General features: G+C 44.6%; 1 protein-coding gene and 1 long non-coding RNA gene across 5 annotated transcripts; both read right to left on the reverse strand.

Annotated features, from left to right (window-relative positions):
* Nucleotides 1-10,393: 10,393 nt before the first annotated feature.
* LOC137856611 (uncharacterized) lies at nucleotides 10,394-28,972 on the reverse strand. 3 transcript variants are annotated; one of them, XR_011096629.1, is made up of 6 exons: nucleotides 27,093-28,972; nucleotides 25,944-26,022; nucleotides 25,338-25,478; nucleotides 24,372-24,493; nucleotides 13,187-13,425; nucleotides 10,394-10,454 (listed from the first exon to the last, which is right to left on the reverse strand). It is a non-coding gene; the product is annotated as an uncharacterized lncRNA (long non-coding RNA). The 3 variants fall into 3 exon arrangements; XR_011096628.1 differs by lacking the exon at nucleotides 10,394-10,454 and having other exon boundaries at nucleotides 12,971-13,425; nucleotides 27,093-28,964; XR_011096630.1 differs by lacking the exons at nucleotides 10,394-10,454; nucleotides 13,187-13,425 and adding an exon at nucleotides 20,349-23,230 and having other exon boundaries at nucleotides 27,093-28,964.
* A 12,661-nt stretch (nucleotides 28,973-41,633) lies between these two features.
* LOC137856542 (arylsulfatase D-like) lies at nucleotides 41,634-58,594 on the reverse strand. Of its 2 annotated transcripts, none has more exons than XM_068682118.1 (11): nucleotides 58,228-58,594; nucleotides 55,659-55,708; nucleotides 54,949-55,098; nucleotides 53,850-53,971; nucleotides 52,307-52,429; nucleotides 49,302-49,725; nucleotides 48,067-48,203; nucleotides 46,734-46,868; nucleotides 46,007-46,169; nucleotides 45,593-45,714; nucleotides 41,634-44,875 (listed from the first exon to the last, which is right to left on the reverse strand). In XM_068682118.1, the coding sequence occupies exons 1-11, from the start codon at nucleotides 58,327-58,329 to the stop codon at nucleotides 44,505-44,507; spliced, it is 1,899 nt and encodes a 632-aa protein (XP_068538219.1). In that variant the 5' UTR covers nucleotides 58,330-58,594; the 3' UTR covers nucleotides 41,634-44,504. The 2 variants fall into 2 exon arrangements, with proteins under 2 accessions (XP_068538219.1, XP_068538226.1); XM_068682125.1 differs by lacking the exon at nucleotides 58,228-58,594 and adding an exon at nucleotides 57,749-58,102.
* Nucleotides 58,595-71,554: the final 12,960 nt, after the last annotated feature.

The raw sequence follows: 71,554 nt of genomic DNA on the forward strand, positions 1-71,554 counted from the left end.
AGTCACTAGTGGCGTCCCCCAGGGCTCGGTACTGGGGCCGGTCCTCTTTAATATCTTCATCAATGATCTGGACGAGGGCATTGAGTGCACCCTCAGTAAGTTTGCAGATGACACCAAGCTATGCGCATGTGTCGATCTGCTCGAGGGTAGGAAAGCTCTGCAGGAGGATCTGGATAGGCTGCACCGATGGGCTGAGGTCAACTGCATGAAGTTCAACAAGGCCAAGTGCCGCGTCCTGCACCTGGGGCGCAATAACCCCAAGCAGAGCTACAGGCTGGGAGACGAGTGGTTGGAGAGCTGCCAGGCAGAGAAGGATCTGGGAGTGATGGTGGACAGTCGTCTGAATATGAGCCAGCAGTGTGCTCAGGTGGCCAAGAAGGCCAACGGCATCCTGGCTTGTATCAGAAACAGTGTGACCAGCAGGGCTAGGGAGGTGATCGTCCCCCTGTACTCGGCTCTGGTGAGGCCGCACCTCGAGTACTGTGTTCAGTTTTGGGCCCCTCGCTACAAGAAGGACATTGAGGTGCTTGAGCGGGTCCAGAGAAGGGCGACGAAGCTGGTGAGGGGCCTGGAGAACAAGTCCTACGAGGAGCGGCTGAAGGAGCTGGGCTTGTTCAGCCTGGAGAAGAGGAGGCTCAGGGGCGACCTTATTGCTCTCTACAGATACCTCAAAGGAGGCTGTAGCGAGGTGGGGGATGGCCTGTTCTCCCACGTGCCTGGTGACAGGACGAGGGGGAACGGGCTTAAGTTGCGCCAGGGGAGTTTTAGGTTAGATGTTAGGAAGAACTTCTTTACTGAAAGGGGTGTTAGACACTGGAACAGGCTGCCCAGGGAGAAGACAAGGGGCCTGGAGGGTGACATCCGCTCTCTGCGCACGGAGCTGCAGCAGTCTCGGGAGGAGTGCTCCAGGTGGCAACGGGAGGCGGAGCTGGGCGAGTGGCGGCGGCTGGCGGCTGAGCTCCAGCAGCGGAGTGCGGCCGAGCAGCGGCGGCTGGCGGCCGAGCTCCAGCAGCGGCACCGGGAGCTGGAGGAGCTCCGGGTGGCGGCGCGGGACCGGGAGGAGCGGCTGGGGGCCGTCCAGATTTTGGGGGCTCTTCCCCGAATTCTGCTTGGCTTTTCCTGCAAACTTTGGGGGAGTTTCCACCAATTCTGTGCGTTTCCCAACCAAATCTTGGCAAAGCTGCAGGAGGTGTCGGGGGCGCTGTCGCGGCGCGAGGCGGAGGCGTCGGAGCTGGTGCTGGAGCCGTGCCGCCTGCACAACCAGCTGCAGGAGCTCAAGGCTTAGCGGCGGGATCATTGCAGACAAATATGATCTATGTAATATGAAGTGTTCCGGCGTGCTTACGCTCTGCCAAAGGCCAGAAAATGGGACCTTCATTTTAAGACTGTATCGAAAAGGAAACAGAGACAACAACAGAAACAATGGCGGCGAGGCCCGGCGGTGGCGGCGCTGGCGCCGCCCGCCCGGTACCGGCCACGGAGGCGGCTGCGTCCCTTCCAGCCACCTCCGGGTCACCGGTGCGCAAGGCCCACGCCAAGCGCGCGGCGGCTACGCCCCTGCCGGAGGCTCCCGAGCAGAAACGGCGCCGCTCAGGGCCCCTAGCGGCCTGGGCTCCCAGCAACCGCGCCCCGTTGTGGGCTATCAGCATCCCGACGGCACCAGGCCCAGGGCTTCCCCGCAAGGCCGTGACCTTCGTCGCAGCCCCCCAGGCCGGTAAAAAGGCCTCGGGGGTGGCTTCGGGATCGGCAGCGCCGCCTCCGGTACCGGGGGTGCTGCGGTGGGCGGCGGGGGACCCGACGGGGCAGCTGGAAGAGCTGCGGGAGAAGACGAGGGGCCTGGAGGATGACATCCGCTCTCTGCGCACGGAGCTGCAGCAGTCTCGGGAGGAGTGCTCCAGGTGGCAACGGGAGGCGGAGCTGGGCGAGTGGCGGCAGCTGGTGGCTGAGCTCCAGCAGCGGAGCGCGGCGGAGAGGCGGCGGCTGGCGGCCGAGCTCCAGCAGCGGCACCGGGAGCTGGAGGAGCTCTGGGTGGCGGCGCGGGACCGGGAGGAGCGGCTGGGGGCCGTCCAGATTTTGGGGGCTCTTCCCCGAATTCTGCTTGGCTTTTCCTGCAAACTTTGGGGGAGTTTCCACCAATTCTGTGTGTTTCCCAACCAAATCTTGGCAAAGCTGCAGGAGGTGTCGGGGGCGCTGTCGCGGCGCGAGGCGGAGGCGTCGGAGCTGGAGCTGGAGAGGCGCCGCCTGCACAACCAGCTGCAGGAGCTCAAGGCAAAGCTGCGGGATGTGTCGGGGGCACTGTCGTGACACGAGGCGGAGGTGTCGGAGCTGCGGTATAATTCTTCTATTATTTTAATTTTTCCGGGAAACTACAGGCCGGTCAGTTTGATTTCAGTACCAGGGAAGCTCATGGAGCAGATCCTCTTGAGAGTCATCTTGCGGCACTTGCAGGGTAAGCCAGCGATCAGGCCCAGTCAGCATGGGTTTAGGGAAGGCAGATCCTGCTTGACGAACCTGATCTCCTTCTATGACAAAGTGACGCGCTGGGTGGACGAGGGAAAGGCTGTGGATGTGGTCTACCTTGACTTCAGCAAGGCATTTGACACCGTCTCCCACAGCATTCTCCTCAAGAAACTGGCTGCTCTTGACTTGGACTGGCGCACGCTTCGTTGGGTTAAAAACTGGCTGGATAGCCGGGCCCAAAGAGTCGTGGTAAACGGAGTCAAGTCCAGTTGGAGGCCAGTCACTAGTGGCGTCCCCCAGGGCTCGGTACTGGGGCCGGTCCTCTTTAATATCTTCATCAATGATCTGGACGAGGGCATTGAGTGCACCCTCAGTAAGTTTGCAGATGACACCAAGCTATGCGCATGTGTCGATCTGCTCGAGGGTAGGAAAGCTCTGCAGGAGGATCTGGATAGGCTGCACCGATGGGCTGAGGTCAACTGCATGAAGTTCAACAAGGCCAAGTGCCGCGTCCTGCACCTGGGGCGCAATAACCCCAAGCAGAGCTACAGGCTGGGAGACGAGTGGTTGGAGAGCTGCCAGGCAGAGAAGGATCTGGGAGTGATGGTGGACAGTCGTCTGAATATGAGCCAGCAGTGTGCTCAGGTGGCCAAGAAGGCCAACGGCATCCTGGCTTGTATCAGAAACAGTGTGACCAGCAGGGCTAGGGAGGTGATCGTCCCCCTGTACTCGGCTCTGGTGAGGCCGCACCTCGAGTACTGTGTTCAGTTTTGGGCCCCTCGCTACAAGAAGGACATTGAGGTGCTTGAGCGGGTCCAGAGAAGGGCGACGAAGCTGGTGAGGGGCCTGGAGAACAAGTCCTACGAGGAGCGGCTGAAGGAGCTGGGCTTGTTCAGCCTGGAGAAGAGGAGGCTCAGGGGCGACCTTATTGCTCTCTACAGATACCTCAAAGGAGGCTGTAGCGAGGTGGGGGATGGCCTGTTCTCCCACGTGCCTGGTGACAGGACGAGGGGGAACGGGCTTAAGTTGCGCCAGGGGAGTTTTAGGTTAGATGTTAGGAAGAACTTCTTTACTGAAAGGGGTGTTAGACACTGGAACAGGCTGCCCAGGGAGAAGACAAGGGGCCTGGAGGGTGACATCCGCTCTCTGCGCACGGAGCTGCAGCAGTCTCGGGAGGAGTGCTCCAGGTGGCAACGGGAGGCGGAGCTGGGCGAGTGGCGGCGGCTGGCGGCTGAGCTCCAGCAGCGGAGTGCGGCCGAGCAGCGGCGGCTGGCGGCCGAGCTCCAGCAGCGGCACCGGGAGCTGGAGGAGCTCCGGGTGGCGGCGCGGGACCGGGAGGAGCGGCTGGGGGCCGTCCAGATTTTGGGGGCTCTTCCCCGAATTCTGCTTGGCTTTTCCTGCAAACTTTGGGGGAGTTTCCACCAATTCTGTGCGTTTCCCAACCAAATCTTGGCAAAGCTGCAGGAGGTGTCGGGGGCGCTGTCGCGGCGCGAGGCGGAGGCGTCGGAGCTGGTGCTGGAGCCGTGCCGCCTGCACAACCAGCTGCAGGAGCTCAAGGCTTAGCGGCGGGATCATTGCAGACAAATATGATCTATGTAATATGAAGTGTTCCGGCGTGCTTACGCTCTGCCAAAGGCCAGAAAATGGGACCTTCATTTTAAGACTGTATCGAAAAGGAAACAGAGACAACAACAGAAACAATGGCGGCGAGGCCCGGCGGTGGCGGCGCTGGCGCCGCCCGCCCGGTACCGGCCACGGAGGCGGCTGCGTCCCTTCCAGCCACCTCCGGGTCACCGGTGCGCAAGGCCCACGCCAAGCGCGCGGCGGCTACGCCCCTGCCGGAGGCTCCCGAGCAGAAACGGCGCCGCTCAGGGCCCCTAGCGGCCTGGGCTCCCAGCAACCGCGCCCCGTTGTGGGCTATCAGCATCCCGACGGCACCAGGCCCAGGGCTTCCCCGCAAGGCCGTGACCTTCGTCGCAGCCCCCCAGGCCGGTAAAAAGGCCTCGGGGGTGGCTTCGGGATCGGCAGCGCCGCCTCCGGTACCGGGGGTGCTGCGGTGGGCGGCGGGGGACCCGACGGGGCAGCTGGAAGAGCTGCGGGAGAAGACGAGGGGCCTGGAGGATGACATCCGCTCTCTGCGCACGGAGCTGCAGCAGTCTCGGGAGGAGTGCTCCAGGTGGCAACGGGAGGCGGAGCTGGGCGAGTGGCGGCAGCTGGTGGCTGAGCTCCAGCAGCGGAGCGCGGCGGAGAGGCGGCGGCTGGCGGCCGAGCTCCAGCAGCGGCACCGGGAGCTGGAGGAGCTCTGGGTGGCGGCGCGGGACCGGGAGGAGCGGCTGGGGGCCGTCCAGATTTTGGGGGCTCTTCCCCGAATTCTGCTTGGCTTTTCCTGCAAACTTTGGGGGAGTTTCCACCAATTCTGTGTGTTTCCCAACCAAATCTTGGCAAAGCTGCAGGAGGTGTCGGGGGCGCTGTCGCGGCGCGAGGCGGAGGCGTCGGAGCTGGAGCTGGAGAGGCGCCGCCTGCACAACCAGCTGCAGGAGCTCAAGGCAAAGCTGCGGGATGTGTCGGGGGCACTGTCGTGACACGAGGCGGAGGTGTCGGAGCTGCGGTATAATTCTTCTATTATTTTAATTTTTCCGGGAAACTACAGGCCGGTCAGTTTGATTTCAGTACCAGGGAAGCTCATGGAGCAGATCCTCTTGAGAGTCATCTTGCGGCACTTGCAGGGTAAGCCAGCGATCAGGCCCAGTCAGCATGGGTTTAGGGAAGGCAGATCCTGCTTGACGAACCTGATCTCCTTCTATGACAAAGTGACGCGCTGGGTGGACGAGGGAAAGGCTGTGGATGTGGTCTACCTTGACTTCAGCAAGGCATTTGACACCGTCTCCCACAGCATTCTCCTCAAGAAACTGGCTGCTCTTGACTTGGACTGGCGCACGCTTCGTTGGGTTAAAAACTGGCTGGATAGCCGGGCCCAAAGAGTCGTGGTAAACGGAGTCAAGTCCAGTTGGAGGCCAGTCACTAGTGGCGTCCCCCAGGGCTCGGTACTGGGGCCGGTCCTCTTTAATATCTTCATCAATGATCTGGACGAGGGCATTGAGTGCACCCTCAGTAAGTTTGCAGATGACACCAAGCTATGCGCATGTGTCGATCTGCTCGAGGGTAGGAAAGCTCTGCAGGAGGATCTGGATAGGCTGCACCGATGGGCTGAGGTCAACTGCATGAAGTTCAACAAGGCCAAGTGCCGCGTCCTGCACCTGGGGCGCAATAACCCCAAGCAGAGCTACAGGCTGGGAGACGAGTGGTTGGAGAGCTGCCAGGCAGAGAAGGATCTGGGAGTGATGGTGGACAGTCGTCTGAATATGAGCCAGCAGTGTGCTCAGGTGGCCAAGAAGGCCAACGGCATCCTGGCTTGTATCAGAAACAGTGTGACCAGCAGGGCTAGGGAGGTGATCGTCCCCCTGTACTCGGCTCTGGTGAGGCCGCACCTCGAGTACTGTGTTCAGTTTTGGGCCCCTCGCTACAAGAAGGACATTGAGGTGCTTGAGCGGGTCCAGAGAAGGGCGACGAAGCTGGTGAGGGGCCTGGAGAACAAGTCCTACGAGGAGCGGCTGAAGGAGCTGGGCTTGTTCAGCCTGGAGAAGAGGAGGCTCAGGGGCGACCTTATTGCTCTCTACAGATACCTCAAAGGAGGCTGTAGCGAGGTGGGGGATGGCCTGTTCTCCCACGTGCCTGGTGACAGGACGAGGGGGAACGGGCTTAAGTTGCGCCAGGGGAGTTTTAGGTTAGATGTTAGGAAGAACTTCTTTACTGAAAGGGGTGTTAGACACTGGAACAGGCTGCCCAGGGAGAAGACAAGGGGCCTGGAGGGTGACATCCGCTCTCTGCGCACGGAGCTGCAGCAGTCTCGGGAGGAGTGCTCCAGGTGGCAACGGGAGGCGGAGCTGGGCGAGTGGCGGCGGCTGGCGGCTGAGCTCCAGCAGCGGAGTGCGGCCGAGCAGCGGCGGCTGGCGGCCGAGCTCCAGCAGCGGCACCGGGAGCTGGAGGAGCTCCGGGTGGCGGCGCGGGACCGGGAGGAGCGGCTGGGGGCCGTCCAGATTTTGGGGGCTCTTCCCCGAATTCTGCTTGGCTTTTCCTGCAAACTTTGGGGGAGTTTCCACCAATTCTGTGCGTTTCCCAACCAAATCTTGGCAAAGCTGCAGGAGGTGTCGGGGGCGCTGTCGCGGCGCGAGGCGGAGGCGTCGGAGCTGGTGCTGGAGCCGTGCCGCCTGCACAACCAGCTGCAGGAGCTCAAGGCTTAGCGGCGGGATCATTGCAGACAAATATGATCTATGTAATATGAAGTGTTCCGGCGTGCTTACGCTCTGCCAAAGGCCAGAAAATGGGACCTTCATTTTAAGACTGTATCGAAAAGGAAACAGAGACAACAACAGAAACAATGGCGGCGAGGCCCGGCGGTGGCGGCGCTGGCGCCGCCCGCCCGGTACCGGCCACGGAGGCGGCTGCGTCCCTTCCAGCCACCTCCGGGTCACCGGTGCGCAAGGCCCACGCCAAGCGCGCGGCGGCTACGCCCCTGCCGGAGGCTCCCGAGCAGAAACGGCGCCGCTCAGGGCCCCTAGCGGCCTGGGCTCCCAGCAACCGCGCCCCGTTGTGGGCTATCAGCATCCCGACGGCACCAGGCCCAGGGCTTCCCCGCAAGGCCGTGACCTTCGTCGCAGCCCCCCAGGCCGGTAAAAAGGCCTCGGGGGTGGCTTCGGGATCGGCAGCGCCGCCTCCGGTACCGGGGGTGCTGCGGTGGGCGGCGGGGGACCCGACGGGGCAGCTGGAAGAGCTGCGGGAGAAGACGAGGGGCCTGGAGGATGACATCCGCTCTCTGCGCACGGAGCTGCAGCAGTCTCGGGAGGAGTGCTCCAGGTGGCAACGGGAGGCGGAGCTGGGCGAGTGGCGGCAGCTGGTGGCTGAGCTCCAGCAGCGGAGCGCGGCGGAGAGGCGGCGGCTGGCGGCCGAGCTCCAGCAGCGGCACCGGGAGCTGGAGGAGCTCTGGGTGGCGGCGCGGGACCGGGAGGAGCGGCTGGGGGCCGTCCAGATTTTGGGGGCTCTTCCCCGAATTCTGCTTGGCTTTTCCTGCAAACTTTGGGGGAGTTTCCACCAATTCTGTGTGTTTCCCAACCAAATCTTGGCAAAGCTGCAGGAGGTGTCGGGGGCGCTGTCGCGGCGCGAGGCGGAGGCGTCGGAGCTGGAGCTGGAGAGGCGCCGCCTGCACAACCAGCTGCAGGAGCTCAAGGCAAAGCTGCGGGATGTGTCGGGGGCACTGTCGTGACACGAGGCGGAGGTGTCGGAGCTGCGGTATAATTCTTCTATTATTTTAATTTTTCCGGGAAACTACAGGCCGGTCAGTTTGATTTCAGTACCAGGGAAGCTCATGGAGCAGATCCTCTTGAGAGTCATCTTGCGGCACTTGCAGGGTAAGCCAGCGATCAGGCCCAGTCAGCATGGGTTTAGGGAAGGCAGATCCTGCTTGACGAACCTGATCTCCTTCTATGACAAAGTGACGCGCTGGGTGGACGAGGGAAAGGCTGTGGATGTGGTCTACCTTGACTTCAGCAAGGCATTTGACACCGTCTCCCACAGCATTCTCCTCAAGAAACTGGCTGCTCTTGACTTGGACTGGCGCACGCTTCGTTGGGTTAAAAACTGGCTGGATAGCCGGGCCCAAAGAGTCGTGGTAAACGGAGTCAAGTCCAGTTGGAGGCCAGTCACTAGTGGCGTCCCCCAGGGCTCGGTACTGGGGCCGGTCCTCTTTAATATCTTCATCAATGATCTGGACGAGGGCATTGAGTGCACCCTCAGTAAGTTTGCAGATGACACCAAGCTATGCGCATGTGTCGATCTGCTCGAGGGTAGGAAAGCTCTGCAGGAGGATCTGGATAGGCTGCACCGATGGGCTGAGGTCAACTGCATGAAGTTCAACAAGGCCAAGTGCCGCGTCCTGCACCTGGGGCGCAATAACCCCAAGCAGAGCTACAGGCTGGGAGACGAGTGGTTGGAGAGCTGCCAGGCAGAGAAGGATCTGGGAGTGATGGTGGACAGTCGTCTGAATATGAGCCAGCAGTGTGCTCAGGTGGCCAAGAAGGCCAACGGCATCCTGGCTTGTATCAGAAACAGTGTGACCAGCAGGGCTAGGGAGGTGATCGTCCCCCTGTACTCGGCTCTGGTGAGGCCGCACCTCGAGTACTGTGTTCAGTTTTGGGCCCCTCGCTACAAGAAGGACATTGAGGTGCTTGAGCGGGTCCAGAGAAGGGCGACGAAGCTGGTGAGGGGCCTGGAGAACAAGTCCTACGAGGAGCGGCTGAAGGAGCTGGGCTTGTTCAGCCTGGAGAAGAGGAGGCTCAGGGGCGACCTTATTGCTCTCTACAGATACCTCAAAGGAGGCTGTAGCGAGGTGGGGGATGGCCTGTTCTCCCACGTGCCTGGTGACAGGACGAGGGGGAACGGGCTTAAGTTGCGCCAGGGGAGTTTTAGGTTAGATGTTAGGAAGAACTTCTTTACTGAAAGGGGTGTTAGACACTGGAACAGGCTGCCCAGGGAGAAGACGAGGGGCCTGGAGGGTGACATCCGCTCTCTGCGCACGGAGCTGCAGCAGTCTCGGGAGGAGTGCTCCAGGTGGCAACGGGAGGCGGAGCTGGGCGAGTGGCGGCGGCTGGCGGCTGAGCTCCAGCAGCGGAGTGCGGCCGAGCAGCGGCGGCTGGCGGCCGAGCTCCAGCAGCGGCACCGGGAGCTGGAGGAGCTCCGGGTGGCGGCGCGGGACCGGGAGGAGCGGCTGGGGGCCGTCCAGATTTTGGGGGCTCTTCCCCGAATTCTGCTTGGCTTTTCCTGCAAACTTTGGGGGAGTTTCCACCAATTCTGTGCGTTTCCCAACCAAATCTTGGCAAAGCTGCAGGAGGTGTCGGGGGCGCTGTCGCGGCGCGAGGCGGAGGCGTCGGAGCTGGTGCTGGAGCCGTGCCGCCTGCACAACCAGCTGCAGGAGCTCAAGGCTTAGCGGCGGGATCATTGCAGACAAATATGATCTATGTAATATGAAGTGTTCCGGCGTGCTTACGCTCTGCCAAAGGCCAGAAAATGGGACCTTCATTTTAAGACTGTATCGAAAAGGAAACAGAGACAACAACAGAAACAATGGCGGCGAGGCCCGGCGGTGGCGGCGCTGGCGCCGCCCGCCCGGTACCGGCCACGGAGGCGGCTGCGTCCCTTCCAGCCACCTCCGGGTCACCGGTGCGCAAGGCCCACGCCAAGCGCGCGGCGGCTACGCCCCTGCCGGAGGCTCCCGAGCAGAAACGGCGCCGCTCAGGGCCCCTAGCGGCCTGGGCTCCCAGCAACTGCGCCCCGTTGTGGGCTATCAGCATCCCGACGGCACCAGGCCCAGGGCTTCCCCGCAAGGCCGTGACCTTCGTCGCAGCCCCCCAGGCCGGTAAAAAGGCCTCGGGGGTGGCTTCGGGATCGGCAGCGCCGCCTCCGGTACCGGGGGTGCTGCGGTGGGCGGCGGGGGACCCGACGGGGCAGCTGGAAGAGCTGCGGGAGAAGACGAGGGGCCTGGAGGATGACATCCGCTCTCTGCGCACGGAGCTGCAGCAGTCTCGGGAGGAGTGCTCCAGGTGGCAACGGGAGGCGGAGCTGGGCGAGTGGCAGCAGCTGGTGGCTGAGCTCCAGCAGCGGAGCGCGGCGGAGAGGCGGCGGCTGGCGGCCGAGCTCCAGCAGCGGCACCGGGAGCTGGAGGAGCTCTGGGTGGCGGCGCGGGACCTGGAGGAGCGGCTGGGGGCTGTCCAGATTTTGGGGCTCTTCCCCGAATTCTGCTTGGCTTTTCCTGCAAACTTTGGGGGAGTTTCCACCAATTCTGTGTGTTTCCCAACCAAATCTTGGCAAAGCTGCAGGAGGTGTCGGGGGCGCTGTCGCGGCGCGAGGCGGAGGCGTCGGAGCTGGAGCTGGAGAGGCGCCGCCTGCACAACCAGCTGCAGGAGCTCAAGGCAAAGCTGCGGGATGTGTTGGGGGCACTGTCGTGACACGAGGCGGAGGTGTCGGAGCTGCGGTATAATTCTTCTATTATTTTAATTTTTCCGGGAAACTACAGGCCGGTCAGTTTGATTTCAGTACCAGGGAAGCTCATGGAGCAGATCCTCTTGAGAGTCATCTTGCGGCACTTGCAGGGTAAGCCAGCGATCAGGCCCAGTCAGCATGGGTTTAGGGAAGGCAGATCCTGCTTGACGAACCTGATCTCCTTCTATGACAAAGTGACGCGCTGGGTGGACGAGGGAAAGGCTGTGGATGTGGTCTACCTTGACTTCAGCAAGGCATTTGACACCGTCTCCCACAGCATTCTCCTCAAGAAACTGGCTGCTCTTGACTTGGACTGGCGCACGCTTCGTTGGGTTAAAAACTGGCTGGATAGCCGGGCCCAAAGAGTCGTGGTAAACGGAGTCAAGTCCAGTTGGAGGCCAGTCACTAGTGGCGTCCCCCAGGGCTCGGTACTGGGGCCGGTCCTCTTTAATATCTTCATCAATGATCTGGACGAGGGCATTGAGTGCACCCTCAGTAAGTTTGCAGATGACACCAAGCTATGCGCATGTGTCGATCTGCTCGAGGGTAGGAAAGCTCTGCAGGAGGATCTGGATAGGCTGCACCGATGGGCTGAGGTCAACTGCATGAAGTTCAACAAGGCCAAGTGCCGCGTCCTGCACCTGGGGCGCAATAACCCCAAGCAGAGCTACAGGCTGGGAGACGAGTGGTTGGAGAGCTGCCAGGCAGAGAAGGATCTGGGAGTGATGGTGGACAGTCGTCTGAATATGAGCCAGCAGTGTGCTCAGGTGGCCAAGAAGGCCAACGGCATCCTGGCTTGTATCAGAAACAGTGTGACCAGCAGGGCTAGGGAGGTGATCGTCCCCCTGTACTCGGCTCTGGTGAGGCCGCACCTCGAGTACTGTGTTCAGTTTTGGGCCCCTCGCTACAAGAAGGACATTGAGGTGCTTGAGCGGGTCCAGAGAAGGGCGACGAAGCTGGTGAGGGGCCTGGAGAACAAGTCCTACGAGGAGCGGCTGAAGGAGCTGGGCTTGTTCAGCCTGGAGAAGAGGAGGCTCAGGGGCGACCTTATTGCTCTCTACAGATACCTCAAAGGAGGCTGTAGCGAGGTGGGGGATGGCCTGTTCTCCCACGTGCCTGGTGACAGGACGAGGGGGAACGGGCTTAAGTTGCGCCAGGGGAGTTTTAGGTTAGATGTTAGGAAGAACTTCTTTACTGAAAGGGGTGTTAGACACTGGAACAGGCTGCCCAGGGAGAAGACAAGGGGCCTGGAGGGTGACATCCGCTCTCTGCGCACGGAGCTGCAGCAGTCTCGGGAGGAGTGCTCCAGGTGGCAACGGGAGGCGGAGCTGGGCGAGTGGCGGCGGCTGGCGGCTGAGCTCCATCAGCGGAGCGCGGCCGAGCAGCGGCGGCTGGCGGCCGAGCTCCAGCAGCGGCACCGGGAGCTGGAGGAGCTCTGGGTGGCGGCGCGGGACCGGGAGGAGCGGCTGGGGGCCGTCCAGATTTTGGGGGCTCTTCCCCGAATTCTGCTTGGCTTTTCCTGCAAACTTTGGGGGAGTTTCCACCAATTCTGTGCGTTTCCCAACCAAATCTTGGCAAAGCTGCAGGAGGTGTCGGGGGCGCTGTCGCGGCGCGAGGCGGAGGCGTCGGAGCTGGTGCTGGAGCCGTGCCGCCTGCACAACCAGCTGCAGGAGCTCAAGGCTTAGCGGCGGGATCATTGCAGACAAATATGATCTATGTAATATGAAGTGTTCCGGCGTGCTTACGCTCTGCCAAAGGCCAGAAAATGGGACCTTCATTTTAAGACTGTATCGAAAAGGAAACAGAGACAACAACAGAAACAATGGCGGCGAGGCCCGGCGGTGGCGGCGCTGGCGCTGCCCGCCCGGTACCGGCCACGGAGGCGGCTGCGTCCCTTCCAGCCACCTCCGGGTCACCGGTGCGCAAGGCCCACGCCAAGCGCGCGGCGGCTACGCCCCTGCCGGAGGCTCCCGAGCAGAAACGGCGCCGCTCAGGGCCCCTAGCGGCCTGGGCTCCCAGCAACCGCGCCCCGTTGTGGGCTATCAGCATCCCGACGGCACCAGGCCCAGGGCTTCCCCGCAAGGCCGTGACCTTCGTCGCAGCCCCCCAGGCCGGTAAAAAGGCCTCGGGGGTGGCTTCGGGATCGGCAGCACCGCCTCCGGTACCGGGGGTGCTGCGGTGGGCGGCGGGGGACCCGACGGGGCAGCTGGAAGAGCTGCGGGAGAAGACGAGGGGCCTGGAGGATGACATCCGCTCTCTGCGCACGGAGCTGCAGCAGTCTCGGGAGGAGTGCTCCAGGTGGCAACGGGAGGCGGAGCTGGGCGAGTGGCGGCAGCTGGTGGCTGAGCTCCAGCAGCGGAGCGCGGCGGAGAGGCGACGGCTGGCGGCCGAGCTCCAGCAGCGGCACCGGGAGCTGGAGGAGCTCTGGGTGGCGGCGCGGGACCGGGAGGAGCGGCTGGGGGCCGTCCAGATTTTGGGGGCTCTTCCCCGAATTCTGCTTGGCTTTTCCTGCAAACTTTGGGGGAGTTTCCACCAATTCTGTGTGTTTCCCAACCAAATCTTGGCAAAGCTGCAGGAGGTGTCGGGGGCGCTGTCGCGGCGCGAGGCGGAGGCGTCGGAGCTGGAGCGGTGCCACCTGCACAACCAGCTGCAGGAGTTTTAGGTTAGATTTTAGGCAGAACTTCTTTAGTGAAAGGGTTGTTAGACATTGGAACAGGCTGCCCAGGGAAGTGGTGGAGTCACCATCCCTGGAAGTCTTTAAAAGACGTTTAGATGTAGAGCTTAGGGATATGGTTTAGTGGGGACTGTTTGCGTTAGGTCAGAGGTTGGACTCGATGATCTTGAGGTCTCTTCCAACCTAGAAATTCTGTGATTCTGTGAACAACAAGAGAGAAGGAAGTTTTCCTTTACCTAAAGTTTATTATAATTTTGCAACTCCCGCAGGTGTCCACAAGAAATTTTGCCCCTCCCCCCAAACTCCACCAAAGAGAATAAAAAAATGAATTAAAAAAAAAAAACACACATAAAAAGGTGACTCTGCGACGCAGCACCTCTGTGCCCCAATCCATCATTGTCTCTTTCTACTGACCACGACGCAAATTCTGCATTCACATTAATGTACCTTTTTCACACAGCCCGTTTTTCAATCTTCCAAATATTTAAGAACAATCTTCTAAGTCAGGCTTACCTGTGTGCACTTGGGTTTAGGAGGCTTTTTTTTTTCCCCCCCAGTGCTTTGAATGGAGCCTAGAACCCACGTAAGTAATTTCACGGAAAACAGACAAGGTGAAGGAGTACTCAAACTCCTCAACAGTAACAACCACAGAACCCAGGAACACTTACCTGTAGTCTTCTGAACTTGAGTCACTTCCAAAGCGCTTCGCTGTGAAATAGTGCCACCAGCGTTTTACTGAAGAAGGCACCACCAATGTAACTGGCTCATAGAGTCTCTAAAACTCTTTCACAGACAGGGCAGAAAACACGAAGGAAAAGCAGCCTACTGGGGAATGCTGAGCCCAATTCCCCACAACAGAAAAACACCCTAGGCAACCCAAGCCTCAGTTTCTCCTGGGGAGGCAATTCCCCCCACAATTCCTCAGGCTTCCTATATAGCAAAGGTCAAACGACCCACACCTGGCCGGTTTCATTTAACAAGGGTGGAACCAAGAGACCTTGTGGAATAAGCTCGTCTACCTGGCTTCAAAGTTTTAAGGTCAATTGCTCCTTATCACTAGTAGAAATAACCTGACAAGGGGCTTAGTGGTTAGAGTTGACCTAATGAATTAACTACAAAATTTGCACGAAGGTCATATTTCTGTCAGTCATTCTGTGAGGAACATTAGTACAGAGCCTGTTAAAAAAATAAATACAAATAAATAAAAGAGATGAATAAAAAAGAAAATGACCTTAAAGGCAAACTTGTCATCATAGATTTTCATCTGTCTAGTCATGACAGATAAAGAATTTAGCAATCAGAATTCCTTTTCTTGATATTAATGTTATTTAAATTTTCTTTTCTGAGATCCCTTCTTTATGCAGGACTTTTCTAAATCTAGCCCCATGACCTCTGACTGCACTATTTATAGAATCATAGAATATCCCGAGTTGGAAGGGACCCATAAGGATCATCAAGTCCAACTCCTGGCACCGCACAGGTCTACCCAAAAGTTTAGACCACGTGACTAAGTGCACAGTCCAATCGCTTCTTAAATTCAGACGGGCTTGGTGCAGTGACTAGTTCCCTGGGGAGCCTGTTCCAGCGTGCAACCACCCTCCTCTCGGTGAAGAACCTCTTCCTGACGTCCAGCCTAAACCTTCCCTGCCTCAGCTTAACACCATTCCCGTGGGTCCTATCACTGGTGATTACAGAGAATAGGTCAGCACTGGCCTCTGCACTCCCCCTCGCGAGGAAGTTGTACGCTGCCATGAGGTCCCCCCTCAGCCTCTCCTTCTCCAGGCTGAACAGGCCCAGTGACCTCAGCCGCTCCTCATACGTCTTCCCCTCTAGGCCCTTCACCATCTTCGTCGCCCTCCTCTGGACGCTCTCCAGCAGTTTACTGTCCTTTTTGTACTGTGGTGCCCAGAACTGCACGCAGTACTCGAAGTGAGGCCGCACTAGCACAGAGTAGAGCGGGAAAATCACTTCCCTTGATTGACTAGCAATGCTGTGCTTGATGCACCCCAGGATATGGTTGGCCCTCCTGGCTGCCAGGGCACACTGCTGGCTCATGTTCAACTTGCTGTCAACCACCACCCCCGGATCCCTCTGTGCGGGGCTGCTCTCCGGCATCTCGTCACCCAGTCTGTACGTATAGCCAGGGTGGCCCCGTCCCAGGTGCATGACTTGCTCTTGTTAATCTTCATGAGGTTGGTGATCGCCCAGCTCTCCAATCTGCCCAGATCTCTCTGCAAGGCCTTTCCACCCTCAGCCCCTCATCTGAGTCTACAACTCCTCCAAGTTTGGTGCCATCAGCAAACTCGCTCAAAACACCTTCTAGTCCTACATCTAAATCGTTTATAAAAACATTGAAGAGGACTGGCCCTAAAATGGAGCCTTGAGGGTCCCCACTAGTGACCATGTGCCAGCCTGATGTGGCCCCATTTACCACAAGCCCTTGAGCCCTGCCTGTCAGCCAATTGCTCACCCATCGCATGATGTTTTTGTTAGGTTGTATGCTGGACATTTTGTCCAGTAGGATCCCACGGGAAACCATGTCAAAAGCTTTGCTCAGGTCCAAAAAGATCACGTCAGCTGGTTTCCCTTGATCGACCAGATGGGTGATCTTATCATAAAAGGAATTCAGATTTGTTAGGCAGGACCTACCCCTCATGAACCCGTGTTGGCTGGGACCAATGACTGCATTGTCCCCCAGGTGCACTTCAAGAACTTCAAGGATCATCTTCTCCATAATTTTACCAGGTGCTGATGTGAGACTAACAGGCCTGTAGTTGCCACGGTCTATTTTCTTGCCCTTCTTGAAAACTGGTACGACATTTGCCAGCTTCCAGTCCACTGGGACCTCTCCAGATTCACAAGACCGTTGAAAAATAATTGAGAGAGGTCCTGCGATGGCGTCAGCCAGCTCCTTAAGCACCCTGGGATGAATCCCATCCGGACCCACAGACTTGTATAGATCCAGGTGGAGCAGCAAATCCCGCACACGTTCAGGGTCGGTTGGGAGTTTATCGTTCCCACCGTTGTGGTCCTCCAGCTCAGGGCACCGGGGGTGTATTTACTTCGGCTGCGTAGAAGCTATCACGCATAAATGCCAGGATCCGGATCCTCACTCCCTATTCAGGTCAAGGACTGGGCTGCAAGTTTTGGCTTTAATTTGGTTACCTGCCTACATTGCTGTTTCCTGGCAGGTCATGGGAAGAAGACTGGCTGGCTTGCGGCAGCTTACATACACGTGGCTTTTAGGCCGCAGTCAAAGCGTTCCTCTAGATCTGGAAGTTTGAAGATGGTTGGTAAAGCCATCTGAGTGGTTAGAAAGCTGCCTGGCAGAGAAGGACCTGGGCGTACTGGTGGCTAGTCGACTCAATATGAGCCAGCAGTGTGCTCAGGCGGCCAAGAAGGCCAACAGCATCCTGACTCGTATAAGAACCAGCGTGGCCAGCAGGACTAAGGAAGCGATTGTCCCCCTGTACTTGGCTCTGGTGAGGCTGCAGCCCAAGTACTGTGTTCAGTTCTGGGCCCCTCGCTACAAGAAGGATATTGAGGGGCTCCAGTGAGTCCAGGGAAGGGCAACAAAGCTGGTGAGGGATCTGGAGAACAAGTCCTACGAGGAACGGCTGAGGGAGCTGGGATTGTTCAGTCTGGAGAAGAGGAGGTTAAGGGGCGACCTTATCGCACTCTACAGATACCTTAAAGGAGGCTGTAGCGAGGTGGGGGTTGGTCTATTCTCATATGTGCCTGGTGATAGGACGAGGGAGAATGGGCTAAAGTTGCACCAGGGGAGGTTTAGGTTGGGTGTCAGGAAGAACTTCTTCACCATCCGGAAGAAACTTCAGGTGCTAGGGCCTGAATTTTCACTGAAACCAAAGGCAGGCATCTTACTGATGTAAAGAAAGGTGCTGGTTTGTTTACTAATGAAGGAGTGTGAAAGAGATGCATGTCCTTGTCAATGAAGAGGAGGCGAGGAAAAGCTAGTTCAAGGAACGCAAAATTCAGTTATGCCGAACTAACAGGTGTTTGTATCCCAGCTTGGAGACCACAACACAGAATCACCTAGGTTGGAAGAGACCTCAAGGTCATCGAGTCCAACTTCTGACCTAACACTAAGAGTCCCCACTAAACCATATCGCTAAGCTCTACACCTAAACATCTTTTAAAATCCTCCAGGGATGGTGAGTCCACCACTTCCCTGGGCAGCCTGTTCCAATGTCTAACAACCCTTTCAGTAAAGAAGTTCTTCCTAACATCCAGCCTAAATCTCCCCTGGCGCAACTTAAGCCCGTTCCCCCTCGTCCTGTCACCAGGCACGTGGGAGAACAGGCCATCCCCCACCTCGCTACAGCCTCCTTTGAGGTATCTGTAGAGAGCAATAAGGTCGCCCCTGAGCCTCCTCTTCTCCAGGCTGAACAAGCCCAGCTCCTTCAGCCGCTCCTCGTAGGACTTGTTCTCCAGGCCCCTCACCAGCTTCGTCGCCCTTCTCTGGACCCGCTCAAGCACCTCGATGTCCTTCTTTGTAGCGAGGGGCCCAAAACTGAACACAGTACTTGAGGTGCGGCCTCACCAGAGCCGAGTACAGGGGGACGATCACCTCCCTAGCCCTGCTGGTCACACTGTTTCTGATACAAGCCAGGATGCCGTTGGCCTTCTTGGCCACCTGAGCACACTGCTGGCTCATATTCAGACGACTGTCCACCATCACTCCCAGATCCTTCTCTGCCTGGCAGCTCTCCAACCACTCGTCTCCCAGCCTGTAGCTCTGCTTGGGGTTATTGCGCCCCAGGTGCAGGACGCGGCACTTGGCCTTGTTGAACTTCATGCAGTTGACCTCAGCCCATCGGTGCAGCCTATCCAGATCCTCCTGCAGAGCCTTCCTACCCTCAAGCAGCTCAACACATGCGCATAGCTTGGTGTCATCTGCAAACTTACTGAGGGTGCACTCAATGCCCTCGTCCAGATCATTGATGAAGATATTAAAGAGGACCGGCCCCAGTACCGAGCCCTGGGGGACGCCACTAGTGACTGGCCTCCAACTGGACTTGACTCCGTTTACCACGACTCTTTGGGCCCGGCTATCCAGCCAGTTTTTAACCCAACGAAGCGTGCGCCAGTCCAAGTCAAGAGCAGCCAGTTTCTTGAGGAGAATGCTGTGGGAGACGGTGTCAAAAGCCTTGCTGAAGTCAAGGTAGACCACATCCACAGCCTTTCCCTCGTCCACCCAGCGCGTCACTTTGTCATAGAAGGAGATCAGGTTCGTCAAGCAGGATCTGCCTTCCATAAACCCATGCTGACTGGGCCTGATCGCTGGCTTACCCTGCAAGTGCTGCGTGATGACTCTCAAGAGAATCTGCTCCATGAGCTTCCCTGGCACTGAGGTCAAACTGAAAGGCCTGTAATTTTCTGGGTCTGCCCTCCGTCCCTTCTTGTAGATGGGCGTCATGTTTGCTAGCCGCCAGTCAACTGGGACCTCCCCCGATAGCCAGGACTGTTGATAAAAGATGGTAAGCGGCTTGGCCAGCTCCTCTGCCAGTTCTCTCAGTCCCCTTGGGTGGATCCCATCCGGCCCCTTCGACTTGTGCACATCCAAGTGCCGTACCAGGTCACCAGCAGTTCTTCATGGATAGCGAGGGCCACATCCTGCTCCCCATCCCTTTCCACCAGCTCAGGGTACTGGGTACCCAGAGAACAACCGGTATTGCCGCTAAAGACTGAGGCGAAGAAGGCATTAAGCACCTCCGCCTTTTCCTCATCTCTTGTAACCAGGTTTCCCCCCGCATCCAGTAAAGAATGGAGATTCTCCTTAGTCCTCCTTTTTGTGTTGATGTATTTATAAAAACATTTTTTTGTTATCTTTAACGGCAGTAGCCAGATTGAGCTCCAGATGAGCTTTGGCCTTTCTAATTTTGTCCCTGCATAGCCGCGCAACATCCTTATAGTCCTCCCTAGTGGCCTGCCCACTTTCCAAAGATTATAAACCCTCTTTTTTCTCCTAAGCTCAAGCCACAATTCTCTGTTCAGCCAGGCTGGTCTTCTTCCCCGCCAGCTCATCTTTGGGCACGTGGGGACAGACCGTTCCTGCGCCATTAAGATTTCCCTCTTGAAGAGCGCCCAGCCTTCCTGGACACCTCTGCCCTTCAGAACCGCCTCCCAAGGGACTCTACCAACCAGTGTCCTTAGCAGCACAAAGGCAGCCCTCCGGAAGTCCAATACAGCAATTTTACTGATCCCCTTCCTGGCCTCGCCAAGAATAGAGAACTCCACCATTTCGTGGTCACTCTGCCCAAGACAGCTCCCGACAATCACATCCTCCACCAGTCCTTCTCTGTTTGTGAAGAGAAGGTCTAGCGGGGCACCACCCCTGGTAGGTTCACTAACCAGCTGTGTCAGGAAGCTATCTTCCACGCTCTCCAGAAACCTCCTAGACTGCTTCTCTGGGCTGTGTTGTGCTTCCAGGATATGTCAGGGAAGTTGAAGTCCCCCATGAGAACAAGCGCTGAAGATTCTGCAACTTCTGTCAGCTGCCTGTAGAACTCCTCATCCGTCTCCTCATCCTGGTTTGGCAGTCTATAGCAGACCCTGACCAGGACGCTAGCCTTGTTGTCCCTGCCGATCCTAACCCAAAGGGACTTGACCTTGTCATTCCCAGCCTCGAGTTCTACAACATCAAAAGACTCTCTCATACAGAGAGCTACACCACCACCCCTTCTGTGCTGCCTGTCCCTTCTGAAGAGCTTATAGCCAGTCATTGCAGCACTCCAGTCATGAGACCGGTCCCACCACGTCTCCGTGATGGCAACCAAGTCGTAGCCTGCCCGCCGCACGATGGCTTCCAGCTCCTCCTGTTTGTTACCCATGCTGCATGCATTGGTGTAGATGCACTTCAGCTGGGCCATTGCCTTATCCCCTGGCCTTACTATTGTTCCCTCTGGTACAGCTCCAACAATCCTTGCTTCAGCCCCATCCCCCTTCTTACCTAGTTTAAAGACCTCTCAACAAGCCCTGCCAGCTCCTGGCCCAGGATCCTTTTTCCCCTAAAAGATAGGGACCAATCTGCGGCCATCAGGCCAGGTGCCGAGTAAAGCGCCCCATGGTCAAAAAACCCAAGATTTCTGATTTCAGCCCCTGAGCCACGTGTTTAACAGGTGGGCTTTCCGTGTCATCTCTGTACCCCTCCCTGCCACTGTAGGGATGGACGAAAACACCACCTGCACTCCTGCTCCATCCACTAACCGTCCCAGCCCCCTAAAGTCTTGTTTGATAGCCTTCAGGCTTCTCTCTTCAATGTCATCACTACCTGCCTGGACTATCAAAAGAGGATAATAGTCAGAGGGGCGAACCAGGTTGGGAAGCTTCCTAGCAACGTCCCTGACCCTGGCCCCAGGGAGGCAGCAGACTTCCCTACGGGTAGGGTCAGGCCAACAAATAGGGCCCTCTGTTCCTCTAAGAAGAGAGTCTCCCACAACAATAACCCTTCTGTCTTTCTTGATGGAGCCAGTCCTGAGGCGTGGAGTTGACCTCCTCGCCCTAGGCATCCTCCTGGGAACACTTGCTACCTCTTCCTCACCCACCGGTCTCTCGAGCTCCAGGGCCTCAAACCTGTTGCATAATGGCACCTGGGAAGGTGGGACCGGAAGGGGAGGGCATCGCTTGAGATGTCTAGCAGGGACCTGTTTCCATTCCTCCCCAGCTCCCAGATCCCTTCCCTCTGCCCAACGGCGACAGGGCAGGGGGTCCACCCCCATTTGGGGTGTCTCACCTCGATACCTCTCCTTGAGGCCCTGCTCCAGAAGTCTCTCTCCCGCTCACACTCCCTGATATCCCTCAACCTCTCCACCTCCTCCTTGAGCTCCGCCACCATGCGGACCAGATCATCCACCTGCTCGCACCTCACGCACGCAGTTTCTCTGCCTCCCGCTGATGGCAGGAGCAGGCTCAGACACTCCTTGCATCCGGTGACCTGAACTGCAGCATTTTTTAATGGGCAGTCAGTCTGGGTGTGTACCGACTTCCTGGAGAGCGCACCGTGCTTGGTGGAGACCATTATCGCCTAGCTAACGGCTGTTGTTAAGGAGGTGTTTGTATGGGCAGGGGGAGTGCTCTGCCCTTCCTGCTCCCCCTACCTGCGCTAACTGCTGCGCCACGCCCTTCTGACGCGCCACGCCCTGTTTGCCCATCCTGCTCACTGCGCTCGTGGTTGCTCGCGCTCCCTAGGAGCAGCTTTTGAACGGCCGGGGAGGGGGCGCCTCAATTCTGCGCCTCAATTCTGCATCTGGCAATGATCTTGGGAGGATTCACAGCCATATGACACTTCCTTGCAAATACAAAATAAAGGTATTAAACAAAATCCAACATTATTAGTCTCGTGTGTCTGCCTGTATTTCTAAAAGTTTGGCTGCACTCCTCAGTTAAGGTGCAGCCAAGGGAGGAGCAGGTTGGAATAGGACAGGCTCTCTGGGAGCAATCATACTCTGGCACTCGGTCTGAGCAGAATATCTGTTTTTCCTCACTTATCTTAACAAAATTCCATACAGGGCAATGGTCCAGCTCAGCCTCCTCCCTGAGTAAGTACCAATATGGTTGTGCTATTTGGTGCTTATTATTTTGAAATGATAATGTAGTCATTCATTAATGGGTGGCCTGGCGGGGAGAATCCCTTTTGCTAAAATAAACAGTGCAAAAATATGATCTAATTTACACAAAATTTCTATTTGACCTTCACATTCAAGAACAGATTTCAGGAAGAACCTGTACACATTGGCTCTCTGTGTCTATATTCATCCTAAAATGAGTAGCAAAAATAGGCCATTCCAATTGTCTAGTACAATTATCCAATTATCCAGTACAATTGGACATATCAGAATATGTCATGCACTGATAATGAAGCTTAATGAAGTCATATTACAGAGCAGTGTAATTATCCTGACATTGAAGGACAGACAGTCTATGACCATGGGCTTTGGGCCTATTAGCCAGAGAAATAACTTTGGAGAGCTCCAAACCAGCTCTGTGAGCCTGAATATGAATGCGTTTTACAGCACAAGCTGTAACAGACTGCAAGGAGCTAGGAAAGATCCCCTTTTTGCACAGGCTCCTGTGAAGCTTGTACATCACTAATACTCATTAGGAACTACATGACACCTCAGTGTGCCAGAGCCAAGAAGAGGCATGGAAATCATAGTCATTACAATTAAGCACATGACACATTTGCTACCTCAAAAAGAGCTTAAGAATGAGAGGTGCTTGAAGGACAAATCCATAATCACTGTTCAGGTGAAACTGGCAAACAGTTAATGGGATTTTCTTTCTTGAACATGGGTTCTGATCCAAAAACCACCAGAGTCAATGGGACTCTTTCAGCTTTTTTTTTTTTTTTTTTTTTTTTTTTTGTGCGGGGGGAGTGTCTCACTTTGCAGAACTGTTTTTTGCAGAAACTTAAGGTATTTTTAGAGTTTGTATGATAAGTGGGATGCATAAGTAATAGAAAATCTATCCATCAGATATAATTAAGACACTGTAGTGTCTGGGTGTCAACTGGCAGACATTTTCCTGCTCAGATAGATCACTGAATATCTCTGTTTGTTTTTCTAAAGCAATCTGTGCTTGGCAAATGAGATTTTATAAATGAGATTTTATTTATTTTTTATTTATTTACTTATTTTGCTGTGTATATCTGAGTATTCCATACATCCTTATTTTGGATTTATCATATATACTGTGTTGACACTGTTGAGTGTGAGTGGAATTCTAAAAACCCTGCTGATTTTTAAAGTTATGCCTACAAAAACTCTAACTGATCTTAAACATTTTGGAAAAGAAAAATATTGACTGAAACAGCCTCGTTTTAATAACACCAATGAAAAGGCGGCAAGTTTCTACATCTCATATCTACAAGTGCTGTAGAATAGCCTTGCTGGTGCAGTATTGTGGCAAAAGTAGTTTCATTTGGTGGGAGGCCTCCAGAACACCCATTCCAAAAAAGAACACGATGTTGCGTATTGGATGCCATGCCTGGAGAAAAATAAGAGTCTTTAAACTAAAACAAGCCATACTTAAGATTTTCAGTCTCTTCAGGTTGTGCTTTCTAACCAATAAGATTCAGCTGCCTAAGTCGAGTACCTTTTTATTGTACGTTCAGTATGCTGCAGGATATTCTAATTGACCCCCAGAAGAATATATCCTCCAAGTCCCGTGTTGTAAATGCTAGTCCAATGCAGATACCTCAGCTATGCTGGAGTGTCTAAAATTGCACCAAGACGTCTATGTTTGGACATTAGACAACCTCTTAAAACCAAAGTTATATCACAACATAATGTTGAAAAGAGAGAAAGAGAGAAAGAGAGAAAGAAAGAGAGAGAGAAAGAGAGAAAAAGAGAGAGAGAGAGAGAGAGAAAAAAAGAAAGAAAGAAAGAAAGAAAGAAAGAAAGAAAGAAAGAAAGAAAGAAAGAAAGAAAGAAAGAAAGAAAGAAAGAAAGAAAGAAAGAGAAAGAAAGAAAGAAAGAAAGAAAGAAAGAAAGAAAGAAAGAGAGAGAAAAAGAGACATAAAGGGGAAAGTTTATCTAAAAGAAGATTTACAGAGTCATGGGCACACACTTCTGAAATGTACAGCTCATGATTTCCTTTCTCCACAAAACCATCTTCTTTAGCAAGTTAGAATCAGATCAGAAGACCTACACTCATGATTACTGGGAGATAACATGGCTCAAGTTTTGTCTTGTTTTTAAAATATTTGTTTTAAAACATTATTGTTGAGAACTATTCCACTGCCTAACAGATTTCATTATGAAAATGTTTGTCAGGATACTCAAAATATTATGTTTTAACATAATTTTAATACCACTAACATACAGTGTTTACACTTTTTTTTTTTTTTTTCCCTTTATGTTTCTACCTCTGAGTGCTTTGTGCTGTTTTGATTTTTATCTGTTTCTGTGTGGTCATTTAACTGCATTAAATGTGCTTTATGTGGGGCTTTTCCCATACAACTCAATCAGTGAATCTAGTCATCTTGATTTCTGCCCATCTCACTGATGCCCCAAATCCTTAGATTACCAAGCCTTTATTAAAGGGTTATAATGGGTTTATTTAAGGGTATTTTTAACAGCAATAATGGCTAGACAAGCTTCAGTCAACCATTAGAGAGAGGCCCAACCTGATCTGATGGGGTATCTGCCAGTCAGGAAGGCTGCTCTGCTTGGAGTACAGACAGAAGCTGCAGCAATGTGCTGACTAAGTCTTACTCCTTCCTTTGCCAGGCCATCAATGTTACGGGTCCTAAAGAGAAAAATCACATCTCTGATAAAAAATGTATTATACAGAAGTTCTCAGTGTCCCGGTCCTCCTAGTTTTGTCTAGGACATACTCACCAAATTTACAAATTCCTCTTTTTATCTACAACTCAACTAGGACAATTGTGTTATGTATTTTTGAGATATCTTAACTACTTTGAAAAGGAATTTTCTATAGATATGTGTTTTATGTATATATAGAGAGATATGTATATATATATAAAGGTATTTCTGGTATTCTGGTCTGTCCTGTATCAAAAGCTCATGAAGCATAGTGAAAAATATTCTACTAATAGAAACAGGACACACAATTTGTGAGACTAAAATAGGTTAGACTAGGCAAGGGATATAAATATATACAATCATTCTACCAATCAGCCAGGCTACATCAAGACTGAAAAGTGCAATAGGGAGAAATAGATCACATCATAGACTGAGCTGTCATTCTGAGCTGTAACAAGCCTTTTGGAATTGTTAGCTGTTACTATATCCTAATCGTGGTCCTTAGCATTTCAACCCATGAGTTGTGGAAACTTACAAATTATACACATGCCTGAAAAATATAGGGCACATTTCTGTGCAGAATTTTGCACATTTACAAAATTCTGAAAATTGGAAGTCCAAGAAAGTCACTCAAGCATGCTCATATAATTATTACTCCAATAGAAATTACTGTAAAACATTTTATACATGTATTTGAAAAGAAGTGTATCTAGATAAACTAATCCATTAATAAGTTTTCTAGTAATGCCATCAGTAACTTTTTTTTTTCCCTACTAAAATTCACCAGCAAGGGGGGAGGTAATTTAATTTGTAGAAAGCACTCTTACCTTATTGTATCATTGCCATAACAACCCACATCTCCAATACCAAGATCATCAGCCAGTATTAGTAAAAAATTGGGTTTTGAAGGATTTGATACACAAGTTCTTGGAAACAAACATAAAGTGAGCCAAATGCTTAGGCATGTCCTGAAGTTAAAAGTAAAAAGGTTAATATTAGAAACCTGCTTGCGAGCTTTAGAATGTAGTTTAAATTATTAGCCTTTAAGTATTATGAAGGCTTTTTAGATGCAAAGAGCTACCAAATACTGGCAGCAGATGGAGCTCTTGAGTATTTACAAAACGATTTCTCTGAAACCAGTATTACCTTTTCCATTTGCACAGGAATCTTGTATGTACTTTTCCTTCTTGAGATTTGCACTAATCTCATCAGACATATATTAAATGTAATACACCATATACTACATATGCCACTAAACCTCCGTATCCTGTAAGAATAGGCTGAAAGGCCTTGAAAGACCTACAGTTCTAAATCTATATTTTCTGCTCTTAGATTATCAATTAAAAAAAAAAAAAAAAAAAAAAAAAAGAAAGAAGAGATTACATTTTCTTAAGTGCAACACTTAAAAATATAGGAAAGACCCTCAGCGATACCTTTTCTTACCACTGTGTTCCCTGGTAAACTTCATGGCTTCCCCTTGTGTGGAACAGGTACACAGTTCGTTATATAATTCTGGTTAAAACAAATGAAAAAAAAAAAAAAAAAAAAAAAAAACACACATTAAAACAAAACAAAACAAAACAAAACAAAACAAAACAAAACACAACAATCAGAGCCCAGCAGCTCTAGTGATCTTGTCTGTAAAGTTAGTCATTAACTACATTTCATTACCACAATCACATCGCCATTGCCTGTGGCTGACTGTGACAGAGGGGGACTGAACTACTAGGGCTTGATCATGCACTCTCTGAATTCCTGAGCATGTGTGTGCAGAGCTCTCCTGAACTGACACTGCAAGGTAGGAGAGAATGTTTCTGAGGATACACAGGGTCAGATAGCACAGCATGCAGTTTTACAAGATGCAGCCTGCTCTTATCTGCTATTAATTTTAGGGGGATGGGTGTTTGGCAAGAAGGCTAAATGCCCACAGCTTGAAGCACAGAACTTCACTGAAAGGAAGTCTTCCATTAGGTGGCAAACAGGAGGAAGTGATAAGTAAAACTAATACCTCACTCTCTATGTAATATCAAACTATCTTTAAGGTCCAGGAAAAGAAGCTAATCCTTACTGTGAGCTTAGAAACTACAACGCATACATTAAAGAAAAGCCTGCCTGGAAACCAATAATTAGAGTTTAAATCTTAGGGAAGGGACTGTAACACTTAGGTTTGGATGCCATTTAGTATGTTCAAGGAGGTGCTTCTATCTGAATGTTACTAAAAACTGTCCAGAAACATAAATATTCTGATAAAGAACTTCTAGGCTTAATGTCATTTATAAGTTTACAAGCAGGTTTTTCTACCTGTCACCTCTGTGAACTCAACCTGGACTTTTGTCGTGGTTTAACCCGGCCGGCAGCTAAATACCACGCAGCCGTTCGCTCACCCTCCCCCCTCCCTCTCTGGGACAGGGGAGAGAAATGGAAAGTGAAGCCCGTGAGTTGAGATAAAGACAGTTTAATAAGACAGGAAAATAATAATAACAATAATAATAATAACAATAGTAATAATAATAATACAATGGTGATAATAGGAAAGTAATAATAGTATGTACAAACAAGTGATGCACAATGCAATTGCTCACCACTCGCTGACCGATGCCCAGCCTAACCCCGAGCAGTCCGGCCCCCTCCCCCCGGCTAGCCACCCCTATATATTGTTTAGCATGACGTCAGATGGTATGGAATACCCCTTTGGCTAGTTTGGGTCAGCTGTCCTGGGTCTGTCCCCTCCCAGCTCTTACTGCACCCCCAGCCTGCCCGTTGGCAGGACAGAGCAAAAGGCTGAGATGTCCTTGGCTTAGTATAAGCACTGCTCTGCAACAATTAAAGCATCGGGGTGTTATCAGCACTCTTCTCATCCTAAGCCAAAACACAGCATTCCACCAGCTACTAGGAAGAAAATTAATTCTGTTCTAACTGAAACCAGGACAACTTTAAAAGACTAGAAATAGCTTTTAGGTTTCTAAATATTTATTTCTGCCTTGCAAGGCACATTTTATGAGTGGAAGCAGTTTCCTATGCTTGCTGAGGACAACTAGTTGCTTTGGTCAAAGAATGGCTTGGGGAATGCACTCATTTTGCTTGTGAATAGATGCAGACCAAGAGATCTGCAGAAGATGTTGTACTGGAACCATTCAAACAAGCATGCAGATGCCAGGGATAAATTGGTTGCACTGGGACTGGCACACCTCATCTTAATGCTGTACACTGATGTAAATTCAAGATGTTTGTTTATTCACTAAGAAATGAAATCACAATATGGAATATCCAGTCCATGAGTAATCCTTACTTTGCCACATTTCCTTGTCTTCATCTCCTGTGGGTGCCGATGAGCTTTCCAAGCTGGTACAACAGCTCTCTCGCCTGTGTTCCCACAGGTTTGTGTGGCACAGCCAGCTGGTGACTGCAGTTGCATTAGTGTTTAGACAAAGATTTTGTAGAGCTTCTAAAGAAAGCTGGGAATTACAAACTGAGGAGCTGCAGTGGTAATATTAAAATATATTTGGATCTTAATACTATTGGCTGTGGTAAGATTAAAATTATTGCTCCCCGATTTAATACAAGCTATTTTACGAACACTACCCTTACTGAAGGATTAGAAGAAATACCAAACTTGTTAAAAATAAATTTAAATATACATGTTCACCTTTTTTTTTCTGTTAGGGGCTGATTCCTTCTACAAGCAGAGCTCTCACTGACATCACTGAGAGTGTGATGAACACCATAGTGAGGCCTAGGGCTTGTGAAGTTTCCTTAGTTGTTAAACAAAACAAAACAAAACAAAACAAAAAAACAATGTAATGCATAAATCTAAAAAAAATACTGTCCTCTGGAAATCAGTACAGTAACTTACACAAATCCAAGAAAATGGCAAATAGCACTTTCCTCTGTAAACCAGTAAGCCACAATAAACAGACATCAAGTCTAATAAAAAAGACCAGCCCCTTTCAACAATGTGGAAAACAAATGATTCTTCTTTCTCTCAAATTTTTCTTGCTCCTTGGTTTGCTGAGCAGTCCTGATCCTCTAAGATGTGCGTGGGAGGAAGCCGGACTGGATTTAGTGCTTTTGCTCTTAATCTCCCTTCCCCCAGTCTTGGACACAGGAACTGCTGGGATGCCTGCCAGGAGCAGCGAGCGAGCGGGACTGCCACTGAGGTTTCACATGAATTCCAGGCAGAGTACAAAGTCTTTATTCTTGAAACACTGGCACAACGCGGCCACTGCCTTTTCTAGACTCCCTACCCAGTTAATTCTGTGCAGATTTGTGTAAAGCCTAGCACTGCTCTATTTTAATGCCTCCAAAGAGATGCCACAAATAATTGCCAAACTGAACTCAGAGCCTGTGGTTTTGTTTCCTCCCACCCTGCTTTCTGGCCTTCCAGGCAGGATAATGGGATTAGCTTGTCCTCCCCCTTTTCTTCTTTCATGTCATCTTTTATTCTTCATTGCATTTTGAGGAAAGCTAAACCTACTGTGATATTAAACCTACCTGAAGATATTAATTGCACTGTCTTCTCTCACAGCTGCAGGTTTAGTGTTCCTCCTTGCACACATACAATTTGTGAAGTTAGCTCTGCTGCAATGCATTTTACCCTTCTAAAGGTCTTGAGCAATCAGAGAAACTCTCATCTGTTCATTTGTTGACATTGCAGTCCTTCCAGTCTCTTGAACATTGCGACTGGTGAATTTAACTGCACTCGAGAGAAGTAAGCAGAAGTCAGTGAGGCAGAAAGATGTAGCAGCTTCACCTGGTGGGTTCGTACAACACATTGGCAGGGATAACCTTGCACACATGACTATGCTTGGTTACCTTATAAGACACAAGGTATCAAATTTGGCTATTTTTACTAAGACCTGTTTGACTATAATACTTATTTAGTACAATTACTTAACAGCTTGTGATCTTTCTGGTGCAAAGATTGTTATTGAGAATTGTCTCTCTTGAAAATTATGTCACACTTTGGGAAAGGTGTGACTTTAAAAATTGCCAATAAGGTAAGAATTAAATTACATCTGTCTTTGGTCCAAATTATGACTAAATTTTTCTTTCAGTTTTCTAGACTGTTTCCATTGTTCTGACCATGTGATTTCTACTGAAGATGTGCCCATGCTGCTGCTGGCATATCTTTAAAACCACAAGGAAAAAATAATAATAACAAAAAATGCTTTGAATTTTTCCCTAGTAATAAAACTATGTCTGGAAGTGGAGGCTGCTTGTGCACCCCTTGCATCCTATTACTCACCACTATGTTAGTGACCCAAAGCAAAGGTAACACCTATGATAACATTGTTTTCAACAAAATTAATTTTTAAACCAAGATAATTTATTAGGAGAAGAAAAAAAAAAAGTTTGTAACAATGAAGCAGAAAGGGGATTATGTTTATTTGCATTCCAAGCCCTGTAGTATTTCCTCCTTTTCAGCTGTGTTTAAATTGTACCAAAGTACAGGAATTTGTTGTTTCCTCACTACACACTACTACTGGTGAATTCTCTGCCAGAAAAAACATTTGAGTTTTTGTGTGCTTTATATGGCCTCTCTGTTTCTCACATCTCAGTACTACAAAGAGACGCTGACAGTGGTAATATTCCCTTATAACTCTGACAAGTTTTCAGATTGAACTTGTTGTACAGAAGAAGCTAAATATTGAAATGACACAAACAGAAATCTGTTTTTTTTTTTTTTTTTTTTTTTTTGTTATGTAATACTTATGAAAAAACACTGAGATGATAAAGAAACAGTTAAGCAACTAAACTGGCTTAGCAAGTAAAATGCTTGTATGGGCAGTCATAGGAGAATAAAAAAATCCCTACAAACATTCACTTTCCAATTCCTCACTTCAAAGCCCAATTTCTCAACAGAGTTTTAGCAGTGTGCTTGTGATAAACTCTGACTTCATCTACATACTGCAAAGAATGGTCAAAAATACAGTTTTAAGCACTAAAATCTCTGCAATTTCACTGCAATCTTCAGTGCAAACAAAGTCACTTGCCTCCTTAGAAAGTCTGGCTAGGATCACATCACTAGCAGTTTTTTTTTTGTTGTTGTTGTTTTTTTTTTTTTTAAACTAGTATTGGCATGATCCATTTTTACAAGTTACAGTTTGTAAACATAAGTATACTGCTGCCAAATATTTATGAGCACTAATTCCAATATAACTCTCAAATGAACTGTGTTTTGCTAACTGACTTTGAAACAGTGCAAGCTATTTATCCAAAACACTTTAATTGGCATCTTTTATTCAATAAAACTGCTGTTTGCCAAGTTAGTACGCACCAAGACCTCCATCTGTAGAGCAAAATGATTCTCTCTCTTTTGACAGTATTGCAGAGTTATACCGGACTTCAGTGTTTGGTACTTTCTACTATCTGTGATATGTGTTATTGTCACTCAACTAAAGCTGCAAATCTATTCAAAAAGTTATTTACAGCTTAAAAAAAGTGCTAGTCAAAGTTCTAGTTCTATTCAATTTCTATTCTATTCTATTCTTCTACTCAAAAAGTTATTTACAGCTTGAGGATTATCCTTCACAAACTTACAATTGTTCAGAGTCTCAACAATATTCTTGGAAAGATAACAGAAGAATACAGGAAGCAATAATAACTCAAACTGCTGTGTTGGATAACTATGATTTATAGACCACAGGGCATGACTGCAAACACGTAGTGTTCTAGGTAAGTCCAATATTTCTTACTGTATGCCTGCTCAACACTATACACTAGGCTCTCTGCAGAGTTCTCCAGTTGTCTTCTTTGAGCAGGCATAATTTTGACAGAGTTTAGGCCTATTAGGACAGTTGTCTCTTACATGTAAATCTGAAAGCAAAAACAAACAAAAACCACAAACAAACAACAAACAAACAAACACCACAGTATCCATCCAATCAAGCCCTTTACCATAAAATACAGGACTTACTTAGACTTCTGAATACTGGTGAGGAATAAAGGGGAAAATCTCTACTCAACATTACTTTTCTTTATTTCATCCACTTTGCTGACCAGACAGTGGAAAGACCTGATTATTTTCTGAAAGCTTGTTCAGCAGAGGACTTAGTGCCTCAGGACAAGTTACCTGACATTCATCTCACAAATTTTGTGTGCTGTCACCTTCCTTATCACACCAACAGAAAGGGAATGTCCCACAGCAGGGCTGCAGCCACAGCTTCCAGACGACGTTGTACAGGGAGAGCTGCTCTGGTACTGGAGTCAGTGTCCTGCGGTGCTCTTCTATGGCTCTCCCAGTCCGCTCTACCACAGTGTCAAAGAGGGGCTCAGTGTCAGCCAACAGAGGTTTGGCTTCAGAAGGGTCTTGTGAGAAGTCAAACAGCAACGGAGGCTCATGATGGGTCATGCCTTCCCCAAAACACGGGCAAATTTCCTTTTCCATAGTAAGTCCCAGCCCCAAGTGGATGAAAGACTAGGGTCACATAATGAGCCTTCCAGATGGCTTCACCAGGCAGGAAAGAAATCTTATGGCATGACTATAAGACAATGGAGAAAAATGGAAAGTGTCTTCAAGTTAAAGTGTATTCAAGGAATATGACTATTTACTACAGATACCTCTTCTCATACGCCCTGGCTCTCCCATCATCACAAATCAGATCCTCTGCACTGAGTACTGACTTTGAAGATGGAAAACACTACAAATATGAAGACAACAACATCCATCTTCCAATGCAGTAGTAGACAGCCTGTATTCCCCCCACTTTCTATAAAGTGTATACCCCACTTTCTATAATACATTTCCTTTATTACAAATCTCTCTTTGCTGTAAGACACCTCCAGCTACCTAGAATTACTGATATATCATGCATAACAATTTAAAGAATCTCAGATATCATTACAGATAAACACCTATCATATAATAAACCTGTCAATATGCAAAACAGCCAACAGGAGGAGAAACCTCATATTCAGCAGTTAACACGGAGCAAACATTTACACTTACTGTCCTTTTGGTGCCACCGCACTGCATGCAGGTAGGACCCACAATAGTGAAACAGGAACTCATGCTCTGAACTTTGAGTTCTTCCTTGCAGTAAAGGTATCAAGTTTCGTCCATCAATCACCCTAATGTAATGGGAGAAATGTACTTAAGTGGGGACAAACCTGACAGAGTGAACTGTATACTTATTACTGATTTTGCATTAGCTACACTGGTGCTAGAGACAGCATAAAGAATAATTTGCTCATAGATTTAGAGCAGCCAGAAGATTGTAAATTAGTATTTTAAATACCTAGATTTTAATTAATTTATTTATTTAGTTTAAAAATAGCTGGGTCAACTCATGCCAGCAATATTTGAACTCCATTTAGAGTTTGGTCTATTGGAAAAATACCCTTTATTCAGAAAATCAATACTGATCTCATAATTGTTTATATATAGCACATTTCAAAGGAGCTTTTAGAAATCTGTTGGACAAGAATGTGTTTAATCATTTTAGGAGGAATCTAAAGTGGAATTTGTGTCCATAACTGAGGTCAGTCAGTACCAGAAGAACCTCAGCCACCAATTCTTTCATGAGAGATGCCGAACCTGTTTTTGAAAGAAGCACCTGGTCTTTTGCAGGAGCAACTCCTCTGGTGACATGCATACCTGTGGGCATATCTGGGGGGATTTGTCCTCTAGTTTAAAATCTTAGACTAGACTTGAGAATAATGGAATATTTGTGGGATCTCCAAGGATGATACAAAAAACAACAACATTGTAATTATTTAGTAGTTAGGTCTCTTATCAATTTCTCTTGTTGAAAACATCTCCCCACCTGTCCTGTGGCAATATTCCTCCAGCTAGATGAACAACTGTGGGATAAATATCCGTCAGACTTGTAGGTTCATTGATAACTGTGCATGCAGGTAACACTCCTGGCCACCTGAATACTCCTGGCACATGAATCCCTCCTTCCCAGCCTCCCATGCCTTTTCTACCTGCAGTAAAATTAATCAACATACGGCAGTTCAGAGGGAAACTCATGAGGAAGAACTCACAGAGGAAGTACTCACAAGACTGAAGAAATATTTGATATTCTGTTTAAAATTACACAAGACTTGAGAGTTAATATCCCACTTTAATAAATAGCTGTAAAAAAAAAAAAATCTTATTTTTGTAGCCATGAATTCCCTTCAAAATCTGTGTCCTTAACACTTACATTTCCATATACTTTATACACATTTTGCATTTTTGAAATTGAGATTTGGACCTGACTCTCCCAATGCTTAATACAACATCTCTGAACAACCTAGAAGCAAAAAATCTGAACCTAAGAAATCAAGTCATATACACATTACTTAAAATGGAAGGAAAACATCCTTCTCCAACTTGCTACCAGCATAAGCATCTTGATGCTCTCTATATATTAAGACAATATTTAACTAACTCTGAAGGCAGAAATCTATTTTAATTAAGACGTTCAATATGGCAAAAACACTGCCTTTGCTAGATCCCTTCAGGCTTATGAATCAGTCTTATTATGCATAAAAAGAAATAATTTATCAAGCAAAGGCAGGAAATACAGAGTGAGATAGAAGATCAGTGTACTAGTTGAAAGCCCTTCTCCTTGGTAAGAGCCAACAGCTCCATTGCTCAGCAGCAAAGCATCCACCACATGGGAGCCAAAATTTCATGTCTTTGACCTTGACTGTGTCCTGTGGAGAGGCTTAAGAAGGTTTTGAATTGGAAGCAATCTGTTTTGGGAAAATAAACATATCAGAAGTTTGGATAAGAAGTGGATGATTCATTGCTGGTAACAGAGCCTAAACCTCCTCCAGTGCACTTTCTCACCTATTCATGACAAGACACAGGATGAAGTGGTATGATCACAGAATCTCAGAATCATCTCGGTTGGAAGAGACCTTCAAGGTCACCTAGTCCAACTTCTGACCTAACACTAACCAGTCCTCCACTAAACCATATCACTAAGCATTACATCTAAAAGTCTTTTAAAGACCTCCAGGGGTGGTGACTCAACCACTTCCCTGGGCAGCCCATTCCAATGCCTAGCAACCCTTTCAGTAAATAATTTTTTCCTAATATCCAACCGAAAACACCCCTGGCACAACTTCAACCCATTCTCCCTCGTCTTGTCGACAGGCGCATGGGAGAATAGACCAACCCCCACCTCACTACAGCCTCCTTTAAGGTACCTGTAGAGTGTAATAAGGTCGCCAGTGAGCCTCCTTTTCTCCAGGCTGAACAATCCCAGCTCCCTCAGCTGCTCCCCATAAGACTTGTTCTTCAGACCCCTCACCAGCTTCATTGCCCTTCTCTGGACTCAGTCGAGCACTTTGAGGTCCTTCTTGTAACAAGGGGACCAAAACTGAACACACTACTCGAGGTGCAGCCTCACCAGAGCTAAGGACACGGGGACAATCCCTTCCCTAGCCCTGCTGGTCACACTGGTTCTTATACAAGCCAGGATGCTGTTGGCCTTCTTGGTGTAGTGGGTTTAAGTGGCAAGGTTTTGGTAGCAGGGGGCCATACGGGTGGTTTCTGTGAGAAAGATCTAGAAGCTGCTCCACGTTTGGGAAGGGCTCCATTGTTTTCCAGAGCTGAGCCAATAAGCGATGTTTTGCGCCTCTGTGAGAGCATATTTAAGACAGGGAAAAAAATGCTGCGCCACACAGCAGCTGAGAGAGTGAAGGGAATGAGGAACTGCCTTGCAGGTACCAAGGTCAGTGTAGAAGGAGGGGGAGAGGTGCTCCAGGTGCCGGAGCAGAAGTCCCCTGCGGCCTGTGGTGAGGACCATGGTGAAGCAGGATGTCCCCCTGCAGCCCATGGAGTACCACGGTGGAGCAGGGTTCCATGCTGCAGCCCGTGGAGGAGACCACGGTGGAGCAGGTGGACCTGCATCGATGGAGGCTGCCGCCTGTGGAAGACCCCTGCCGGAGCAGATTCCGGGCCAGACCTGTAGCCTGTGGAGAGGAGCCCACGCAGGAGCAGGTGACCTGGCAGGAGCTGCTGCCCGTGGGGGAGCCAGGTTGGAGCAGTTTTCTCTTGAGGGATGGACCCCATGGTATGGACCCATATCTGGAGCAGCTCTGGAAGAGCTGCTGCCTGTGGGAAGCCCACGCCGGATCAGTTCATCAAGGACTGCATCCCGTGGGTGGGACACCACAGAACAGGGGACGAGAGTGACTGAGAAGGAGCAGCAGAGAAGAAGTGCTGTAGACTGACCATAACCCCCATTCCCCCGTTCCCCTGCGCTGCTCGGGGGGAGGAGGTGGAAGAGGGTGGATGGGGAGGAAGGTGCTTTTGGTTTCTTTCCTTTGTTTCTCACTTCTCTAGCTTGTTAGTAATAGGCAATAAATCTTACTATCTCCTTATGTCGAGTCTATTTTGCCTGTTACAATAATTACTGAGTGATTTTCTCATCCTTGTCTCAACCTTTGAGCCCTTTTCACATATTTTCTCCCCATTCCTCTTTGAGGAGGGGGAGTGAGTGAGCGGCTGAGCGCTCGGCTGCCCACTCGAGCGGAACCAGGACACTTGGCCATCTGAGCACACTGCTGGCTCATATTCAGCTGACTATCAACCAATAATCCCAGGTCCTTTTCCGCCAGGCAGCTTTCCAACCACTCATCTCCCAGCCTGTAGCTCTGTTATTGTTCCCCAGGTGCAGGACCCGGCACTTGGCCTTGTTGAACTTCACACAGTTGGCCTCAGCCCATCAATCCAGCCTGTCCAGATCCTCCTGCAGAGCCTTCCTACCCTTGAGCAGATCAACACACACACCTAACTTGGTGTCATCTGCATGATGACACAGGGCTACTGGGGTAAGTGGGAGAATATGTAATGAAAGCATATCCTTTTCGCTTGAAAAAGCTACTACACCACTGAGCAGGTTGAAGCATAATTCACAGCACAGAGTAGGAGGTAGAGAATGAGGTCTTTGTAGACCACCAAAGTCATTCAGATCTTATGCTAATCACCGATTTTGCATAGAGTATAAAAGCATACAGGGACTACATGGTTGCTGCAAGTCATAGCACAATGTGTCCTTACCCTATTTCATAACAATTAGGTGAGTAGCAATGATTTCTTGAAGATAATGAGAAAAAACAAGCAAATCAGGAACAGTCTTATTGGAGGTGGCAAGGGGAGAGATACAGGGAACTATCACATTTTTTTCAGTGACTTTCATCTGAGAACACTGAATAGTTTACAGGTATCAAAATATACAATCTCTTTATCAAGGAGATGTGTAATAACACTTGCACTTTACTGAAAAAAAAGGTAACTTTAAGATTAAATTACCTCTGAATGTCACCTGTATTTCAAGCTAGAAAACAATATAACTCACTCCAGCCTTGACAGCTGCAGACAGGCAAATTCATTGTTCCTGTTTCTGACCTAGATGTAAGGCCATAATGAATTTTCTACCTTTATAAATACCATTCCAGCCACCTAGCTGGGCAGAGCCATCCTGAGCTTCCAAGTGTCCTCCACGATCAGAGGCAAAGTATGTGAACGTATGATTTTCCAAACCTTCCTTGTCAAGTGAATCCAGAATTTTGCCTTAAATTTAAGAAGAGAGACGGAAAGTTTCCTATTAAGCAATTAGAAAAATCACCCCACATTTATAATGTTTCAATAATAATCTTTTGCAATGCGCTATGAGAAGTCTTTAACAGCTTAAATTTCTGTGGATATTTTGGTTTTATTAGTTCTCCTGCTTTAAAATACACAGGCATATGTATCTGAAACACATCCTTCATCAAGAATACTTAACCACCATCAAGTCCATTTCTTCTACATTGTCTCCATATAAACCATGATGGCTTTTCCCAATAAATTTTGCTGTGGTGAAGAGAGGGGTGTGAACATGTAGAAAGGAAACAAAGAGAAGGAATGGTCCATACCTGTTTCTTAAAAAACAACAAAAAATGATAATCATTTTTGATGTACATTTGTAATATTTTGAGTTTTCATATTCATCTATGCATAGACATAATGGGTCTATACTGTGCCCACACATAACGCACCTCATTGATCATAGTTAATTATTGTTGGATTAAATGTAGGCAAGAAGGATCATTTCCAGCCAGATTATTTTCAAATTCCGATGTGTAAACAGGCATAGCATTTACACAGTGCTTAAATGAATCAGTTGACTGGCTCTGATGCCTCTTTAATTAAATGCAAATGGATACAGTCTTATGTTTACTTTAAGATTTATATGGCTTTTCTAAGATGGCCTTTTATACTTGTCAGTACATTTGTTTTCACAGATTTTAAGAAAAGAATAGTTATTCTCTTTGTTTTCCAGAAAGATATTTGGCACACTGAATTGTTTATCATCAGCTGTGCAGGCCAAAGAGTAACTTGAAGCTAGTAAATGAATGATCTTAGTTCCCTTTTCAAGTGTTTGAATGGCATGAAAATGGAATTCAGGTGTTTTGAGATTTTCACAAGATTTTGTGCATCATGCACCTTTTATCTGTGTGTTTTATAAGGATTATGAGAAAAAGCAAAAATGAGGCTTGTAGAGTAAAATGTAAAAATAAGCTGGTTAATCTTGGAGTGAATTAACTATGTACAGATTAGAGTGTATTGTGAGATGGTCATGTATGATTTGGTGAAAAGCCATCTCATTTGCTATCACTTCAAAAGTGGGCAGTTGCAATTAAAATTTAAGTCCTTTGTTTTTTTTAGTAGGGAACTTGGATGTGAGTTTCAAAGTTATCAAGATATAGCTCTAGGTATTGTGGAAAAAAAATACTATTCCAAGAGCCCAGAGTATCCTCCCGCTTTTAAAGAAAACCACAGTCATTTACCTTTTGATAAATGACACTGCCTCTTTCAGCATGAGGGAAGTGGTCCTCTCTAATCTCATCAGCTGCTCAGTGACATCATGGTTTCTCATCAGGATACAATTCCAGTGCTGCACTAAGCCATAACTGGAGTACCATGAAATAAAAAAAAAGGCAGTCCACCAAAGTAAAACAGGCAATTATCTTCCAGCAGATGGAAATCAAACCAGTCAGTTTTCCAGTAGTAAGAGTGATCACAGCAATAATAATTATCTGACTGTAAAGCCAAAGTTTAGCTTGAAGGGCTACATCCAGCTCTGGAGGTTTGTTTTCTTGACTACTGTTCAGAAGTGTGAAAGGCATGTCATAACAGTAATCAAACTCATGATTTAGAGGGTGGTGACAATGATCATTGAAGGATTTTCAGTTTACACCTTGATACCACTTTCCTGAAAGTTTTGAAACATGACAGAAATTAGAACATAAAGGTGGACAACTCAAAAGGAGCCCAAGGTAGCATTGTAAATATCTGCCTGGGGATTAGGTGAATCACTCCCCTTTTCAATGTAGTATTGAGGTACATAAGAATGCAGGGAGAAACCAGTGCTTGATCAGGTGAATGTTGTATCATGATATGCAATCCCCATGCAACGAACAGAGAAATCTGCAGGGTGGTCAGCTACTGAAGTGATGAGGGTCACATAGGGATGGGATTTTAATCACCTTTTAATGAAGATCAGGGAATTACAGTACTCTAAATCACCATCTGCTTTATTACATCCACTTCCCAACTTCAAATGTTTTACTTGCAACTTCATTTTAATATAATGTTACAAATTTACTAGAAGATCCAGTAAGCCTTTTGCCTACATTACCAAACATTTTGATCACCAGACTCAGGAAGATGATTTCCCAGGCATTATCCCTACTCAACATGAAAAGGAGAAAAAGCTATATTCCAACCATTCACTCCATCCCTGCCCAGTCTCCCTAACAGATCAAGCAAACAAAAACTATTTTCTGCTTAGAAAACTGCTGGATCAAAGCACCCTAATATTTGCTGGGTTACACAATTGCCAAGTAATTTATAGACTCAGCCAGGAAGACTTCACTTCATTAGTTTGTGATTCCATACAGCTGTATTTATTTCCAGAACTTGGAGATGACTGCATTTGGCACAGCTGAAGCCCATCACTTTAAGGGACACAATGCTTACCCTACCTATTAATTCATGCTAAGGCAATCATTGCAGAAGTGTATATCACTTGAGCAGTAGTAAAAGCAGAATAGAAGTGAAAAGAGACACTTAGCCAGTCCATTTTTGAGTATTTGGCAAAAGTAGATGAAACTTGAAACTGTTGAAATCTTATCAAAGTCACAGATAGGAAAGTCCTCCAGGGCAGTGTTTCTCTGACATCTTTGTATCTTGGCTTTATCTGAGGGAACTGCTACAGTACCATGACTCTTTGGGACCTCACAACCTCACCCGTGAGACATCACTTGCTCTGTGGGTACAAGCTTTATTTCTTTCTTTCCCTATCCGCTTTGGTTTATTTGCCTCTTGACTCCTAAAGGCAGGTGAAACACTTAAAGACTGTTTTATCTGGAACAATCTCGATGTCAACAAAACTCTTTCAGTGGACCAATCATTAAAAAGTCTTAGGCCAAGTAAAATAAATTCTCACCCATTATAATCATGAGTTGGGTTTTAATCCTTCCTGTCTCCCATACCCTATACAGGCATTCATATTTTCTTAAAACTCTTTACACCACAGTATTTTAAATTTTGCAAATACAAGTTGTTGTTTTCTCTCCTCAATCTTTTGGAGAGTATTCACGGACAATTTGGGGCAATTACAATCCCTAAATTCCCTTCATGTAACCAGGTCATTTTTCAGACTCATGCTAAAACTTTTTCATGTACCTATCAGCCCAGTGGCATAGCTTTGTTGCTGTAGAAGCTTGGAAAAAGTTGTTTCATTTTCAGGGGGCCCTTCTGATCCAGCATTCCACTGCAGCGCTCGGTACCGATTGCTGGAAGCCATCCCTGATGGAAATAGCTAAGTCAGTCCTGCCAGCCTCCTGCACTCTGCTTGCTGGGCTGCTCCTCTCAGCCCCATATCTGGTACTTAACTTGAAGACAGCAGGGTGCTACATTCTGCCAAGCATATATTGAAGGCAGTCATATCATGTTATCGATAGTGTGCCTAAGTGCTTCAGATAGTCAAGGGTTATCCGTCAAAACAAATACTGCTTGGCACCAGATTTAGCATCAAGTTAAGAATTAATCAATAGTGAAGTTTGCACAAGCCTACCTCTCAAGCTTGCACAGGTCCCTCTATCTGGCACCCATTCCTTCCAGCATGTTAACCGCACCAAACAGCTTCTTGTCATCTGCAAACTTTGAGTGAGGGAGCACTCAATCCCAATGTCCATGTCACCAACAAAGATGTTAAACAGTGTCAGTCCCAATGAATAACACCACCTTTTACTGATCTCCACTTGGACATTGAGCCGTTGACCAGCTCTAGGAGTGCGACTGTCAAGCCAATCCCTTATGCACTGAGTGGTCTGCCCATCATATCCATGTCTCTCCAATTTAGAGACAAGAATATCATGGGGGACAGTATCAAATTCTTTGCACAAGTCCAGGTATATGACCAAGTAGATGATTACTCTTCCCCTATCCACCAATGCTCTAACCGCAACACAAAAGGCCACCAGCTTTGTTAGGCACAAACTACCCTTATTGAAGCCATGTTGGCTGTCACCAAGTACCTCCTTATTTTCCATCTGCCTTAGCATAGTTTCCAGGAGGATCTGCTCCATGATCTTGCCAGACACAGAGGTGAAACTGGCTGGTTTATAGTTCCCTAGGTCTTTTTCTCCTTTTTAATGGAGCTATTCCCTTTATATAGAGCTATATTAAACATACATAACTTGTACTGAGAGGATCCCTACTTTATGATACTGGTACAACTGAAAAACAATTCCAAGTTTGTCATAAACCCACAGCTGCCTTCACTCCATGCATCTTTCCAAACAAGTGTTAAATCACCACAGGATGTACTTTCCAACATCTTGAATGTATGAATGTTACTAAAGAACAGCTGTAGAAAACATGAAGCATCAAATTTCCCTCAATGAAATAAACACTTTTCTGGAGCATTAGGTAGTCTTCTGTGGACAGGAAGCTAAGGATGGAAGATTTAATTGTTTTAAGAATGTCTGTCTTAATCATCCTCTGCCTACTGGCTTTTTTCATAACTGAATTAAAAGAGCCCAAAAGGACATAGCTAATATCATATCAACCACTTTTTGTATATTTTTTATGCACTCAAAATATGTTAGAGCCATAAATTACTGCAATGTGATTTAAACATTGCTAAATCTGAAATTTATTATATCCCATTGCTGTCTTTATTTTTTTTCTCAGTTTTTGTGGTAAATAGTAATTTTGCTGAATTTACAATACTGACACTGAATGATAAATGTCTTAAAAGCCTGAAATTTTCAAAGCATTTCACAGTTATTCATTTAAAAAAGTCATCCTCTAAAGAATTTACTCCCAGAATTACGTATGTAAATGAATTACTGTCAACTCGCAAATGGCCTGAGAACAAAGCATTCAAAAGGAACAATGTGATATTAGAAGACATTAATGAGCTTCTGCATATGGATTCTTTAAACCCCCTGCTTTGCAAGAGTCATTTCAAATACATAAAAAAAAAAGAGGAAAAAAAAAAGAATTTATCTCTGTTCTGTGGATCTGCATGAAAATTATTTAATCTGTGTCTGTGAGTGACCAGAATTAACATGACTGGCAAAACAGTGGTGATAAAGTTATTGTAGGAAACTCATTGACTGCCTGCCGGGGTGGTGTCTTTGGAGGATGGGCAATGACTGGGAAAGCCCTGTTGCACCCGCTGCTTCACCTTGTCCTAGTGATATTGACTGCAATTAGATTATCGTGTGTTTAGTTACACCTGTGCTGTCTTGCTGTGAAGGCCCTCTTCCTGGAGCGATTGGTAGTGCAAGTTAACCACTACTAAATCCCAACAGTCAACACCAGGTGTAAGAGCATGACTATTTGAGAGTCTCTAGTTCCCATATGCTTTGTGCAAATTTACATAGGGCATCTGTAGTATGTTTCCCACACTCTCCATGATCTGCATTATCCATAATGATCAAGGGCCATGAAGTGGTAAAAACCTAGAAAATTCGACTTGTATCTTGAGTGACTGGGCGGTCCAGAATCTCCTCAGATAATCTGTGCTTTGGTGAAAGAACAAGCAAACAGATCTCAATGGGTTCTAATAATGCTAACCTTTCTGAAAGCAGATTTTCATTAACTGTTATGTGCTAAATGAGTTTTATGTTGTCTGCGCCATATTAACTGGGTATAATTGACCACAGGCAACAGGACTATGCAAAAAAGACCTGAATGCAATGTGTCTTGGGAAGAGCTTCAGGTCAAAAAGTGGCAGAAGTGCAACATTTGAAACTTCTGGGAAGGTACAGCATAATGACTGGTCATGGGCCAATTTTATTGACTTCATGGGCGACCATTTGCTTATAAAACTCCTATAAAGGGAGATTTGTGGCTGGGGTGACATTGTTATGTAGCTGTTCAACAGCACATGGAGGAATAAGACTGAAGGGGAAGAGTCACATGTTGGTGCCTAGGAGATGATCCTGAGACTGGAACAAGCAAAGGTTTTGTCCCCCCCAATAAGTGTGCTTTCATGGCCAAACCCCAATGACCAGCACAATGTCTAGTTCAGATGTTTTCCTGTGCCATCCAGCTCCAAACAGATATCCTGCAGTGCTATGAAGTATCCCTGTGCAAGAAAAATTGTTTCAGTTACATGAACAGGTCTTACACCCACATATTTTTAAAGGTGTTAAAAAACTGAGAGGATGTAAAATCCCAGATACTAGACTGGCTTAAGAATGGAAGTGAAGCCTTGGAAAAAGACTGAAAAGATTAATAAATGCTGGCCTTATTGCAGTAAACTGTTGTAAAGAAAATACTGGCTATCGAACATGAAAATACCTTTAAATCTATCCAAGAAAAAAAAAAAAAAAAAAAAAAAACAAAACACAATGAAATCAAATAAATTCTCGTGAATAACACTGAAGGAGCATCTAGGTGCTCTTCTGGGAGCAAGAGTCTGTGAAATGTATGAGGTCGCAGCATGCAATACAGCTTTGCTTTTAATCTGTAGGATTTTATTTACTTGCAGATTTCCCATTGGATGAACTGTGGGGAACAAGGGGGAAAATAAAACCACAATAAGTCCAACATTTATCAAAGAGGAGAAATGGGTCCTAGCCATTGCTAGGGCAGCAAGATAACTTAAGTGACCTGTGCCCAAATGACTAAACTGGTAATCTGTGTTGTGCTTCTGTGACCATGAATGCCACTATGCCCTTGCCAGTGCTGCTTAGGAAGCTCAGTGCAATGGGGGCTTTGGAAAGGGAAAAACTTTTGCTCTTTGTGTTCTCCATCAAAAGAGGCTGACTCCAACCAGAGGAGTCCTGTCATTCTTAAAAAGCACTGAAGTCCCCAGCTCATCACATTTTTAAGCTTTATGCCTCAACTAGACAATTAATCCTTAACCAGGCAGTTAATCCTGATCTAGAAGTCCCAGGCTACCCAGCTGCCATCATTAATGCTGCTGGAGAGACTAACTACATGGAAGGAAGGAATCAACTTATAAAGGAGTTTCTGGGAGGAACTGTAGGTAGAATTATTCTGGAATTATTTGGGAGGCAGGAGGAAAAGTACTCTGCAAAAATATTTTATAAGAGCCTGCTATGCATTGCCAGTAAGTATAAAAAATTAAGGGACATCTCAGTCCCTGAATGACTTAGAAATTCAGAACAAAAAAGAAAACTAAGCTTCTAAATGTACATTCATAAACAACAAAATATAAGTAATATAATTACTGGTACAGCTATAACATTGGCCTGTTTCAGTGCATTTGAACTATTCATTCAGTTGTCAGCGGATGCAAGTTAAAACATGCAGTTCAGATCATACTGTTGTTGTCCCTCCCTGAGAACATCCAGCTTAAAGCCAACTTTACCAAATACTGTGCCACTCACTGGAGAAATTGTCAAATAAAGACTTCATTAAAAACAAAACAAACAAACAAATTAATCAACTCACCAATAAACACCCCCAGAGAAAACATATATGACCTGAAAACTTTGGTTTCAGGAAAATTTGCTTGTTTCCCTTATAGGTCAGCAAGTTCACTATCACCTTCCTTATCACACCAACAGAAAGGGAATGTCCCACAGCAGGGCTGCAGCCACGGCTTCCAGATGATGTTGTACAGGGAGAGCTGCTCTGGTACTGGAGTCAGTGTCCTGCGGTGCTCTTCTATGGCTCTCCCAATCCGCTCTACCACAGTGTCAAAGAGGGGCTCAGTGTCAGCTGATAGAGGTTTGGCTTCAGAAGGGTCTCGTGAAAGGTCAAACAGCAACGGAGGCTCATGCTGGGTCACACCTTCCCCAAAACATGGGCAAAATCCTCTGTCGTAACAAGCTCCAGCCCCGAGTGGACGGAATTTTGGGGTCACATAATGAGCCTTCCAGGTGGCTCCACCTGGCAGGAAAGAAAGAATACTTTCAGTGATGCTGGTGGTTATCACCAGGTGTGTATCACAGGAGTGAATGTTTTCCTAGAGTTCATTTTTGGGCACTGGGTTGCACTTCAGCTCTATACTCACTAGTTGACATAGTATTGTAATTTCATTTAAATTAAATGCTACAAAATTAAATCAATAATTTGAAATTATTTCTATTTTTTTCTAATTTTCTAGTTTTCCAGCAGATATCACTTATCCCTGATTATTTATTTATTTATTTATTTATTTATTCTATGAAGACATGCAAAAAAGATTTGAGGTTTCCATGGCTTGCTTCCAGGTAGCAGAAGGACAGACAAAAGACTGAGGAAAAGACTGAGACATGAGACAAAAAGGGCATGGACTTCCCAGGCCTAGCATTCAAATAGAGAGGTAGGTGAGACCCATCCTGAACACTAGTATCCTGCCTAGCATGACAGAGCTTGTGTCATGTGCCTGGAAGCTATGAGCAAAAACTTATTGCCATATAAGTAACGACAATGATATTAAGTTCTTTATCACCTTACACCTGGAATTAGTTGGAAAGCTGCAGTCCGAGAAAAACAAAACAAAAGAAAACAAACCAAAACCAAAACCAAAACCAAAAAACAAAACAAAACAAAACAAAACAATGTTAGATAAATCTACCTTCCTTTAGACTGACCTCAATTCTTCAAAAGGATTCTTGTACTCACTGTCCTTCTGGTGCCACCGCACAGCATGTAAGTGAATGCCACAGTAATGAAACAGGAACTCATGCTCTGAGTGCTCAACTCTTCCTTGCAGTAAAGGCATCAGATCCCGGCCATCAATAACCCTAACAGAAAAAAGGGATGCCATCAGATTGGGTTAAGTTGTACGGCACTGTGTTTCCTCTGTACACCCCTGGTTGGAATTGACAGCTTTGAACAAGGAAGAGTTTGTAGAAGACTGCAAGTAGATGCTGAATCTCAAATGAAGGAAGAAGTGACTGAGCTGTGGTAACATTTATGTGTCTAGAAAAGGATCAGGAGTGATAAACAACATGGTAGGCCCTTAGAACTTGTTTCCAAAGTAGGTTTTCTATTGTTTTGGGAGAAAAGGGGGAATAATGACACTTATGTTTGTACCTGTCCTGTGGTACTACCCCTCCAGCCAGATGAGTTACTGTGGGGTAAATGTCCATAAGGCTTGTAGGTTCGTTGATAACTGTGCCAGCAGGTAACACTCCTGGCCATCTAAGTATTCCTGGGACACGGATTCCTCCTTCCCAGCCTCCCATAGCTTTTCCACCTTTAATCAAAAAAAAAAAAAAAATTAAAAAAATCATTAAAATAAACATTTAAAAAATATATATTTCAGTTGAATGATACTGTATTAACATAAAACTATTTTTATCTTCATGAGTCTTCTGTACCCTCTTGATGTTACCACTAACTTCCTTCTCCTCAGCATCACTGATAATGTGTTCACTATATTACCCCATTTGTGACCTTATATTTTTACTCCTTTTTGTTATTTTATAAACACATTGTCCCATTAGAACTCAACGTGGATACATTTTCAGATATAAAGTGATTACACAGCCAAGTATATAAGTTACACATTCTTAATGAAAATTAACTTGTGATCAGTTGCTTCGTGAGGAAATGACAGCTTGAGAATTATTGCTTAAAAGAACATCTACACATGCTAGGACTGTGTATATTTTTGAATGCATAGTTAATAAGAGACAAAAATGCTTCTCAAGGATAAAAAGAGTTAACCCTGAAGCATACAGTCTTATCTCATTTTTAGAGGTGTTCTGAGTACTTTGCTAGTTGTTGCTGGGTTGTCACCACCCCTGACAGCTCTTACCTCTGTATATTCCATTCCAGCCACCAAGCTGCCTTGTATCTTCTTGTCTTTCCAGCCATCCACCGTGATCAGAGGCAAAGTAAACCAGTGTAGTACTTTTCAAGCCTTCCTTATCAATAGCATCTAGAACCTGCCCTGTAAACACAGGAATATACGTGCATTAAAAAAATAAAAAATGTAGCTCACACAATATGAGTTTTAGCCTCTGACTTGCAAACATTAAAAAATGTAGGTCTACTCAGTGTTTAAAGGAAGAGTTATACAGCACTGAGATTTATAGATGTCATTTCACTGTCTATATAAAAGCACACAAAAAAAGACATGCCCTAAACCCTTCATGCAAGAACTACACCAGAAGTCTCTAGCCTCTATTGTAAAGGAGTGGTGTGCTGTAAAAATATGGAAAGAAATCTTTATTGAAGGTTCCCAGAAAGTAAGATTCTGCATAAGTGATGGCCATAGAGAAAAAATGTCTTATACATTTATCTTATAATTTTCTAGACCTTGGCTAGTATTTACATCAAGTTACTGGTAGCATTTAACATATATTAACAATGTAAATCTTTTTTTTTTTTTTTTTTTTTTCTTCTTGATCTGATTCTGCCTTTTTAAGTATATCTTCAGTGTGCAAGTGTTTGAAAGATAGGTATGAAAAACTATTCTTTCTGTACATATACACCTGATTATTCCTTTTACAAATGTAACTACTTTTCCTACTGCATGGTTGGATAATAAAAAAATATTCTCCTTCTCCTTGAAAAAAACAGGTTCAAAAATTACTTGAATCTAATTTCTGGAAACATCAATTAACATTTATGAACATCTCTGGATTAGTGAGTGGACTGAAAAATATTCAGTACTCTGCTGAATTCATCAGTCACAGAAAAATAGCCTGCTGTCTAACACCTGGAACTACATTTCTTATCAGTTTTATCACCTGCTTATGTGTGCTACTTAGAAGCAGATAAGACATGAACAGAAGAGGCTGAAATTACATGATCTGGAATAAATAAAGAAAGTTAAATAGTTCTTAGTTCATGTAGTATTTACAAAGAGAAGCAGATGGTTATCTTGAGAGCAGCCAAGGGGACATGGTTATAACTGGTAAACACTAGACAAAAAAATAGATTCACTTGGTCCAAAACTGGAGAAAATAAAAAGCCAACAGTGTAAGCAGTGCTCATACAAGGCTGATGTTATGACTTTTTTTTTTTTTCCTTCTTGCTTTTAATTCTCTTCCTTGTTTTTTGAATGAATAACAACTGCATTTTTATTGCATATTCACACCTAGGCATTAGCTAGAGAGACACTCTTATTTGCTATGGCCACTTACCCACCATCCAGTCCATCTCCTCTACATTGTCTCCATACAAACCATGGCTGCTCTTCCCAAGAAACTTCTCTGTGGTGAGGAGAGGGGTGTGGGAGTGTAAAAAGGAAAGAAAGAGGAGGAATGGCTTGTGCTTATTTCTAAAAAACAGAAATCAACGCTTTGTTACTAGGAGGAGGGTTCTCAATACATATAGAGGTCAATAATAATGGAAAACAGTATTATGATTTACATATGTATTTCAGCAACCACTTCAGAACTATCTTACTTTGTAAGGTATTAAAATCCAGTGATTAGGATCTGTCTGATAAAATAATGTTTGGTTCTCTTTTTTCTCTGAATCATACATAGAAAAGTTTCATATTGAAGCTCCAATTTCATCTCTTGTAAACCATCACCATGCTACTGAAATGAAGACAGTGAGTTCATTGCCTGTCAGTGGCTCCCCACGTCAGTCCACACAGTAACGTTAATCCACAGCTCTTCTTATCTTTCCCTTACCCATACACACATTTCTGCCACAAGCTGTTGTTATCCTTTAAAGTTTCACTGTTGGACTCACGGAATGGAATTGAATAGAATGGAATTGAATAGAATGGAATAGAATAGAACAGAACAGAACAGAACAGAACAGAATAGAATAGTTCTGGTCCTACAATGATGAGAAAGTCCAACTGCCTGACCACTTTGGGGCTAACCAAAAGTTAAGTCATATTATTAAGGGCATTATCCAATGTCTCTTGAACACTGACAGACATAGAAATATGCATTTCCTCAAAATAGTCTATGAACATTCAATCTAATATGTGGAAATTTGGAAAGGTTATCCACTTCAATGAAGCTAGGAATAACAGATGTCTTTAAGAGGCAGTTAATTTATGGCTTAATACTGTAGTGCCATTATTAGCATTATTAGTAATTAATAGGCATAATGCTATTTATATTATTTTATTTATTATATTATTTACAGTTATAGAAATTACAGTTTGCCCAGAGAAACCATGGATGCCCCATCACTGGAAGTATTCAAGGCCAGGCTGGATGGGGCTTTGGACAACCTGGTCTGGTGGGAGATGTCCCTGCCCATTGGAGGGGGGTTGGAACTGGGTGGGATTTAAGTCCCTTCCAACCCAAACCATTCCGTGATTCTAAGATTCTACAAAGACTTCACATGGGAAAATGCTGTTGAAAGATATGCAAGAACCAGAATAAATGTGATCAAAGGAAATTTAGTTTACCTTTCAATAAATGCAATGGACTCTCTCAAGATAAGTGATGTAGTCCTTTCTGTCACCATTGGCTGCTCAGTAATTTCATGGTTTCTCATCATAATGCAGTTCCAGTATCTCACAAATCCATAGCTTGAGAACCATGACACAAAGAACAGGAGACTAAACCCAGCAAGACAGGTTAGTGTTTTCCAGCGGACTGGAATCAAGCCAGTGATTCTACCTAGGGCAGCAGTGAGTGTAAAAAGGCAAATCATCTGAGTGTAAAGCCAGAGTTTCCTTCTGAAGACTCTGTCCATCTCTGGTGCTTCTGTTGTTTGGCAGTCACTTATTAGCGTAAAAGGCATCCCATAAAAATAATCAAACCCATGGTTCAAAGGGTGATGACAGTGGTCGTTGCGGGATTCACAGTTAACACCTTGATGCCACTTCCCTGAAAATATGCATTATTAAAACATAGAGTTAATATTTACAAATGAACTTTTTCTCATTAATAACATTTCTCAAAAAATGTTTTCTTTTCCTACTTCTTCATCCTACAGATACATACTGATTAGGGACCAATAAAATGGAATATATTTTATAATTGGTGAAAGTTAACCACTACAATTTATGAATTCCCACCAGAGTTATTTCCACCACCCAGTTAGGGTGCTCTGTATTCATGCCACGTAGCTTTGATCAAATGCAACAAAGTCTGAACTATAAAGGCAACAAGAAATAAGGAAGACCTCGGGTTTTTAGAACTTTGTAAAATGTATGGCTTTCCTGGAGACCTGTCAGGTATGAAATAGGAGGAAGGAGTCCTTTTGTAAGCATAGGTAAAAATAACACTGTTCTGTTGTCTCTTTACCTTTAAGATGCTATGGATTTATTTATTTATTTATTTATTTATTTATTTTTCCTGGAAGTTTTGGATGACTTAATGGCAGTCCTGTGGCAACACTCAGTGATGTGTTAGTGACAGCTATGACAGCGCAATTAATTAGCTTGCATCTCAACAGTGAGTTTGCCAGACAAACTGTCAGATCCAGAATAATTTGAGCTCAGGAGATCAAGATTTATCATGAAATTACACATATGTAAGTAACTTTGCTGATAATAATATCTCCATATTTTGGATGAGAATATAAAGTTTTGTTTTATAAATATTTTGTTGTCATTTATTTGTATTTAGTCAAGTTTTAAATCATCAAAGACTTTTTTTTTTTTAATTTAAATAATAAAGTCTTCATATATCAAAAGGAACACCTCATGGCTGTTTGCAATTGCAATACCATTTGTTCTTTATTATGAACATATGTCCACTATTATGATGAATAGCACATCAAAATCATACGTTTCCTGCCTCTTAAGTCTATTCAACCAGACTGGTTAGGTACTTACAGGGAAACATAACAAGTTGTTTCATTTGGCTCAAACACTGAGGCTTACAGATATGTGAATCGAGTGATCAGAATCTACCCTTTTTTTTTTTTCTTCTTCTTTTTTTTTTTTTTTTGGTTGTTTTGTTTTGTTTTCTCAGAGGAGCAGTTTAATTAACTCCGATGTAATGTAGGCTTTGGATACCAGATTTAAAGATCAAAATGAACTCTTTGAATTTTACTTGAAAACTAATTTGCAACCAGTTCTTATTGTGGAGTAAAGAATTGTGCACTGACAAAAACATATTATCCTAAGCAATTGGTTCACTATGTTACAACTACGTATACTAACAGTGACCCCTGAGTAGATTTCAAAAGAATTGCAATGCATTACAATAGCAGCAGAAAAATCTACTTTGGAGGGGAAAAATGCTACTTTTTGGATGTAAATATAAAATTTTATTATTGGTGGATGAATTATTTTCAGATAAAATTCAGTTTACCTCAAAATATATTTAGAGACAACTATAAAATGAGACAAGTGAGTAATAAACATACAAATGTATTGGTCATAAATACAGGTGCAGTTAATGTATTCTTGGGCTTCAGATGCACTTCAACATCTAAATCTCTAGCTGAGATTGATAAAGGCTTCTGACATGCTGCAAAAGACTCAAAGCCATAGATAATAAATTGTCTGATTAAGATAAATTAATCTTTGAGGCCCTATTATACAACAGTATATTTCTGACTACAAAGACTTTGTAAAGCATTTCTCAACATAAAGTCTGCTTATCACGTTAAGCCATAGTTTATTAGTAGGAATTAACTTTACAGTCACACTGGCTGTGCTCATAACAAACCAAACATAAACCACTTAGGTGGATCAATTTAGTGGCTATTCAGCTGCGGCGATGTGGGCATGTGCTGTGTAAGATTTCTTGCTTCATGACTCAGCTCAGGAACATTTGTGTTTCTTCAGTCTGTGAAACTACGTGATATATCTAAGATAAATAATTATTTGAAACTGGATCATGACAAAAAAAGTTACGACTGTATTAAAAAAATGTCCTATAAAATATAAAGTAAAATGGATTTCTTATTAATGCTGAAGGAGATAATGTTTCATGGGCTGTACTGAAATACTGGTGAACTACTGTGGCATGCTGCACTTAAATAATTGTTTTGTTTGTTTTTGAAAGACCAAATCCTGTGACATTTTGAACTGATTCTATTGCTTTAAGTAGCAGCTGTTGTCTTTTCTATAGAAAAAAAACCAGCTCTGTCTGCTCTGCTCTGTGTAAAGCATGCACACGCATCTTTGCATGAAACTCATGTATTTGTTTCTTATTTAATAGCACTGGAATAATTATCATATAACTGGTGGAATAGTATTTAAGGGATATTTTTAACAACATATTTTCCAGTATATCTTTTAACAACCACAGGCCAATGTGTTTGAAAGCAGACCAACAGTAAAGATTGTTTTTTATCACATATTTGTTCTTTTAAGAGAGATTCTTTTTGGTCAAGACTTCTTCTTACATAATATTCTTTTATCAGGAAATAAAAATATTACTGTTGTGACATAAGCAGTTGCTAATCAAACCAAATAGTCTGAATGGAACATCCTCAGGAACATCTCTTTACCTATTAGTCCTGTGCTGTAGCCTTGTTGCTGCAGAATTTTGGCAAAAGTAGTTTCATTTGGAGGGAGCCCTCCTGAGCCACCATTCCAAAAAATAACGCGATAATTGTTTATTGCATCCATTCCTACAAAATATAATAAAATCTCAGTAAGTAGAAATGGTAGTTTTATCAAATATACTTTCTCAATTCCTGGTTTCATTGGTATTATAGTGTCAAATGTTTATCCTAATGCTGTTTATTTGGGGAAATCGATCTTGGACAGCATACAAGGATGAGATTTAAAAGATTTAATTCTCTCCATTGTGTATTACCCGTCCTTCTTAGCATCTGATACTGCACCATTTTATCTGGAATGGCACAGTCTTACAGATGCATTTCTATGTTGCAGTGGTATCCAGGCTGCATGCAGTATACTTGTCTGGTGTGTTGGTGAGGGCAGGGAGCAGGGCAGGGAGATTTCAGCCCTCTCTCAGCCTCAAACTCCAGCTTGCATAAGGCTGCCTGCAAACTCACAATGTCCCTGCATGGTGGCAAGGCTGGTATACGACTACTGAAACCCACAGGGCAGCTATATAGCACCCTAATCTTCTCCTCAGATTTATACCCTGTTATTCAGCATTATATACTGGCATAACCTCATCATATGATGTGATGTGAAGTATGAAATGTCTTAACAGTGTTGAACAGTCCTGCTGTTACAGCGGGACACAGACTCTGTACAAGTTCATGTGCATTTTTCAGCTATCTCAGTGGGAGCTATAAGGATGAAAGTAGGATGACATGTCAGCTTCAAAATGCCTCAGGAATGAAGGCACTGAAAATTTTTGCAATAGAACAAGCATTAGAGTCACTGTTAGAAACGTACAGAGCTATTTGCTTTTCATACCTCTTCAGCTCAGGAATGCATTTTGACAGGATAGTATTTTTTCTTCAAAAACAGTACTGGGAAAAATAATATAGCTGTCAAACTGTTATTTTGTAGGACAGATGAATTTTGATATATAGGTTTACAAAGCTGACCTGTAAATCACTCACTCTGCATGCAGACTGGGGGGAATGGGCACAAATCTGCATAGATCTATTATGTTCCCTGAAAGGCTCTGTCATTTCTTATATCTGATGAGGAGTCCCCCAAAACCAAAGTTAAATGTAACTAGTGTTTTAAAGATGTGTTACTATCATACTCTGTGTAATAACTTATTTGAATGAAACAATTTGTACCAACTCCATTCTGGCTGCAATCTGTTCAATACAGCACGAAAATGCAACCAGAGTTGCTAGCTGGTGGGGAGTGAGATGCTCTGAAAAGCTGGCTCTTCTCTGCCTTACTTCCCTCTGGGCTGGTTCATTGTATGTCATAAATATAGATGCCGCCTCCAAGGTACTAGACCTAGCTGGTGAGTCTTTTGTGTCCCTAGTCAGGGACGGTAAGTCTATGGCACTCTGTCTCTGCATGCTTTAATTCCTTTGTGCCCACTGTATGACACTCTTCCCTTCAGCAATAAAGCAATGTTTAAAAGCTACTTGGCTGTGCAAGGCAAACCTGATCGGAGAGGATATCTGCCAGTGAGGAAAGCTGCTCTGCTTGGGGTGCAAAGTGGAGCTGCAGCGATGTGTTGGGTCAGTTTCACTCCTTCCTTTGCTAGGCGATCAATGTTTGGGGTCCTAAAAATACAACCAACACTGTCAGGTATTATTCAGAGGGCCTTCAAGGGAATGAGAATGAGGAATAGTACACTTATCTTAATTTTTGGAAGTTTATTCTATTTGAAATATTTTGATTTCTTTTATTTATTTTCAAGAAGGGGGATGATTTTTTTTTTCTTTTCATTTAACAATAGCTACCTGGATAAATTTCAAGCCAATCATTCCCTCTTTTTTCCTAAGTCCAATGAAGGGTCTTTGCAAAATGCATCCCACTGCTCTTGAAGAAGAGAACTCATGCCTTGGGGATGATGTTATCTTGAAGGCTGAGCCATGCAGAGCCTCATCACCCGTCTATCTGAAACTTGCCTGTTGGTGCCAGCAGGGTGAGATTCTGAGATCTTTGCTGGATGCAGGGAGTGCTCCCACCAAGTCTGGTTTTGTTCAGAGAAATAACGTGCTGGTAGGAAGCCAGCAGGTATTAATGTGGCATGATTTTTAAAGAGAAGACAAATTCCATGTCCCCATGTCTGTATATAGAAGTATTTCCTAGTAACATAGTTCATCACAGTGATTAAAACTGTATTTCGATGTGAGACTTGGAAAGAATGGCAAAACAGACTTGAAAGAGGTAATGAGGCCTGATATGCTGAAAGAGGAGACAGCATTTTTATCTTCAGGTATATGCAAAAACATACCATTTCTCAGTATTGGGCAGTTAAGGAATACACAAGAACTATTGTCACATTCCCAGAGTGGAAGAGCTCTGGATAGCAGAGCTGTCCGTGGGAATGCCCTCTAGTGTGTGAGATAATCCTGGTAGTGCTTGATATTTACATAGAGGACCCCCCCCCCCCCCCCCCAGGAAATGTCCCCAGTTCCCCAGTTCTCCAGTAAACAAATTTGAATAGAGCTCTAATGGCTGCTGATGGGCAGAGGATCTCAGGCTTATGGGAAATAACACCAGGTCTGTTCATTATTACAGTTTGTTTCCTTACCTGATAGTATCATTCCCATAGCAACCTACATCCCCTATGCCAAGATCATCAGCCATCAACAGGACAAAGTTTGGCTGCGTGATGGTGGAAAGCTGTGCCAGTGGTGGCTGCAGAAGCAGACCAAAAATCATGGACGTGACCAGGGATGTCCTGAAACACAGAAGAAGAAAAGAAGCCAAAGGCCTGTCCATTCATCCCTCCCACTACTCATGGCCAAAGACCTTCCCACATGAGCTTGTCTGTAGACCAGACCATTCTCTGCCCAAAACACAAAGGGCATCTTAGATTTTGATCACTGACCCAAGCAGATGTCATAAAAAGGAAAGTGTCAGGAGCATAAATTTAAGATATCCTTTCCCATTTTTTTACAAACTTCTCATGAGCAGTGTCCCTTGGGAATCTACACATTAAAGATAATTAAAAAAATATTTTGCTTTAATAATTTGAGATGTTTCTAGAAATTGGTTTGGGAAACCGAGAATTTGGTCAGCTTCCACTGACATCCTTCTTGTTCAGATTGAGACCTTTGTGTTAAAAACAATGGTAAGAACAAGAATCAACCAAACAGACAAAAAAAATAAATCACATTGTGAGTATATTTTATGGTTAAAAAAACTCATTCTTTTATAATATCACGTTCTGTCATCATTAACCTTAGATCACTTTAGATTTAATAATGATATAAAAAGAATTCATGAACTCTTTCTTACCAGTAAGATGTTAGTTGCCAAATCATTTTTGCATTTGGGGTGTTCAGATCCTGTAAAACCAAGAGAGAAACTTGTCATGCTTGCATCTTCCTAGTAATCAAGGCAATAAAAATAGATAAAAACTTAATCAAAGCCTTACAATATTCATTCTGTTTTATTACTTTAGTTTGACTTTGATCAACTCCTGCATGAAGAATAGTAAAGGCATTAAAGTAATTTTTATTGATAGGACTTCTTCACTTCTTAGAGGAATTTTGTTCTTTTGTGAAGTTTTTCTTAAAGTAGCAAAATATTTCTTCTTTGTTACATGTCTTAGCTTTATAAAAATACTTAGAATTCAGTCACAAAGAAAAGATCTCTTTAAAACCTAGTCCTCAATATCATTATTTTTCTGTAATTACAGAGACAGAAGCAGCCTGCTGCTTCTTCTTATAATGTGCCAAGTTTCCTTTCAGGCTTATGAGGGATATCTTTAGCCATAGAAATTCTAGTCATCTTCTTTCAATGATGACATTTTCACAGAAGACACCAAATCTGTGTCCTCCTGTTGTTTGGCTTTATACTCTGAGTTGAGCCTTTTTCCTTCTTTGTATGTGTCAGATTTCAGGGTTTTAAACAATTTTCCCTTTCTCTGTACAGCTTTCTGCAAAGGTTCTTCTGGATCATTCTCTTTTACTACCAGGACAAGACAAAATGTTAAAAGGTTTTAAAGTTGAAGCTGAGTGACAAGGCTTTTCAACAGACTCCTTTCATTTTTTTCCCATGTCTGGTTAAATTATTCCAAGTGTCCCAATTTTAAAAATCTTGTTGGTTTAACTTTTGTTTTCCAGAAATTATACTATTTAGCAGCATAGTTAATAGCCATGGTTTGTACATTTTATTGATCAATACTACAAGCCTCACTGTGAAAAAGTACATTTCTGTGCTTAGAAAATTGATATTCAGACATGCACAATGCATAAATGCTGGTGCAGCACTGCTATCTACAGACATTCAAACTTTGTTTCCTGCATCTGAATTTGTGCCTTTGCTGCATCCTAGGCCTCTACAGGAGAGATACTGGAGTACAGCTCAGCCATGCTTTATCTATACATACTACTTGCCCTAAAACAGGTGAAATTAATGGGAATTTGAAGGGTTTCCTTAGAAGCTGCCTGTGAAATAGAAGGTAAAATACAGAAAACAGCTTGCTCTGCTGCATGACATTACCTCTGTCAGGCCGCTTGCTCAGTGAAAGCAGCAGGAGTGCTGCCAGAAGAACCCTAGCAGGTCCTGGGGGAATTAGAGGGATAATCAGAGCATTTTTTTCCCTGTTCCTCACCTTTTTGAGAAGAAAGAGAGGGCCCCACGTCCCCACACAGTGGTGCTGCTAACTTGGCCATGAGCACTTTTGGGAACAAAACCTTGTGGGGCCTGTATGGCTCTGCTATGGGAACCAAACCCAGCTTCAAGCAAGACTCTTTCCTCTCTCTCCCATTAATTAACCCCCTCAAATATAATGTAGATTTTATTCCTTTATCCATTTTAATAATCTTGGAGGTGGGGTGGGGGTGTAACTTGCAGGTCTTCCTTACCTTACTGTTTTCATTTACTGACTGAATTTTTTATGTCCATCTCTGCTTTTCTATCAAAATCCTCACAAGATACTGAGATCCCAATTCAAGCCAGTTTGCATACGATAAATTATTCATATTTTCTGATATGCTCAGATGCACTTTTCACATTCTTTATTCTCAGATACTTTTCACAAAAACAGTACCCATTTGTGGCATCAGCTACGTAATACTCAGTGGAAGCTCTTCCAGGTTATATTCCATTCAGTCTGCTACTCTTCAGACTGTCAAAATATCTTCTAAATAGTCCTTATCTGTAGTCTTCGCATAGATAAAAAAAGTCAGACTCACTCACAATAAGTTCGCTGCAGCCGACTCACTTTGTACTCAGGCATGGATGAGAATAATGTTGTAAAGGGAAAAGCCTTCGAAACACTTCCTCGAGATATTTTTATCTACAGCAGCAAGAAACTTTTTCAAACACCCGTTAAAATTTTCCTGAGCATTTCCACAGACAGCAAGGGTGAAATACAGTACCTGGTAATATCAAGTTAGGCTCAAAGCAGGCAGCTGATGCACTGGAGTGTGAGCTTATTTTCAGTCGACTTAAAAACAAACCAATTTTTCGGCACAGCAACTACTACTACAGCACGGCATCTAACATCTGTTGCTGAAGGCAGTCCTTAAATCTGCCCTGGCTGCTCATGCGCATTTTTCCACAGGAAAGCCTTGCTGTACTAGAGCTAACAAGCCGCTGGATGGTCTGACTTACACTGGAGTCCCTCAAGCTGTACATCCTGCCATTCGCACAACGACAACATTCATACAGGCATGAAGATCAGGCTGGGAGCACCAGAAATGTAGCTAAAATGCTTTTTGCCCAGCCACCGTGTTTTCACAGGAAGCAAAGAACCTCCTTCAAGTCTGACAGGCTCCAATGAAAGACGCTATAAGTAACAGCTCCCAATAAACCTCCCCGCATTCCACCAAGGAGAACAGAAAATTACTGTACTTACAAAGCAGCAATTCTTTGCCTGTGGAAACAGGAATGGAGTGCATATCTTCACTTTATGGCAACCCCAAGCGCCAGCAGTGATGACGAGGTCACCTCTGCACATGCAGTAAGAAGCAGTTTTAGGGTGTGGGAAGGAAATGGCAGGAAGAGACCTGAGTTTGCCTTTGCGGAAAATGAGTCATTCAGCTTCATATCTGAGCATTGCCTGTTTTCTAGTCATGTGGGCTAATGCTTTCTTTCTTAACTTTTCTTCTTTGAGCCCTGTTGTACCAAGTGTTTTTGGAAAATATGAAATACTAACAAACAACAATCTTGCATTGCTGACACAGAATTTCCTGCGCTTTCATGCCTCAAAAGAGAAGGGATGTTGTTACGAGTTGGAGGTTCACCAGCAACTGCAGTGCTCAGGTTACTTTGCTAGTGGAACATGTCTGAGGCTAGCTACAGCACTGTACAGGACCCCTATTCCACTCTCTCCCAACCCAAAATTTCCGTGCTGGAGAGGTTACAGCTGGCGCACACAGAAATGATGTGTTTGGTTTCTCTTCTCTCCTTCTACACTCAGTGCCTGCTTCCTTATCCGCACCCTCCTCTGCAGTTACTCAATCTTTACATCTCCAGTTCACTTTCCCCTTCACTTTAGCACTTCAGGATTCATTAACACACATGCAGTTTCTGATTGTCTCATGCCCTCTGCTGTTGTGTGTTTTCTATAATGAAAGCACGTTCAGAGTTGCTGCATTTTTCTGTCCAGGATGCAATCAGTCCCAGTGCTGACCGGGGCAGGCCCTCTTGCAGCTGGGGTCTCCTCCACAGCTCTTCTGTTGCTTCTTATGGTTTTCCATGGCTTCTTGCAAATTGTATAGTATTTGTAATGGAAAACCACAAAGTATAACTGCTGTGTTATTTACTAAATTTAGAGTGTAGCAGAAAATTGAATACACGTCTACAGTGACATTGCAGGAACATGTCTCCTTGTTTTATTTGTGGCCTTCTAACTCATAAGGAGCTAGCCCAGATCACTACTGTGTAAGCAGCACTCCTTAAAGCCTGGCTACTGGCAATTGCCATCTGGGCACAACTTGGGTGTAAGGAAGATAAAGGAAGAAGAGTGGTTCTTGTAGTTTAAGGAGAATCCTCTCACAATGGCAAGTGGTGTTTATTTTGGTGTTTTATCTTGGAGAGGGAGAAAGATGAATGCCTTTTCACTGATGCCACATACAGAGGGCTTTTTCACAAGTTCTAGGCCAAGCTAATTCTGTTCCCTGCTGCTGCACTATCTGTACCTATTTTCTGTGGGGAAATCTTCAGAAAGCCTGTATTTATTCTGAATTAGGAATGAATGTGGAATTTTTCAAAAGTCTTGCATACGTCTTTTAGCCTTATTTTCTTTAAAGCAAGTGCTGGAGGAAATAGCACTTACCAACCTTTTTAAAGTACCTCAACATCTAGGATTTTGAAGTCCCAAACTAGTAGCAGTTTCATAGTAGGGTATGATGATTAAGAGTCTCCCTCTAGCGACTAATTTATTTTTGAACTTTTGTTAGGTTTTAAAGAATATTTGGTTTATGCTCTGTCTTTCTAGAAGCCATTGCTGCTCTATTTTTCTAAAAGACATTTATCCCTGTATGCGATGATGTAAAATGGTGTGATTTCTTTGAAGTCTGATTTACATTGGGTCTTCAAGGATTGAATGCCTACCAGCAGTTGCAGAGCCTTACCTGTCATCCTGGAAGCAAGTATTCCAGGTTTGCATCATTTGAAAGCAACTTGGTGCTTGTACTCCAGGACTACTCTGCAACATTAAATGGAGTGCAGTGAGTGGGGGTGACTGGGAGACAAGCTTCAGAAGTGCAATCATAGTCTAGGTTAAAGCAGAAATTCAGGTGCTCCCATTACCTACTTCTGGCCCAACTTGGAAAACACTTGGCCACAAGTATCAGAGAGCAATTCAGATCACTTACACACCATCTAACCTCACAAGGGAACCTAAAAGTCTGTGAGTGTTTCCATTCTGAAAAGCAATTTGCTGTAGTGTAGTCTAAAACAGTGCAAATGGTAGGGACCAGATACTTGCATGTAGGTATGATCTAACTGTTCAGCAGAACAGGATGAGAACTAACCTGAAAAAAAAAAAAAAAAAAAAAAGATCTTATTTTATTTTTTCTGGATCTTGCTCCCATGATTTTTCGGTGGATTTTTCTATTAGAAACTGTGAAGAAGGTGTATGAAGAGCCTTTAAAATGGGAACAATGCAATGAGCCCAAACTGGTACACAAAAACTCTGTCTAAACACCAGGCAGCACTGTGCAGGTGATGTAGCCTTGGCACAGGCAGCCCGGAGAGGCTGTGGGGTCTGCTCCTTGGAAATCATCCAAAGGTGCCTGGAGATGGGCCTGGGCAGCCTGTGCTGGGTGGCCCTGCTGGAGCAGGGGTCGGAGCAGATGGTCTGAGAGCTCCCATCCAGCCTCAGCCACTCTGTGGTTCTCTGATGCCGTGAAACATGACTCTGGACTACCCTTTCACGAATCCCACCTTTTACGAGAGGCAGAAGTTAGCTCTCTTCAGCTGAGGAAAACCTGCAGTAGGTGATCCTCAGTGGAAAAGAAATTGTCTTCATCTTGGGCTTTCCTGCACGAGAGAGTACATAATTCAGATTCCTGAGGCCCTTGTGCTGTACTTGGTCATGCACTTATTTTGTCCCAGGTTTACATGTGCTTTTTTTTCTGTTGCCACAGTCCTTGTACTGTCCTACAGGGGTGGTTGCTTCTCTGTCTGCCATCCAGAGGGACACCTGGCTCTTCTAAGTACTGTATCATCACTCCTGATGTTGACCCCCTCCAGACTATGCAGGCTGAATAAGCATCCATAGCAGTCTGCTTTGACACTACTCTTTAGGAATGTCACGTGTAAGTTAAATGAGTTAAAACAGGCAGTAGGTCTTTCATCTTCCTTTCCATTGCACTGAAGGTAGAGATAACCTAGCATGTGAATATACATGTATGTATATATACATGTATATATGTATACACATAACAGAGTTTACAGAGTTTATTTCAAATATTTATTCCTTTTTTCCCCACATGATAAAGAGAGCAAAACAGAAGATTAAGATTTTTTAGGTAGTTGAGATGGCTAGACTAAAATGTACATTGGAAATATTAGGGAAAAACAATAAAACAAGAATGTATTGATCTCACTGCTTGAGAAATAGTGGTGAGATGTGAAAAAATCATAGATTTTATCAGACAAGCTACAAAATACACAAAACATTTTTATTTTGACAGTTTGCAAAAGCAAGGACCCTATCTAACATGTTATTAAAACTGCTGTCCTTTAAAACTGCTTAAACCAGTAAGAGGCTGGCATAAAGCATGTGCTTGAAGCTCGGAGGTATTACCTGATCCTGTGTTTTGCCATCTTATGAAGTTTCCAGCAGTGCAATGGTTGTTGCAGATACCAAGAGCTACACTCACAATGGGGTGTTAGTTCAGCTATAGAGGGATGGTTAAAAGATGGAAGTATTTAGTTTCAGGCTGTTTTCTGATGCTGAGACTAAATATACTCGTACTGCTTGAGTCTATCTAGAACACTTCCTATGACAATTTTATAAAATATTTTTACTAGCATGGTAATTTATAAGGTAACACAGTGGAAAACTACAAGGCACTGTTGTCACTAAATGAAAAGAGCTAGATAAGCTTAAAACTCATGAGGTGTTTCAGATTTTCAATATTTTTCAATATTTTTCTAAACTTGAGTATGAAGTCAAAAATATATTTATGCTAGTATACTTTATCAAAGATTTTCAAAAAGAAGTATAGGAGGTTTTAGTTTTCATTGCTTATTCATTAGCAATTAATGACTATTAATAATTGGGCATTATATAAAATGCCAGTAAAATAAATGGCCTAACAACTTTGAGTGTTCCATATTCAAGTCAACTTTTCTGTCTATTGAAAAGTGATCCTATGATAAAGGAAATAAGGAGGATGAGAGACCTCCTGCCTGTTATTAGTCATTTAACTTATAAGCAACAATTCCTACAACATGAGACAGGAAATCTGTAATTCAGCATTCACAGAACTATGGGAGCTGAAAAGGTGAAAGATCTTGAGACTCCTTAAAAAGCTTGAAACAGTATGACAGAGCACGTGTTGCATGTAGATTACATATGACTTGCAGGGGACAGAACAACACTCATATTTATCTGTAAAAAGCCCCAGTGGCAAAGCTGAAAATAGATCCTGGAGTACATTTTGGTAATGATTACTATTCTAGAATTATAGAAATTATGCTCCTTGTTACTGCAGCTCACGTGCCAACTTAAAACTGTCTTCAGTATTTTCCTGGCAATCGTCACAAGCTTCAGTGACTGGGTTTTGAATTTCAAAACCATGACATGATTTGATTTCAAGCCTTCTAATTGTAATCCTCACACTGAGAAAACAAAGAAAAAAAAAAGAATAATGCTGGCCTGTACATACAGAGTATTATGAATAGTTCTTGTTAAATCAAAGTCCCTTTAAATAGTATTTTTGTATTATAAACTTGGGGAAGAGCATTTGTCCTTTGGAATCAAGGATCTACTTCAGAAAACAACACCTTGCGTATTTCAGACCAGAAATCACATGAATTGCCCACTTCAACAGCTGAGCACCTGAACAGCTCTAGCACCGCAAAAAGGGGATGTCAGTTCATGACAGTTCAAATAGGTATTTTTTGCACTCTCAGGCAAGGCAGCTTTGCTCCAGAAATCAGTGATGGGAAAATTCCTGAGGAAGCTGCATAGAACCAACTTTGCTGGGATGGTCTACATGGAACAAAAACATGGATTAGGTTCTGTGAAATGTTTTTATATCAGTGGCATTCTTAAGCCAAGGCTGTACCACAGACTTTTCATAGCAGAGGTATGTTGGTTAAGGTTGTGAAGTGCAATTTTGCCAGTGCATTGTGGGAAAGAAATTGCTAAAATAAACTAAAATGCTAAAAATGGGCTTTTTTTGGTATAAATGCATCTTCATCAGGAATGATTAAGTGACACGATGCAGTCCAAGCACTCCTTCAGTGGACATGGTCTCACATTTTTCACACATGAATGTGCTGTATTTTATTCTAGCATCTCACTTCAACATCTGGAGACTTTTGGGGGGGAGGTAGGTAGACAAACATACAGAAATACCCTTGGAATTTTTGCTGGTATATTATATACTATGATCTCTAATCCAAATACTGTAGCACCTGTAGCCTTATAAAAATTCTGACAACTGTCTCTCTCTCTCTTTCTCTCTTTTTTTTTTTTTTAATTCCCATTCAGGTACTCTTTCCATTTATGAAGTTATAGATTTAATTCTTTTTCCCCCATGTGTACATTATATTTTAATATGTCTGATTTTTCCAACCCATTCCCTCCCTCTTGGCTTTTTGTGGTTTGTAACTAAGTACTATGGATTCCCTTTTTATGGGTTAGTGAATTAAAATCTACTGCAAGGGTAGTTTGAGGAAGGTCTCCACTACAGGATATACCAACGAATCCATTTGAAAAGTTTTATCTTTTGCTCCTTCTCTCTCTATATATGTATTTATTGAGGCATTAGAAATTGTCTTTGAACTTGACGATTGTTATTTACCTTGTTGTTACAAAAGCTTAAGTAGTGACTTTTTAGCCACTATTGTCTTAAGCAGATTTTCAGTAGCAGAACTAGAGTTCCCTTACTTCATTTTTAAAATGAACAACTCTTTAATATTTGACAAAATAGCAAAATACTTCTGCAGAAAACAAAATTTCCTTGTACTTTAAATGTTATGTATTTTTTAACCTTAGCATTTATTTAAAAGCCTCTTTATTTTTAGTTCTATCCTGGAATTTACTGGCTTGGGTTTACCAGTGAGGTAGATCAGATTTCCCCACAAACTACAGACTTCCTTCCTTCCCATATTGCATTACAGACACTGGCCAGTTTCAAAATATTAAACAAACCAAGAGTTTCCCCTGTAGTTTTATAATTTAACTGGTCTCCAACCATAAGTGTTCAGTAATACCAGGTACTTTATTTCTGCTCTGCTGCCAAAGTCAACCTTTCTCTCTAGGGCCTCTCCCAGCTTTTGATCACCAGCAATATGGGCTACATCTATGCTCAGAATTACCAAGGACCCAAAGAAGCTCCAGTCCCATCTATTACTTGCTGATTCTTTCCCCTGCAAACCTTTCCCCCTCCTGCCCTACTGCAACCCCACATTTCCTGACCAGAGCTCCCCTTTTCCAGTCTTTACCATTGCTAAGTGCTCGCTTCATTGACAAATACCTGGAGATTGCAGTGCTCCCTGAGCAGAGCCTTGACTTTTCTCCACCTCTTTCTGTATGGGAAGACCCTTTGCTGCTTCAGAGAGCCTGGTCTGCCTGCTTGGCTGCTGTCCCAGTGTCTGCTAACACATCCAGCACCTGACCCTGGCATCTCCCCTTGACAGGAGTTACTACTGCCTCTGCCAGGACCAGAGCTGTGTGGCAGCTCTCTGTTCTCTCTGCCTTCATCTGCCGTCTTCTCATCTGGGTAAGAAGGAAGAGAACCGTGTTTGGGTTTGAAGCTCAAATCCTTTAAGACAGGCATAAAAGCAGGGATTATTGAAATACTAGAAATGTCTCTTCTGACTTCAGAAGGCTCAGCTCTGATGTCTGCAGTTCTCCTAGCTGTTCCTGAAGACTGCCCAGAAAGCTGCCCTTGTTGCTTAAAGCAGGGATGGGATTTTGAATGACACAACTATTTGTCCGTCTGTGCTTTATAGACTCTGCACTAGCAAAATTACACCTTAGCAACACTAAACCAACCATTTACATTTCTTATGCATTTATAGATGGAATTATTTTCTCATATATTACTATATGGTGTATATATGTGTATGCATAGTATGCATATATGCACATGAGAAAATTAAAACCAGAATATTAGCAATATTTGTTATACTGTAGAGGTAGCTAGTTTGTTAGTAAGTATGGGAAATGGATCAGAAGAAATGTTAATTACTATAGTGTGTTGTCAGCCCCCCATCCCCCTCTCCTCCCTTTTCTTCCCTCCCCCCTCCCCCCCAAATCCTGTAATGAAGAGAAGATTATGTGAACACAGTTTGGCATTACATTGATGTGGAAGTTTCAGGCATTCATTGATGTGACAACTGCTATCTAGAGTGCATTGACAGTTTCTATACCCTCATCAAAAGGAAATACTATTATTCACTATTTAGGATCCAATATTAACTATTGATTAAACTCCACCATAATTACTATAACATAATATAAATGTCAAGGCAGAAATTATTCAAAAGAGTAACAACATAAGAAGGTGAAATAAAGTAGAAGTGCTTAAAAGAAAGCTGTTAGTGTGATTCTATACATTTTAAGTATTTTAACACATTTCAGGTATACAGCACATGCATGACATTTATTTCAGTTTTCCAAGCTTGTTGGCTTAATTTATCCAGAAAGTCAACTAGAAATTTAAATTATGCAAAATCTATAATTCCAGATAGATTATACCCAGTGCATCAGAACTGATAACCTTCAGTTTGATGAACGGACAGAAGCCGTGAACATAATATTCAGAAAAATAAGATTTTTTAATATAGAAATCAAGTTTGCATTTTTATGTTTGTAGGATTGAACTACAACATATACTTGAATTACCTAGTTAGAAGACACATTCCTTGAATAAATCTTTTTCTGCCTTTGCTAACAACATGTTGCTTATTCATTACACTTTCAACCTGAAATTCATAGATAAAATACCGTAACAAATATGTAACAAGCAGTTATATGAGTCATGCCCCATTTTCTACTAGTATTTCAACTAATATATGTTTATACTAGTTTTATACTAGTTTTATAGTGTTTATACTAAGGCAAATTTTGGTGCCTTAAATGCTTTGGTATCCTTTTTAAATGTAAAACATCATATTATCTATCTTTTGTTAAGACCTTCCAGACTGTCAAATGTCTTTTGTCTAAAATCTTTGTCATGGTTTTTGAAAAGTTATTTTTTCTGAGATGGTGTTTTCACCACTAGGGGGCAGAGAAACACAGCATTGGACAGCAAGTAAAAATGTCCTAATCTCTAGGAGTAACAGTATTATTGGTTTTAGATTCCCAGGGAACTTCCATTTTTCTCTTCAACAGGACTGTTCAGACGGAGTAAAGGTAACAAAATACAGCTCTCAGACAAAAGATGAATAGAGTCCATACAGTCACCTTGTTTTGTCTGCCAACAAACTCTTCCCTGCTAGTATGTCTGAACATTGTGGTTCACTTAAAGCTGAATGTTACGTTTGCAGCAAAGAGGCCAATTACTTTCTAAAGCTGAAAAGCTGAACTCTAGATATGCATTAGGCAACCCAAACTATTTATTGAAGTACTAAGTACTCAGTACTTTAGTAAGCCTACTTTCATAATGCTGGTCAGACTTTTAATGAGTACTTGTCTTCTGCTTTGCAATCTAAAACACTGGGATCATGATATCCATGTTTGTGACATGTTTTAGAGTCCTTTAAGAATTTATTTGCATGCAAAAATGCAGCATCTGGGAACAGGCAGATGTTTAAAATACAATTAGGCTGTTCCTAAACATCTGGCGATATAATCAAAATATGGTATGTGGAGCAACCATCACTGCAACTTCTCAACGTTGAACTGACTGGAGGTTTATGCACTCTAGTTAAAGCATCTGTAAGCTACAAACTGGTCAGTTAAATCCTAAGACAAATTTTTGAACTTACATAGCAGAAACAAAATACACTGTAGTATGGCTATGTACATCCTCAGGACATCTTTCTAACTTAATAAAATTTGTCTGCCACTGAAAACATAACAGGTTAACAAACTCTGTTGCAGACAGCTCAGATACTGTCTAATGCAATCTTTAACTCTCTTATTGAAGGGAAAGCTTAAAAAGCACAAAGAGCTTTAGTTGGCATTCCTGGAATCAGGGTTTGTTCCATATAAATGTCTTCTAGTTTTATCCTACACAGGCATCTGTCCATTCATCAAACTGAAGGGTATTAGTTCTGATGTGACAGGTACATTCTAGTTGAGTAATTATTTTTCAAGTAGGATTCCCTAGTGCAAGGGTTGTGGGGATTCCAGGTGAGCTTGACCTACCTCAGATATGAGAATCTAATGTACAAATGAAGAAGAGTTACTACTGATCATTATGTTGAGAGAAATGTATTGTTTCAATAAGACACAATAAATTGAGAGATTTTTTCATTTCTTCTTTCTCCCATTAGTTTTTTTTTTAGTCTGTGGAGTAAAAAAACTTCTCAGAAAACAATATTTTTCTTCTCCAAAAAGTCATTAATTGAAATATGGCCCTTTAGGTAAGAAACACTAGAAGCCAGTCTTTTAGAAGCACCAGTTAAAAGAGAAAAAACGTCCTCCAAATTATATGTGAAGTAAAAAAAAAATAAAAAAATCAGACATTAAATGCATCTTTTCATGAAGCTGAATTTTTATGTATTCAGAACAGATTTTTACTTCCTTAGAGTGTGCTAAAAGCATTAGAAGAAAAAAAAAAAAAAAAAAAAAAAAAAAACAACCACAAACCCTCTGCTTTATTTAAAAAACATCTGTTGTAAAGAATTCCTCCTCGAAGCAGTCACCTTTCATTGCCTCCTGCCATACACATCAACAGCTTCACTTCAGCTTGGGCTGAAGCAAAGAAAACAAAATGGGAACAGAGGCAGCCCCAGTGTGAACAAATGGCTGGATCCCTGTTTATTCCTCACTTCTTGGCACAGGGCATACGGAAGAGTGGGAGGGGAAGGCAACAGCCCAAACCTCTGTGTGTGGAGCACCACCTATAGCCCTAGCACATACAGTCCTGGCCTTAGGTGCTCTGGAGTAGAAGGTGTGCCTTGAACCTACTGCAGCCGTGGGGAGAGGTCTATTACCACCCAGTGGGTGCAGCCAGCTGCACTGCCACCATCGCAGCTCCTGAAACAGAGCTGGAAGACAGCCATCTCTCCATGCTGGCTGTGTTAATGCTGCTAAACGTGAAGAAAGGGAGCATGACACAGAGACTATGTGGGGAGAGGGATGAGAATGTTTTCAGCTTCTTTGCAGCCTGAGCCTGCAGGTAATGGGATAGACCCAAAATAACTAAGGAATGTGACCAGCAGGGCTAGGGAGGTGATCGTCCCTCTGTACTCGGCTCTGGTGAGGCCGCACCTCGAGTACTGTGTTCAGTTTTGGGCCCCTCACTACAAGAAGGACATCGAGGTGCTTGAGCGGGTCCAGAGAAGGGCGACGAAGCTGGTGAGGGGCCTGGAGAACAAGTCCTACGAGGAGCGGCTGAAGGAGCTGGGCTTGTTCAGCCTGGAGAAAAGGAGGCTCAGGGGCGACCTTATTGCTCTCTACAGATACCTCAAAGGAGGCTGTAGCGAGGTGGGGGATGGCCTGTTCTCCCACGTGCCTGGTGACAGGACAAGGGGGAATGGGCTTAAGTTGCACCGGGGGAGTTTTAGGTTAGATGTTAGGAAGAACTTCTTTACTGAAAGGGTTGATAGACACTGGAACACGCTGCCGAGGGAGGTGGTGGAGTCACCATCCCTGGAAGTCTTTAAAAGACGTTTAGATGTAGAGCTTAGCGATATGGTTTAGTTGAGACTGTTAGCGTTAGGTCAGAGGTTGGACTCGATGATCTTGAGGTCTCTTCCAACCTAGAAATTCTGTGATTCTGTAATTGGTCTTAGCTGTGTTTGTTGAGGTTGTGTTTTCACTGCAGACACCAGCTGAGTGATTGGCATCCAGCTCAGAGAGTGCATATTAGTCTTTGCTTCAATTACTGTTTCCTTACTAGTGGTATGTTCTTAGCTTCTTACCTGTTGTGAGTGTAGGTCTCTAGAAAGCATTTCCTCTGGTTGCCTGTACTACATTTGGTGAACTGACTCATGTGAACTGTGGGGTGCTGCTGGGGGTATGTGTCTTTTCCTGAGTGCAACCAGAAATAGTGGGAGATGCTGGAGGACTAACAGCTCTCAAGCATGCCTCATCTATGACCTCTTTATAAAGCAGACGGATTAGTTATAGCCCAAACTGGATGAGATAATTGTGCGGAGACATCCCTTCTATCTGTCCTGAAGTGAATGCTGCATTTATTTCATACTTTAATAGGTGGTAAAGAAAATCTTTGGCCTAATGCCATGCTTTAAAAATAAATACTGATAATACCAGGGAAGTTTCAAAAAAGTCGGAGAGTGGTGATGTGGTACTGATGTTTAAAATGTGCAGGAAGATTGACCTGAGCAAGCCTGGGCCAGCTGCACCAGCATTAGCTGTCAAACAAACCTGAATTTTCTTCTTTGCAATTACTAGTCTGGGTGGTGACATTAATAGCAGGTTTGCAATCTACATACAGTTTTGAAAGACTTTATATAACGTAGACCGAATTCTGATTTATAAGGTGAATACCCTACAATATTACCCGAGAATGTATAAGATAGGTCGAGACTAACTGCAATATATTACAAAGGCAGTTGTCAGTGAGGAAATGTTATTCTAAGACCTGTGTTTCTAAATATCTGCCTTAAATATAGCACAATTGACTTTGTAAGTGTGACTTTGAGAAAAAAAAAATCTGCTGAAAGCACTTATTCCTAGGACTGAAGAAGACTAAGTGATGATCAAAACAAGATGACATTACACTGGAAACTGGATTGCTTGATAGTCTGGGTCCTTTCAACAAAATGGGTGTTAACATGCAGGGCATTCACCCATGGGATCTCAAAAGGCAAGTTGTTATCAAACAGACCCTGAAAAGGGTCTGATTACAGTGTCTTCTCAACCTGGTATGAAATGCCAGAATACTACTATAGTGGGAGGACTATGTGATCTTTGAATGAATACATGCAAAGGAGTAGCAGAGTGCTAGAACTCTGTTCCTCTCCTACCTTCTTTCTCAAAGACTTTTGAAACAATGAAAAAGATATAGAAAAATAATTTTAGTGTCACAGAACACAATCTACAGTGAGAGGCTTAAAAAGACTTGATTAAAGAATGTAGGAAGAGGTGATTTCTCAAAAGAATGAAGGTTTATCTTAAAGGGAAAATAATGAATATTGGAGTCACTGATATAATAATGATAAACAGTTTAACATTTGGACATCTGCAAAAAGGAAATAAGTCACAATTTCTGATCAAACATTGCAAAAATCCATTTGAGAAGGCATAGTCTTCTTTCTTAATATATTCAGCTCAAGCCTGGATCACTTTCTGGAAGAAAAGTTTTAGCCAAATAGATTACTGGGCTTAAAACAGAAATAACTGAATGAGGTCTTATAATATCTTGCAGGTCAGATTAGATGATGTAATGGTCCCTGTTGACATACAACTCTATGAGTCTCTGAAAAGGCTGTTACCCAACGTGGTCTAGCAACTGCATAGACAAGACAGTCTAGACTGAAGCACATGCTAGGAACTGCTTTTAAGTAGTTTTGCAGCATTCCTTTTCATTATAAAATAAAACCCACTGGTTCAGTACAGGAGAAAACTGAACTGGCCTTAAAGAAGGAATGACCTTCCTGAACCATTTGTCCTTGGCAGCCTTATAATAACGCCAAAATAACAAGTAAGGTGTTGTCTGGTCAGGGAGCAACTGAAAGCTACTGCTGCTCCTCTGAAAGAGTTTTAATGTTGTTGATCTAACTTACCGTACTTCTTTTTTTTTTTTTCAGTCAAGTCAATTGCATCTTGTTTCTGAGCATATGAGAAAACAATTACATCATATTTCTCATGCCAATACAAAACGTTCACTACTAAAACTGCATATATTTTGTAGTCCATTCATAAAAGCTACCTCTTCCCTGTGATTGATTCTGCATATTAGTATAAATATGTGCAGTTTTTGTTTCAAACAGAGATGGAGTAGTTTGTTGTTTCTTTCTTGCTCTTTAATATTAATATATGGCTTTTAATAATCTAGTGTAGAAAAATTCACAGTGATTCTTTTCTTTCAAGTTTGTCCTATAACCGTGCATCTGTGCCTTTACGTGAACTATAAGTCCTGTTACATTAGTTATCTTTTTAAAATTATTTTGGCTACATCTTGAAGGGCCCATTCAAGAACAGGATACGCTGACTTTATAGAGAGCAATTCTGCCTTAGCTTCTACAAGATGCAGTCAGCACAATAGAACACCTGAATTCTGAGGGCTTAGGGCTTTCTTAACAAGAACTGTTTATGGAATGCAAGTTTTTCAGGGGTTATAAATCTAAATCCTCCATTTATTTTACATGTAAGTACTAGATTTCTATTCATAAATAGAGAAATTGACATAACCTTTCTG

The sequence above is a fragment of the Anas acuta genome, chromosome 1, assembly GCF_963932015.1.
Source record: "Anas acuta chromosome 1, bAnaAcu1.1, whole genome shotgun sequence".
Lineage (NCBI taxonomy): Eukaryota > Metazoa > Chordata > Aves > Anseriformes > Anatidae > Anas > Anas acuta.

Coding starts and splice junctions, on each gene's coding strand:
- LOC137856542 (XM_068682118.1), bottom strand. CDS start 58,329: ATGTGCAGAGGTGACCTCGTCATCACTGCTGGCGCTTGGGGTTGCCAT. Junction 55,099..55,658: donor TGGCAACTAACATCTTACTG/GTAAGAAAGAGT, acceptor TCTGTGTTTCAG/GACATCCCTGGTCACGTCCA. Junction 46,170..46,733: donor CTGGAATGGAATATACAGAG/GTAAGAGCTGTC, acceptor TTTTGATTAAAG/GTGGAAAAGCTATGGGAGGC.